Source organism: Ammospiza caudacuta, chromosome 20 (genome assembly GCF_027887145.1).
Source record: "Ammospiza caudacuta isolate bAmmCau1 chromosome 20, bAmmCau1.pri, whole genome shotgun sequence".
Classification (NCBI taxonomy): Eukaryota; Metazoa; Chordata; class Aves; order Passeriformes; family Passerellidae; genus Ammospiza; species Ammospiza caudacuta.
The window spans coordinates 7,242,694-7,303,641 of NC_080612.1; the positions used below are offsets into that span (position 1 = coordinate 7,242,694).

Below are 60,948 nucleotides of genomic sequence, written 5' to 3' on the forward strand. Positions count from 1 at the left end.
CATTAATTAGAAACAACCACACGAGACCAATCACAGATGCACCTGTTGCATTCCACAGCAGCAGATAACCATTGTTTACATTTTGTTCCTGAGGCCTCCAGCTTCTCAGGAGGAAAAATCCACAGGAAAGGATTTTTCATTAAAAGATGTCCGCGACACCCAAACCCCACCTAAACCCAGGAATGCGCCACAATTTAAAGCAAAATACAAACCCTTTTGTTTAAATCATTGAATCCATGAGAAAAATCCATCCTTTAAGTGCAGGGCTGGGCCAAGCCCCTCCTGTGTCCTCCTTGGGGATGGGCTGGGATGAGATCGGAGCTCTTTGGGATTTTGGGGGAATTTTGGCTGCTGGGTGGTGGCGGCGGCTCCATTTGGAAGAGCAGCAGCAGGGACCTATTTCTGTCGTCCTTCTGGCGCTGGGAGGGCTCAGGCTTTTTTTAGGGGCTGCGGGTGCTGCTTGGCTCCCGCTTCCCAGGGAGGGGGAGCTGCCAATTGCATGACTCAGGGTGCTCTGAGGAAAAGCGGGATGAAAACACCAGGGGCTGCTGCTGGCTCCCACCTCCTGCCTCTCCCGCTGCCAGAGTTCATACAGCTGTTTCCTCCAGCTCAAAACCGGCTGCTAAAAATACTTCGCAGAACTCGAGGATGCTGGCGTTCCAAACCGCCTCATTCCGAGGTTTTTCCATGGTTTTTTTTTTTTCCCCCTTTTAGTTGTTTTTCCCTGTGCAAAGGAGCTGTCTGGGTGCTTCCTGTGCTGTACCAGGGTTTGGGATGGGTCATGAGGAGGAGGAGGAGGAGGATGGGGGTGGCAGGGACAGTGATGAGCTGAGCCCAGCTGAGTCAGAGCTGCAAATGTGACCCCTGGGAATGGCCAGATTTACAGCAGCCCCAGGCTGATCTTGGTCCAGCAGGGAAATGTTCCTGCTCTCCCACTCCCTGCAGGCTGTGGCACAGGAGCTCTCCAGCCTGGTGCTGCCCACGAGGCAAGATTTGGGCAGCTGGGACATCCCATGTCCCTAAAATCCAGATCCTGGGAGCTGGGCAGAGCAGCAGGATGCTCCCAAGCTCCATTTATGATTTTTGCTGCTGGGCACAGTCAGATTTTGGGGAAAGGCTGGATTTGGGGCTGTCCTGGGAGGGCAGTTTTGCTTTGCCAGCCTCTCCAGAGCAGCAGGAAAGAGAAGCAGGAATGTGGTGGCTTTTTCTCCACATCATCCTGGGGGACTGGATTCTGTGACAGTGTTCACAGGGGTCTCAGGTGGAGGGAAGAGATGAGGATCTGACTCCATGTTTCAGAAGGCTTGATTTATTATTTTATGATATATATTACATTTAAACTGTACTAAAAGAATAGAAGAAAGGATTTCATCAGAAGGCGAGCTGAGAATAGAATGCAAAGAATGATAACAAAGGTTCTGTCTCAGACTCTCTGTCTGAGCCAGCTGACTGTGATTGGCATTAATTAGAAACAACCACATGAGACCAATCCCAGATGCACCTGTTGCATTCCACAGCAGCAGATAATCGATGTTTACATTTTGTTCCTGTGGCCTCTCAGCTTCTCAGGAGGAAAAAATCCTAAGGAAAGGATTTTTCATAAAAGATGTCTACGACAGGATTCTGCCCCGTGTGATCCTGTCCATCAATTCTCCCAGCATCCTGAATTATCTCCTGCTCCCAGCCTGGAAGGACAAAGCCTAGGTGCTGTAATTTCAGAAAAAAACAGGAAAACCCATTCTACTTGGATTTTTCTCTCTTTTTTCCCCCCTCTCTGGTGTCCCCCATCCCAGAGCCATCCTTGGGCAGGGTTCAGCCCAAATTCCTGCTCCTCAGAGCTGCCCCACAACAGGACTGGAATTTCCAGGTGCTCTTGGACTTTCTCTGCAACTCCCTCATTGCCACAGCTCCCCAACAGAGCAGGGAATCACCACAAGGAGCAGTTTCCTCTCAGATATTCAATTTTAACTCCCTCTTCCTTAATTCAATTCCACCATTCCTCCCTTCCACCCCGGGGGAAGCGATAGCACATCCTGATATCCGGCAAGGATTCGCTTTGCTTGTCTTTCATTTGCCTCCGCTACAAAAAGAGAAAAAGAAGATGCCACAATTAATCTGATGGGATTTTTTTTGTTTTCCTCTCACTCCTGTGCTTCCCAAATCCCTGAGCTGATGGTGGCAGGACCTTTAGGAGCTGCTGGTGCTGTGGCAGCTCCGTCCCAGTCCCTCCCAGTTGCTCCACCAGTTAATCCCTTAATGCTCTCCCGACACGCTCCCATTTCCTGAGTGTTTCTCTTCTCCGCCGAGCTATTTTTACGAGGCCTTTTGTTACTTCCTAATTGTCCAAACCACTTTTCCACATTTCTCCTGATAAAGGCAGATTTCTAAAAGCAGTTCGGCATCTCAGCCATTTCAGCCTCATCATCTGTCTCATCCCTTTTATTGTTTAGCAAATGCCCTACTTTTGCTGGAGCATTTTTATTCCCCCCCAAGAGAGGGTTTATTCCCCCCCCCCCTTTTTTTAACAGCTTTTTCTTTTGTTAAATAATTCCACTTACACTGGTTCCTCTTGCCTTTATTTCACTGTTTTATTCCCAGCCATTCCTCTGCTGGGCCAGCCTCCACGGGCTCTCCCAGTGCTTAGACTTGGGTTAATTTATTTTATTCCCTTTTCCTCACAAACATTTTGGGTTTTGGAGGGGTTCAGTGCATTTATCAAAGTGCTGGTGCTGAGTCCCACCCACCCACAGTGATGTGCTCAGCCAAACAGAACAGGTTATTGACGTTTTTGCATTTTCCAGCCTTTTCTTGGTCAAAAAAAATCACATTTCAACACTTCTCTAGTGCTTCCAGTTGTTGGAGGGAAATCCCAACAGGCCTTGGTCCCTCACCACAGTAAAGAGGAATTTGGTCCCTAAATGGAGCTTTTAGAGCTGCCTGGGGACCACTCGAGCAAATTATTTCCTCTCAGGGGGAAGGAAATGGAGAGGAGACAAAACTTTGCTGCACAAGGGTGTTGTTTGTTTCCAAACGCTGGAATAAGGGACGTGAAGGGAAAGGGAATTTTGGAGACAAAAAAAGCCTTTCCCTCCAGCTGAGGCAGGGGAGAGAAAAATCCCTGTGGGAGAGGATCCTGAATCCCACCCTGGATGGTTTGTACAGAACTCACTTCACTCTGAGCTCGACAGAACCGGGAGCTTTTTGCTGTTTAAGTCATTTTTCTTACCAGGGAAACAAAAGATGTCAGGAAGATTCAAGCCCAGGTTTGAAACAAGCCTTTCCACGAGCCCTCCCGAGGATCCAAACTGGTGTTTCCTCAGCTCACAACAGCCACATTCCGTGGGATTCCGGGGGAACAAGTGACATTTTAAGATGAAAGGGATGTAGGGCACATCCCTGTGGCTGAGTGGGAATGGCAGGACAAGCACACAGGGATGGTGTCCGTGCCTGGAAAATTAGGGCAGCACAGCCTGAGGTGCCTTGGTGGAGGGTGAGGATGGGGGGAAGGATCCACATTGTGAGAATTTGGGCATCCATGGGTTCCTGGGTCTGGCTGATGGTCCTTCTTCCTCCCATCAGTGTGGGACAGGAGGGGACAGGGAAGGTGAGGATGGAGAGAGGGATCCAGGCAGGAAGGATTCATTAATTCCTTGGGTATGGCTGCAACTCCTTGTTCCACTTGTTCCACAGGAGGGGACAGGGAGGGTGAGGATCAAAGGAAGGATCCAGACTGTGAGGATTTGGGTGTCCATGGGTTCCTGAGTTATTTGGGTGTCCGTGGGTTCCTGGCTCTGGCTGAAGCTCCTTCTTCCTCCCATGAGTGTGGGACAGGGGAGGTGAGGATGGAAGGAGGGACCCAGCCAGGAAGGATCCATTAATTCCTCTAATCTGGCTGCAGCTCCTGCTTCCTCCCATGAGTTTGGGGCAGGGAAGATGAGGATGGAAGGAAGGATCCATCCAGGGAGATCCATTAATTCCTCAGGTCTGGCTGCAGCTCCTTGTTCCACTTGTGGCACAGGAGGGGACAGGGAGGATGAGGATGGAGGGAGCGATCCAGACAAAGAGGATCCATGAATTCCTCAAATCTGCCTGTAGCTCCTGCTTCCTCCTATGAGTTTGGGACAGGGAAGATGAGGATGGAAGGAAGGATCCATCCAGGGAGGATCCATGAACTCCTTGGTTCTGGCTGTAGCTCCTGCTTCCTGCTGTGAGTGTGGGTCAGGGAGGACGAGTATGGACAGAAGGATCCAGCCAGGGAGGATCCATGAATTCCTCAAATCTGGCTGCAGCTCCTGTTTCCTCCCATGAGTTTGGGGCGGGGAAGGTGAGGATGGAAGGAAGGATCCAGCCAGGGAGATCCATGAATTCTGTGGCTCTGGCTGCAGCTCCTTCTTCCTCTTATGCCACAGGAAGGAACAAGGAAAGTGAGGATGGAAGGAAGGATCCAGCCAGGGAGGATCCCATGAATTCCTCAAGTCTGGCTGGACCTCCTGCTTCTTGCTGTGAGTGTGGGATAGGGAAGGTGAGGATGGAAGGAAATATCCAGACTCTGAGGATCGGGGTGTCCATGAGTTCCTGGGTCAGGCTGATGGTCCTTTTTCCTCCCATCAGTGTGGGACAGGAGGAGACAGGGAAGGTGAGGATGGAGGGAGGGATCCAGGCAGGAAGGATTCATGAATTCCTCAAATCTGGCTGCAGCTCCTCCTTCCTCTCGTGCCACAGGAGGGGACAAGGAAGGTGAGGATGGAAGGAAGGATCCAGCCAGGGAAGACTCATGAATTCCTCAAATCCTGGAGGCAAACAAAGCCTTTGCAAACGCATGGAGCAGACACCAGAGGATCCACGCAGGGCTGGGGTCTCAAATAGGAAACACCTCCCCGAGCCAGGACTGTCCCACAAACCACCCCAAAGGAGCACAGCCAGCTGTGGATTCCTTGCTGCTGCTGCTGGATGATGCTCCAGGAGTTCCCCCAGGGACTGCTCCTAATTGCCTGGAGAGTCCCTGGTGGCTGGTGAGAAAAAGGAGAGACATTCCCAGCACAGCCCTTTCCTCAGCAGGGCCATTAATTATGTCCTTCACTCCTCTGGCAGGCTGGGGATCCTCACCAAGCCTGTCAGAACATAATTCTCCTCAGATTCCCATTATTGCTGTCAAATCCTGTTCCACTTGCCTCCTAAAGTGGAACATGAGGAGAGCAGACACTCCAGCTGCCTCAGGCACAGGGAGGGAGACCCCATAAACCTCTTTTCCTCAGGAAATCAGGCTTGCAGAAACCGAAATACTCCTTTTTTTTTTTTTTTTTTTTAGTTTCTCTGGAGCTCAGCACATCCATTCTGGCACTGGTCTCCAGCAGAATGCAGGGGTCCCTTTCTCCAGGAATCTTGGGGCACCCCTGGAAAGCTGTCCCAGCAGGAATGACCTGTCCTGGAGCCACAGGAAAAGCTCCTGCAGCAAACCCAGCCCTGGAAGCAGCTGATGAGCACCATGGTGGGAGAAATCCCTCTGCCTTGGCATTTCACCCTGGGAATTTACATGGGTTTAGCTATGGGATAATTCCTTTTTTCCCCTTCCCTCTGTGGGGTGCAGAGCTTGGTGCTTTCAGGGATTGGGAGCAGCTCTATTTTGAGGGCTCAAAAACCAGTTAATCCCTTCCCTGGCGTGCACCAATGTCCCTGCTCATGGACAGCTTGGCACTTGCCATCTGCAGGGGAAAAAAAATCATATAAAAATATCTTTACAAGGTGGAATTGTGTCCATCTTTTGTCACCATTCTACAGGGAAAGCAGGAGCCAGCTGGGGCTGGAGGAGGGATCCTGAGATCCAGATCCATCTCAGCTCTGGAACAAACTAGAACAGGAATTCAATGTTTTCTCTCCCTTTTTAGTGTGCCTGATGCCTTTTTTTAGGACTCTCATGGGAGGCAGGGAGAGCGCAGGGATGTGGCAGAATAAAGCACTGGCTAAAGGTGGGGGAAAGGAATTCCAGGTGGGAATAACTCCTGGCAGGGGGAGTGACACAGGGACAGGGACCTGTGCTGGGTGGGGACATCTGGGCTTGGAGCAAAACACAGCTCAGGAGCTGGAATATAAAAGGTGGGAAGAGAAAATCCAGCAGTGGATGAGGGTTGGGAACAGGACAGGGCAGGACCTTGGGGACAGCTGAGCCATTGTCACCTTGATGGGGACAAGGATTTGGGCCGGGGTGTTGTGACGGTGTTCACAGGGGTCTGAGGATGAGGGAAGAGATGATGATCTGACTCCATGTTTCGGAAGGATTATTTATTATTTTATGATATATATTACATTAAAATTATACTAAAAGAATAGAAGAAAGGATTTCATCAGAAAGCTAGCTAAGAATAGAATAGAAAGGAATGATAACAAAGGTTTGTGTGATTGGCTCACTGTGATTGGCCATTAATTAGAAACAACCACATGAGCCAATCACAGATGCACCTGTTGCACTCCACAGCAGCAGATAATCAATGTTTACATTTTGTTCCTTAGGCCTCTCAGCTTCTCAGGAGAGAAAATCCTAAGGAAAGTACTTTCCATGAAAGATGTCTGTGACAGGGTGTCACATTGGGAAGGTGAAGAATCAGGATTCATCTTTCCTGTCTGTGAAGAAAATTTTTAGGGGCTGCTTTGCCCCTTTTGACAAAGACACTGCAAGGAAAACTCTGCCTGAGTGCTCGGGGACTTTGTTCCCTCGGCCCATCCTCGCTGGTTGGGATTTGGGAGAAGGGATCTGATTGGGATGAAGGTGCTGAGCTCCCCTTTGCTGCCTGAGCACCCAGCCCTGAGCACAGCATGCAGCTCCCAGAACTGCAGAAGGAGAAACCAGGAGATTCTCCCCCTTTTCCCAGCACTTCACAGCTCACAGGAGTTGTTGGTGCTGCAAAAAGGAGCCCTCGCTTCCTCTGCTGGGAAAGAACCAGGCAAAGGGAAGGAAGGAAATGAAATCATCCTCCTCCTCAAGGCACCAGAATGCCAAAACCAGCCGGGATCCAGCTCACAAACACCTGCAGAGTGTTTGGGGTTTGGGTGTGACAGCACTGGGGGCTCCGTGTGCTGGGTGTGCTACCACTGGGCAGCGCTGGCTTTGCACCTCCCTCCCTTTAACATCCCAAAGAATGGAAATGCTGGGGATGCTGGAAGTGCTGGGAATGCTGGAAATGCTGGAAATGAATGCTGGAAGTGCTGGAAACGCTGGAGATGTGGCTGCCAAGGTGCAGAGCTCCGTGCCTCCGAGCAGATGTTGCTCCTCCTGCTGCACCAACACTCATCTGTTTCCCAGATGTCCCTGACTAATGAGCAGCTCCTTCCCCTCGTTCCAGGGTCATCCCAGGTCTCTGAGGGGTTTAAAAATATCCATGGACGCTGCAGCTCAGCACAGCCAGGGTGTTTTGCTGTGTTTTGCAGGGATGTTCTGGTCCAGTGAGTGACCAGGATGTGGATTTGGGGAGGATTTTAAACTCATTTTTAAACTGGAATGGAGCAGAAGTGTAGATGCACGGTACATCCCTCATTTTTCCTCCAGCAAACTCCATGGATGCTGCAGGCACAGGATTCACCCATCCTGGTGGTGGAGGTGGGCTGAGTTTCTAAACTCAGTTTCTAAACCTCATCCCATGCAGGAGGTGGATGGAGAATCCCAAATCATCCCATGCAGGAGCTGGATGGGGAGATCTCAAATCATCCCATGGAGGAGGTGGATGGAGAAGCCCCAAATCATCCCATGGAGGACGTGAATGGAAAATCCCAAATGATCCCATGAAGGAAGTGAATGGAGAATCCCAAATCTTCCCATGGAGGAGGTGAATGGAGAGATCCCAAATTATCCCATACAGGAGATGGATGGAGAATCCCCAAATTATCCCATGCAGGAGGTGAATGGAGAGATCCCAAATCATCCCACACAGGAAGTGGATGGAGAATCCCAAATCATCCCATGGTGGAGGTGAACAGAGAATCCCAAATCGTCCCATGCAGGACATGGATGGAGAATCCCAAATCATCCCGTGCAGGGGATGGATAGAAAATCCCAAATCATCCCATGCAGGAGGTAAATAGAAAATCCCAAATCATCCCATGGAGGAGGTGAATAGAGAATCCCCAAATTATCCCAAGGAGGAGTTGGATGGAGAATCCCAAGCCATCCCATGCAGAATGCTCCATCTGGTCATTTTCTGAGGGATTTTGGAAGAAGGGGATGAGCATCCTGCCCCTGACATCTCCACTGAGCCACATTATTGTGCTGGGATTAAGCAGAAACCCCTTTGCAGGTGTTAATTCTGTAAAAATAAATCGGTACCAGGGCGGGAGTGGTGAGGAGGAGGCAGGAGCCTGCAGCTCTGGCTGCACTCGTAATCCAGGGGGAAATGTGTGTGTGAATAATGAATGGGCACTGGAAAAATAAAACACAATATTGTGGGGAAGATAAGTCTATTAAAGTCTTGCTGCAGAGCCTGCCTGATGGATTATGGAGTTCTCTGCCTCTGGCTGCAGCTCTTCCCTGTGCTGGGCTGGGTGAGATCCACCCAGAGCTTTCCATGGGCTGTGCCTGCATCCCAGCTCACCTGCATGGACCCTCCTGGCCTCTTTTCCTGCTCCCCATAAATGCCCTGCAGTGGCTTTTAGTGAGCTCAAGGGAATCCCCCATGGGATGGTAGGGTTACCTAAAAACAGAGGCCAGACTGAATTAATGGAATAAAAAGCAGTTTATTTCTATTTATTGAAGGGTCTTCAGGTACATTTCAGGCAGATGAAGTCCCTCAGGGTCAACACCCAAAATAGATGTGGGGTCACAAAGGTTTTTATAATTTCATAGTTTTGGTCCGTTTGCATATTGGGGGTTAATCTTCCAATTACAGCTTTAGGTTATGAAGTCATTTATCCCAAATTTGCTCCCCCTAACTCACTTTTTTTTCCATTTTCCAGGGCCTGAGCCAGTGAGGTGTCCTTGATACCCAGGCCTGGAGAGGAATTTTTGTGTCTGACCAAAATGGGAGAACAGCAGCTGACACTGAATATGGAGTTTAGAGTTATGCACTAAAGAACTGCAGGATTGCAAATAAATGAAAAATACAACAGCTATAATCCAAAGGGATCAGTGGGAGCTGAATTTGGGTGAATTTGGGAGCACAGCATCCTCAGTCCCTGAGTCCTGGTGGGGTTTCCAGACTCCTTCTCCTTCTCCTTCTCCTTCTGCTTCTCCTTCTTCCCTCCTGGCTGTGAGTTTTGGTGTCGCCGCTGCTCCAGGGGATGAAGGCACCTCCTCACTCACCATCTGGGCCATTCTGGAGCTCCAGAACAGCCCCACCTGAGCAGGTGGGCAGCAAAAGCTGCTTCTCCTCTCCCTCAACCCCAAAGCAGCAGCAGTCAAAGCCCCCAGTGTGGCAGGACCTCGTGGGACACACCTGTGGGCAGGGATGGGGTGACACTGCTGTCCCCAGGCTCAGCCCCACAGCACTGAGCCTGGCTGCGCTGCCCTAATTAGAAACACCCAAATTAATCAGTGGATTGGAGTTCTGACAAGAGCCTGTGTTGTTCTGCACTGACCTGAAAGGATTTGTCAGTGCTCGCTGCAGCCGTGGTGGGGAGCGGTGTCTGCTCCCATTCCAGCTTTCCCTCTGCTCTGGGCTTGTTTCTTTTTTTCTTCCTCAAAGAAAAAGCAGTTTTGTTTGTGTTTCTCCTTCAGCAGCAGGAACAGCCACTTTCAGTCAGTCTATCCTTTCTGAACAGGCTGCTGAGGTTTGGGGAGGTTTTCCCCATTTCTTTTTGAACTTCTCTGGGATGGGACTTTTCATTTCTCCTTCTCCTTCTCCTTCTTCTCCCTCTCCTTCTCCTCCTCCTTCTCCTTCTCCTTCTCCTTCTCCTTCTCCTTCTCCTTCTCCTTCTCCTTCTCCTTCTCCTTCTCCTTCTCCTTCTCCTTCTCCTTCTCCTTCTCCTTCTCCTTCTCCTTCTCCTTCTCCTTCTCCTTCTCCTTCTCCTTCTCCTTCTCCTTCTCCTTCTCCTTCTCCTTCTCCTTCCCCTCCCTGGGTTCCACCCTCAGGGAAGGTTCCTGCAGCACAGAAGCAGCCCCAAGCCCAGGATTGATGTTTGAAGAAGGAGCTCGGTGCCTGCTGTGCGATTTGGGGAATTGCAGGGGGGAGCAGCAGCAGCAGCTGGGAAAGTTGGGGGTAAAATCACATCAATAATGGAGAGAGCACGAAGGGAAGCAGCCAGGGCTGCCTGATTTAGGATTCACTTTGAAAACAGATTCCCCTTCAGGGGAAACACGTGTGTGCCTTGGTGGGAAGGGAAAGGGAAAGAAAGGGAAAGGGAAAGGGAAAGGGAAAGGAAAAGGAAAAGGAAAAGGAAAAGGAAAAGGAAAAGGAAAAGGAAAAGGAAAAGGAAAAGGAAAAGGAAAAGGAAAAGGAAAAGGAAAAGGGAAAGGATTGCAAGAACAAAGTGAAGTCAAATCCCATCAGGAGAGGATTTGGGCCGGCAATTCCCTCTCCATCAATGGAGTGTGAGTGGCCAGGCTGTGGCTTTGGCCCCGGGAAGGGGAGGGGAGAGGCTCATCCTCAGCGCAGGAATCCAGGCACATCCCTCTGGGAAGAGCTTCAAAGGCTCTGGAACACCTTTCCTGCTTGTAGCCTCTGCTTTGCCTTTTCATTTCTCAAACACCGCCCAATCATGCTAATGAATTCATTCTGGGATAATCCTTCCTGGCTTCCATAGAATTGAAATCAGGTTTTATCAGCAATTTGCCGTGGCTGTGGTGGTTGCTCAGGTCCTGGTGTTCCTTCTCCAGCCGCTTTCTCCTCTCCAAAGGTGACACCACAGGATGATGCTGTTTGGAGCTGCCCTTTCCAGCCAAAATTGATCATTTTGCCCTTTGATCCTGCTCTCCTCTTGCCTCCCCTTCCCTTGTGCCAGCAGGAGCAATGAGGGTTGCTGGGGATGGGTCAGCACAGGCACACAGGTGGGTTTTTCTCCCCAAAGCCAATTCCTGGAGCACACAGGAGCTCACACACCCTCCTGCTTCATCCTTACGGAGGAGGGGGGAGAATGAGGGTCTCAGGTCCATCAGACACGGGATGGGATGCTGCATCCCTCTCCCTCATCTCTCACAGGGGGGAAGTGGGTGTTTAATCCCAAATTTCTATGGCCGAGGACCTGAGAAGTTTTGAGGGTTTCTCCAGGAATCATTCCCGATTTTGTCCCTCATGTCTGGGGTCAAAATCCCCCCTCTGACACCACAGAGAAAGCTGAGGCTGTAATGGAAGAGGCTTCATGACGTTTTTGGCACATTTACTGATATTTCCCGGGGGGAAATTCCTGCTGCAGAGCCGAGCCACCCCTCCCTCTCTCCCTGCTGTCCCCGTTGTCCCTTCGCTGCTGTCACTGATGGATGCCGGTGTCACCCCGGGCCAGGTCAGGGCTCCTCGGGCTGCCTGGAAGAGTCACCCACATCATCCTCACGGCCATTAATCTTAATTAAACGCGCCAGGGCTCGGAGCCCATCAAGCCCAGCTGGTCTGGGCTGTCAAAGCCAGGTCTGGCCAGGCTGAGCCCCTGTGTGCCCAGGGAAGGGATGGGAAGAAGGGGAAAAGGATGGAAATTCAGGGAGAGGAGGAGTGCAGACACCCGTGTCACAGACATCTATTATGAAAAATCCGTTCCTTAGGATTTTTCCTCCTGAGAAGATGAGAGGCCTCAGGAACAAAATGCAAACATTGATTATCTGCTGCTGTGGAATGCAACAGGTGCATCTGTGATTGGTCTCATGTGGTTGTTTCTAATTAATGGCCAATCACAGTTTACTCTCTGTCCAAGCCACAAGCCTTTGTTATTCATTCTTTCTTTTTCTATTCTCAGCTGGCCTTCTGATGAAATCTTTTCTTCTATTCTTTTAGTATAGTTTTAATATAATATATATAATAAAATAATAAATCGGCCTTCTGAAACACGGAGTCAGATCCTCATCTCTTCCCTCATCCTCAGACCCCTGTGAACGCCATCACACACCTGGTTTTTAAAGCACACAGATATTGAAGCCTGCCCTTGCTGTCACCATCTCCCATCCCAACCTGCCCTTCCACATCCTGATCCAAAGCCCCCAAAAGGACCAGAAGGCAGCAGCACCACACCAGGATTAACACCATCCCGATTTTTTTCCTCTTTTCCCAGCAATTATTTGCATTGAAAATCTCAGAGATTTTTGCCTCTGGCTAACACAGCCCCTCATCTCTGCATTGCTTCTGAAAGCATTCCCAAAATATTTGAGTGGAGGGGAGAGGAGGGGGTTTCCCAGCTGTCTGGCCATTTAGGAGGGCAAAAAAATGATCAAATTCCAGCAGCTGCTCAGTGCAGGGGACTTTGCTGCTGCATTAGCTGGATCAGCTTGGAAAACGCATCCTTCAATCAGTTTAAGCCCCTAGGCTTGATGCAATTTTGCTGCTGCCTTCTCTCTGAGGTGCTTTTTACGGCTGCTATCTCTGAGTATTTACAGCAAAGTGAGGAGAGACTCGGCTGGGTCTGTCCCCACCACGGGTGGCAGCTCCAGGGTGGTTTTCCAGGGATTCATCCTGCTCTGACACCTGCAAGGAGCATCTTTCAGCACCAGTGATAGCTCCAGCCTGGGCAGGAACCAGTCCTTAAATCCTCCCATCCCAGGTTTTCCCTCGTGGGAGCTGGATTTGGTGCAGGTGCAGCTCCTCATGGACCGGTGAGGGTGCTCTCTGATTTTTGCCACGCCTTCTGTTATAAGTAAAAAATATGCCAATTTTTGGGGGAGGAAAAAAAAAAAAAAAAAAAAAAAAGGTTGCAGAACCAGTTAAACCAGTTGCTGCCAAAGTGAAGTTCTACCCGTTTGGCAGGGCCAGGTTGATGGTGCTTCTCCCCAGACGGTGAGAGGAGGCGACATGAGAGGGGGGCATCAAAAGATGCAAAATAACCTCGGGACCAGCATGCCATGGGAAGATACCCCACCAAACTTACCGAAAAGACCCCAAAAACAACGAGACAATAGAGAATTAAGAGATCAGAGTGATGTCTAGACGCGAAGAACAAAGTTCCGAGCCTGCATAGATGCTGAAAACCTTTGTTGCCCTGAGCAAAGACTTCATCTGGAACCAAGACCCTCGAGCCTGGAAAAGCCAAAAGTCAAAATCTGGGGCTGCACCCACTGCTCTTATGAGGATGGGACCCCAGCTTTGCCCTTAGTGGACAAAGCTGCACACTCCTCCTCCTCTGAGTCACCCTGGGAGCATCAATGCAGAAGCCACAGATCCATCGAGCTTCCCAGCCTTAAGCTGATCCCTTTTAATAAAGGTATTAAAAGGAGGAAAAGTCTCCTGCCCTGTTTATTTCACTTCCATCCAGGTTTTCAGGAGGAAAAGCCTCCCTAGGTGTAAGGAATGCCGCAAATCCAGCGGTGATGCTTGCATGTGCTGAGAAATCCACACTTGGACCAAGGCTGGGTTTTAAATCCTTTGTTGCTGAACAAGTGCCAGGTTTAGGCATGAGTTTAATCCACTCTGCAGGACTAAAGGACGCTGCTTAAAGTTCAGCACGAGTTTAAAATCGCTCTGTGTTTGCCGAATCCAGCCCTGCAGTGAGAGTTTTAAATGGAGCTAATTGCACATTGTGTGCGATGGGCAAGCCCTCGCCTCCAAAATCACCGCCCGTGAGTTCTTGGGAAGGCTCGGCAGCAGCTGCAGAACAATTTTTTTTCCATCCCTTTTTCTATCCAAAATTCCAGCATGCAGTGCAAATCCAGCTGGAAGCACGGCTGGTGTGGGCAGGGATTTATTAAATCAGCCTAGGGCTGTGTTTTAGGTACCTGGGGTAAATCCGAGTGGGATTTACCAAAAACCCACAGGGGACAAGAGCAGGGAGAGGAGAAATGATGGGAACCCTCACTGTGGCCTGCACACTGAAAATGGGAGATTTCTGCATCATTTCTGCTACCCTGGACCTTTCTCTCCATCCCTGCTGTCCCTGCTCCTGGCAGGGGCACTGTCCTCGCTCTTCTCCATCATTTCTGGTGCTCCTGGCATGCTCAGGGTGGTGGCACCTCCAGTGGTGCCTCGTGTCCCAGTGCTGCAGGGTCACCCGGGGGTGCTGGGCAGGAGAAATGTGACAAAATCCAAGTGTCCCCAACAGGGGCTGCAGCATCAGCCCAAGCTGTGGCTCCTGGGGACATTCATCCCCACTGAACCCCTTGAAACAGCTGAGCCCACATCCCAGGGCCTTCAACTCCTTCCCTCGTGTGAAACCCATCCTAAACCCACCCTGTGCCCATGCAAGACCCTGTGAATGTTTTTTATCCCCTATTTTTTATCACACCTTGCAGATAATCCAAATTCACTCACATGGCCCCAGAACTTCCACGACCTTCCCCACCAGCTCCCTTGGTCTTTGACACGTCCCTGCTTCAGTCATTTTGAAATAAAACAGCCTGGATGGATGGATGGATGGATGGATGGATGGATGGATGGATGGATGGATGGATGGATGGATTGATATGCTCCAGATTTGGGTGGCAGGGACAAAATCTTGTCCTGGGATTTTGAAGCTGCTCTTTCACCTCATCCATGCACCACAAGGGATGCACCCCAAACTGATTTTGTTGTCTGGGACAAAGCCCATTTTTCCATCCCTCTGTCCATCCCTCTGTCCCTCACATCTCAATTTAGCCAAGGCTGAGCTTTTTGCTGCCTGGACCATGCAGATGAAGGTAGACTTGTTAATGTGCTAAATGAAATTCATTAATCAAGGGGAAGAGAAGCTGCTGACGGGAAGGGCTCTCATCCATCCACTCCCTGCCACCTCTAATGGGGCTTTGGTTCGCCTGCATCTTCATCTCACAGATGCAGAAATTCCAGCACTGAGTTGGAAATTCCAGCAGGAGGAAACTCAAAAATCCTTCTCCCCACCTCCCTTTGCATCCTCCAGGCTGGGGAGGTTGCTAAGTGACAGCGTTTCTCTTTCACTAACTCACGGTGAGAACCTGAGTGCTTAAAAGCAAAAAAAATTTTTAAAAAACTAAAAAAGGTGATTTAAGGACCTGAAAATGCCTGGGTTTAGGGGGCTCTTTGTTCTAGGAGGAATGGGGGGAATTCCACGCAGGAATTTGGAGGGGATGGATGGGGATTCCACCTTGCCTGCAGAGCTGGACGGGCATCCCTGGAGGGGTTTCAGCCCAGTTTGAGCCTGAGGGATGCCCTGACTCAGTTTCCCCATCTGTGTGAGGAAGCTCAGGTCTGTAGGGACAGCCAGGTGCCACATCTGGATGCTGTGGATCCTGTCTCAGGCGTGATGCTGAAGGGCTGTGACAAAGGAGTCAGTAAATTCCACCTTTCTTTGCAACCTCACCTCTCTTTACCCAAATTCCCGAATGGATTGGGTGGATCCCGAGCCCTTGGAGCCCACCCAGCAGCAGAGGTGGGTGCAATCAGCCCAGCCCTTCCCCTTTCCCTCCTGCCAGGCTCCTCCATTTGTATTTTTCTGTATTATTTTTAATCCTGCTGTTGTTGGGATTGCTGCTCCGCCATCCCATTTAAAACCATTGATTTACCAGCGAGGCCTCAATAAGCAATTTGGAGCAATTGGAGCTGTTATCTCGCTGTAAATCACGTGCTGCTGGCAGTGAGAGGGGGAAAGGAGAGGGAAAAGAAGGAAGGGAAACAGCTGGAGCTCCCCACAGCTGGTCTGGGTCCATCCACATCTCTGGAAGGCTGGAGGGTGTTTGAGTGCTGTGGTCCAGGAGCAGGGAGATGCTCCTGGCTCCTTTTATCGGGATTTATCCTGAATTTGCCAGCACAAAAGGCCTGCAGGACAGGGAAGTTCCAAGGAGGGCCCTGAGGGTCAGAATTTGGGAATAAACTGGATTTTCCCACCACAGTTTGAACATGAGGACAATGGCAGCCACAGGCACTTGTGGGAAGTGTGACACAAACCCAGCAACAGTTCTGGCTTCAAAAGTTTCCTTTCTCCCTCTCAGGTTTGCCACCTTTCTTCCAGGCTGTGTCTTCTGCTGAATCCTTGGAAAAACCTTTCTGGAGGAGTGGGGGAAAGGAAAATGAAATCCCAACCTGATTAGAGGGAAATCTCTGCACTGGTGGGCTCAGAAACAAAACCTCCCCCAGCTCTATCAGGCAAAAAAAAACAATTTCCAGGATTGAGGGGAAGGATAAAACATCCTAGCACTGTAGTTTTTAGCAATAAATTTCTGGTACCTTCAGAGGCCACCTGGAAAAGAGTTCAGGTCTTCAGAGTGCCTCAAAAAGCACAATTAAGGGGGGTTTTGGGAGCATATATGTCTTTTAAATTATAATAATATCACAGAGCCCTGGGAGGCTGTTCCAGAGAGGTTTTGCCTCCTTGCTGGTGGGTGGAGAATTCTCTCCTGGCCATCACCTCCAAGACAAACCCAAAATCCAAAATCTGCTCGCGGAGAGAGTGAGAGGATCTGGTAAATGTGAGCACTGCAGGGACTGAAAACCAAGTGTGAGTGTTCTTAGAGTGGAGAGGGAATAAATCAGCAATAAAGCAGCTACCTGAGAGCTTTAAAAGCACCCTAATGAAGTGATCCAGCTGCTTTCCAGAGGGTTTGGGATGTGCAGGGGGTGCCTGTGCCCTGCTCATACTCACAGTGTGCAAAGCGATGCTCTTTGGTGGCAGGGAAACACCTCAGAAATTATGTTTTTGGGTGAAATGACACCAAATTTGTTGCTGCTGCTCCCAGCAGTCCGTGGTTTGTGTTTCTCCCATCTCCAGTGCTTTCTGCTGGGATGGAGATCACCCCCAGTGTTTGTTTCACGTGTTCTGGTGCTCACCAGCGTGCCCAGGGTGGTGGTTTGGCATGGGAGGCATTCATGGAAGTGATGCAAAGCTTCTGAGTAATTGACAATTTGTTGAACCACTAAAAAGCTGTACAAGCCTCTGTGAAAAACACATGTTAAATACAAAACATACCAGGAAATCTCAAAACTACTACGCCTGGTTTGTGTGGGTAGCACACGCAGCACCTGGGGTGGACCCCAGCCAGTGGGACCAGCAAAAGGCACCCAAGAAAACACCTAGAGGAAAAAAAAAACAAACAAAAAAAAACAACAAAAAAAAAAAAAAAAAAAAAACCAAAAACCCAAAAAACCTACAAAAACAAACAAAAAAAACCAACGAAAAAAAAAAAAAAAAACACCAAAAAAATCCCCACAAAAAATAAAACAAAACAAAACAAAACAAAAAAAACCCAAACAAAAAACCCAAAAAAAAAACCAGAAAAAACAAACCAAAAAAACCCCAAAACCAAAAAAAAACCTTCCCAGTTGCAAAGGTCCCCAAATTACCAATTCTTCTGTGGGGCAGAGAAGGTTTTTATGTGATGAGTTGCAGCAGGAGCAGAACCCTGAGCTGCCTCCCTGTGAGACCAAACCCTTAAAAATGCCCCCAAAAGGGATAATTTCCATTCTGGAGGGCTCATCCTGGTTCTGGGTGTGCTGGATTCCATCCCTGTGCACCCACAGCTTCTTTCCAGAGGCATTTTGGCATCTCCATCTCCTGGCAGAGCATAGCCAAGGCCACAAACTCAATATCTCCTTCCCAGCCATGCCAACGACAGATTTATTTGGGCTTTTTTCTTTTTCCTGGTTCTGGAGTAGTTGAGAAAAATAAAAAACAGAAATCACTTTCCAGAGACATCATCTGTGCTCTGTCTCCGTTCCAGTCAAAATCAAAAGGGCTTGGGTTGATTTCCAGCTTTTTTAAGGTAAAAAATAAATAAATGCAATCAAAGGATGCGTCAGGGGGGAAGAAACTCCAGATCAAAAGATTGAGGCGGCTCCTTGTGAGCCAGGGAAACATGTCAAGAGGAAATATTTTTATTTCTGAATGTGGGGGGGTTTTTCTGTCTTTTTCCTCTGGGAGTTTTCAGGGGATAAATCCAAGGAGTTTGGAGCAACCTGGGACAGTGGGAGGGTTGAAGGTGTACAGGAAGGATAGAATGAGATGAATTTTAAGGTTTCTTCCAATCTAAACATTTCCATGATCCAGCAGGTCCTTGTGGGGATCTGGGGTGGGGAGAGGGAGCTTGGGGGGGATGCAGGGATTCCCCATGGATCTCCTGATTCCAGAGGGGTTGGGACGGATCCAGAGGGGCTGGGGTGGATCCAGAGGGGCTGGGGTGGATCCAGAGGGGTTGGGATGGATCCAGAGGGGCTGGAATGGATCTGGAGGGGTTGAGATGGTTCCAGAGTGGATGGGATGGATCCAGAGGGGTAGAGATGGATCTAGAGGGGCTGAAGTGGATCCAGAGGGATCAGAATGGATCCAGAGGGGTTTGGATGGATCCAGAGGGACTGGGATGGATCCAGAGGGGTTGAGATGGATCCAGAGGGGTTGGGATGGATCCAGAGGGGCTGGGATGGATCCAGAGGGGCTGAGGTGGATCCAGAGGGGCTGGAATGGATCTGGAGGGGTTGAGATGGTTCCAGAGTGGATGGGATGGATCCAGAGGGGTTGAGATGGATCTAGAGGGGCTGAAGTGGATCCAGAGGGATCAGAATGGATCCAGAGGGGTTGAGATGGATCCAGAGGGGTTGGGATGGATCCAGAGGGATTGGGGTGGATCCAGAGGGGTCAGGATAGATCTGGAGGGATTGGGATGGATCCAGAGGGGTTGGGATGGATGGCAGGGGTTGGATGGATCCAGAGCGGTTGGATGGATCCAGAGGGGTCAGGATGGATCCAGAGGGGTTGGGATGGATCCAGAGGGATTGGGATGGATCCAGAGGGGTCAGGATGGATCCAGAGGGTTGGGTTCACCAGCATGAGGGGTGAATGAGTGTGCACAGCTCTGGAGATCAAAGGTGGGACTCAGAGGTGCTCATGGACCTCTCCCAGTGCTTCTCCCAGCTCATGTCCCCTCTCTGCATCTCCATAAATCCCTGCTGGGTTACACCAACCCCAAAACTGCATTTTCCCCACCTCCACTGTGGATCCCACTTAGAGAATCCTCCCTTTCCTCTGGGTCACCCCAGAGCCATCTGAGCACCAATTTTCCCTCATTATTTTTTTTTTCCAGCAGTAAAACCAGAGCTGTGGTGCCTCTGTGTCCTCCCCAAACCCAAACCAGAATGGGGTCTATTCATCTGCTCGGATGAAATGTGAGGACAGAAAGGGATGAGCTCCCAGAAAGCAGCAGGATCATTTCCATGGCATTGATCAGGGGCAGAGCAGCCGCTGGCTCAGCACTTTGAACCCCTGGATTTCATCAGTGGAGTGCTCAGCCCTCAGCTAATTGGATTTGCATCGTTAGGGTGATCTATGCCTCCTCCAAGTATTCTGGGCACGAGCCTGGCTGGGATTTTTGCAGGGACAGGGAGCCAAAAAGGGCTGAACCTGCAAGGTCAGGCAGGAAAAGGGATCTGGAGAGCGGGGACATCAAATAATGGGATATCAAACCTTGGGACATCAAATATTGGGACATTACTTGGTAAAGGCAGGGACAGAGCTGGAGCTGAAGTTTGGGCTGAGGGAGGTTTTATATTTTTAACTGGAACCTTGCAAAGGACACAATCAGACCCTGCAAATCCAGGGTCAGAGAGAGTGTGAAAACCAGCTGGGATTAATTACTGTGCAGTGAATTAATGTCGCATTAATTAGGCTGCATCCCAACCTGCAGCCCTGAGCCTGCCACGGACCATGGCAAGGTAAACTGAGGCACAGGTGGGTGAAGTTTTGTCACTGGGACACCCACGGTGCTTTGAGGGGCTCTGCACCTTGTCCCTGTCATGCTGGACCATGACAAAATATTTTTCCATCCTCAGTTTGGTTTTTCCAGATGTATCTCAGTTTAAGCCACTTTTCCCTCAATCTGTTTTCTCCCCATCCTGTGGAGCAGATCTTTAGATTTCCAGTGAAGACACAGAGCCACAAACAAAACCAGCTGTAAACCAATTTGCAGGGAATTAAAATCCATGATATTTTTTTTTCCTGGACAATAGGCTTTGCTTTACCCAGGCTGGGAAAAAAAAATATTCAATTTTGGCAAAAAAAAAAAAAAATCTATTTTGGTGAAAAAAAAAAAAACTCAATTTTGGAAAAAAAATTACTCAATTTTGGCGGAAAAAAATACTGAATTTTGGCTCCAAGAAGGAGCTCAGCTGTGCCTCTAAAATCAGATATTTGGGAGATGTTTGCTCCCACGGGAAGAAGGAAAGGCTCCAGTCCTGCCCAGCCCTCCCAGCCTGGTTTTCAATCATGTCCAAGGGGAGCCAGGATAATTGGGAGCTGTGTCACAGCAGGTCAGACAAGCTGCTCTTCCCTGACCTTTAAATCCAGGAATTCACAAAAAATTGGGGCTTTTCTGTAGCTAGGCAGCCGGGACAGCATCTGCTGCCTGTCCTGCCTGGCTGTGCATCCAGGAAATGGGATTTATCCATGGATTTATCCCAACCATCCCTCCGGGTCTGCAGGAACCCAGGAAATTCCTCTGGCTGCCCTGGAGGATTCGAGACCCTGTCAGGGGGCTCAGAGACCTTGGTACAGAGCCCAAGACCCCTGTGCCTTTGATTTAGCCCTTGGAAAAAACAGTTACCAACCTTTACATGAAGGATTACAAGCCACAACAGTTTAAGTAGAATGATAGTGAATTTATCACGGGGTGGAAAAGTAGATTTTGGGGTTTTTAGAATGGGGGTTCAGAAGGCAAGATGGAGGGATCTGAGCATGTCCAGCCTTTCTCCTTCTCCTTCTTCTTCTTCTTCTTGGCCTCCATCCTCTGCTGTGATGTTGGCACTTTTAGATTGGTTTAGAGTAGAAGCTCACTGTCTAACATAGGTGATAGGTATTGGGAAGGAATTGTAAATATTGTAAAAATTGTAGATTTTAGTATAAAAACATAACACCACACTGGGGGCAGGCAGAGTGCCTGGACTGTCCTGCTGAAGGGACCTCAGCAGGGCAGGAGAAAATTTTTTATAGATAAGATAAAATAAACAACCTTGAGAGTGAGAAATTAAGAGCTCTGACTCCTTCTTCAAGTGCTTGGGGATGGGAAAAGAGACTTTTAACTTTTCTTGGGGTCACTCTGACCAGCTAAAGATCCTGACACCAGAGCAGAGCTGGGAGTGGGGACAGGGAATCCTGGCATGGGACCCCCAGGAATAGCCGGGTTTATCCATGGATTTATCCCAAACATCCCTCGGGAGGGGGACAGGGAATCCTGGCCTGGGACACCCCCGGCAGTGCCGGATGATCCCAACAGGGGCAGGAGAGAACTGCAGGAAAAATTGCCGGCCGTGCTGAGTAGGGGGAATGGGAATGAGTCCGCTCCTTGACGGGAATCCTCATTGAAAATGCAGCCGTGGTTAAAGGATCTGCCTCTCCCAGAGCCGTCCTGGGGATGCCTGAGGTTTTGGCTTTTCTATTTTTCAGATTCTATTCTGCTTTATTGTGTGGGTCTGGCATCACATTAGGGGATGGTGAGCTCTGTGCACAGAGCAGGGAGGCAAAATAATTCCTGCTCCAGCTGGGGACCAAGGACAAATGATCCAGATCTCAGGCCCAAGAGCATAAATAATGCTCTGAAATAGTGGTGATCATATTAAAATATAATAAAAAATGGTGAAATGAAGAGAGAAAAACAAGCAGTATGGGACTTCATGGGGTAAATCTGGAATTGGACAATGAGCTCCAAGATGCGAAAGGAGCAGAGCTGATCAAAGTGAGAAGGTCCCGTGAGTGGTTGTCCATTTTGTGACCATTTTGGTTCATCTTGGGTTCATTTTGGGACCATTTTGGTCCATCTTGGGTGCAGCCCTGGCTGGGTTCTTGTGCTGCCCAAGGTGGATCCATGGAGGAGATCCTTTTAATAAATCCCTGCTTTATTCTGTAACTCTGTCCAGTCTCTGTTCTAGGCCAACCTTCTCAAGGCACCACTGGTGATGATCCTTTAATGAAATGCTGGAATGAAAGCCCAGAGGTTTGGAGGAGCAGCCTCTGTCCCAAATCAGAGAATTCCTGACTGATTTGGGTCGGAAAGGACCTTAAAGCTCATTTAATTCCAATGACATGAGCAGAGACACCTTACCCCCCGCCAAAGAAACCCAGAAAGGCCCCAAAATTCCTGGCAAGTCTGAAGGGAGTCCTGGAGAGCAGCAAAAGTTCCCACCAAGCCCTGAATAATAAAATTCATTTCAGAGGGGTTCCAGTCCTGCTGTCCTTGGAAAGGGCTGGGGGCAAGAAAAAGAAGAGAAACTGAGGAGGTTCCATGGGAACCTGCAGCCAGGATATTTAGGATATTTAGAAGTATCCTCAGCTGGGAGGAAGGGATCAAGTTCCTGGTGCAGAGGAGGTGCCCCAAAATTCAGTGTCTGATTTTTTAGGTTTTCCTGCTCCTGTTCCCTGGAGAAGCCGGTGCTGAGCTGCAGCTGGTGCAGAGACAGGAGCATCCCTCCTCTGTCCCTAGGGAGGGATTTTCGCTGAGCCAGGCACAAAAAAAAAGAAAAAAACAAAAAAACACAGCCTCGAGCCCCCAGAAATAACAGCGCAATTAGCAAAGTAATTAAATCGCAAATCCTGCCCCGCTAATGTCAACAGCGGGGAGCGGGGGACAGAGACCTTGATTAAACTCGCCCTGGACAGTCAGGGATGGCTTTTCTGATCCCGGGAAATGAATCTGCCTCTCTGTGGGGAATATCCCTCCATCCCCTGGGATATGGGGCAGCTCGGGATGCAGCATCTCCTGCCCCAAAAATGTTGGGGTCCCCATTCCTGGACAAATCCCACACGGCTGGGAGAGGCTGGAGGCATCCCAAGAGGGGGAATTGTTGCAGACATCTTTTTGTGAAAATCTTATTCTTTAGGATTTTTTTCCCCTTCTGAGAAGCTGAAGCCTCAGAAACAAAATGTAAACAATGGTTATCTGCTGCTGTGGAATGCATCAGGTGGATTTTTGATTGGGCCATCTTGAACGTTTACAATTAATGGCCAACCACAGACCAGATAGCTTGGACTCTCTGTCCGAGCCACAGATCTTTGTTATTCATTCTTTTCTATTCTTAGCTGGCCTCCTGAGGAAACCTTTCCTTCTATTCTTTTTAGTATAGTTATAATGCAATATATATATCATAAAATAATAAATCAAGCCTTCTGAACATGGAGTCAACATTCTCGTCTCTTCCCTCATCCAAGAACCCTTGTGACCACGGTCACAGGGAACTGGGGAAAAAAGGCTCTGAGTTTGGAGGGTGAGGAAATGATGGAGGCAAAGGGAAGGGGCTGAGCTCAGCACAGGATAATCCCCATTTTTCACTCTGCTTTGATCCCTCCTCTCTCTGAGCCCGGAGACATCGGTGCTCCGTGAGGTTTGAGGGGTTTTGTGAGGGTTTAAAGGATTTGTAAGGCACGGCTGGGGGCACAAGAACCCCATGGGGAGCAGGGGGACATCAGGGTGCAGGTCCCCAGCTCTGCCTGCTGCTCCTCACAGGTGGCTCCTGCAGCATCACAAGGCCAAATTAAAATGCAAATATGTCCCTGCCTGCTGGGAACAGATAGTGAACCACCGAGCAGGGAAAAGGCAGCAGGAATAAACACATGGAGCACTGAGAGAGCTTCTTTCTCATTATTTTACATGTTCTTTTTCTTTCTGTGGCACTTGGCTGTTTGGTTGGGGATTATTTAATGGGGTCTGGGGCAGTCAAGGGGGAAGGGGCTGGGTTTGGGGTAGCACAGGTGGGTTTGGGGTTTGTCCCCATGGGTGCCACCAACCCCAAGATGCAAACTCCATCTCCCCATCTCCAACAGCACTCTGGGGTCTTTTTTATAAATTATTATGTCCCAACTGGATCATTCTTACGGGGAAAACAATGGCAGTGGTAGGAGTGAAGAGGACCAGAGACCATCTGAGCCTTCAGAGAATTCCCATTTTCCTGGGATTTGTCCCCGGATGTTTTGCATTTGCTGATGGACTCCCAGGGCATCAGGACCTTGGAAAAATTGGTGGGGAGCTGCTTTGCTGGTATTCTGAATTCCCAGGATGGGTGAGACTCAGGGGAATGTGTATTTAGGGGTGTCTGTAAGTGCACCCCTGCCCCTGAGCAAAGCCTTTCTATATTATACAGCATTTATATATATATATATATATATATAAATATATATATAGACATTAGAGATTCATATATATGTATGAAGCCTAAATACATCCATATGTATGAATTATAAATATCTGCATCTAAAGGTACCAATAAATAGATGGAGCCACATAGAAGGGTTTGCTCTCTTCACCCTGAGCAGGAACAAACACAAAACCCTGAGCAGGGATTTTTCCCTGGTTCCTCACCCAGGAATAATTCCCAGGGGTGCTGGGAATGGCCTGGAGGAGGTGGCAGGGGGTGCAGGGATGCTGCAGGACACAAACTGGGGGTGCAAACACCGTGGGGCTGTGGGTGCTGGATTCCCAGTGCTGAGCTGGATCCATCAGCTGGGATGGGAAGCGATGGGCTGGAAAACCTCTGCTGATATTTGGTGTCAGACCTTGGGCTTGGCTACAGCTGGGAGAGCAGCCAGGAGAGGTGGGAGAGCCTGGCAGTGGGGACAGCCCCTGCCAAGCCTGGCCAAGCTCCCTGATTGCCACAGCTCTGTCCCTGCTGTCTCCATCATCTCGCACCTCCAGAGTCAGGCACTGCCAGCTCTTATTACAGCTACAAAATTTTATTCCACCTTTTTCTGACCTTCCCCCCCCCCTTTTGTTTTTCTTCCCTTTGTAAATCTTTTTCCCCCCCACAAATATTCATTTATGTTAATTCAGCGAGGGGGTTTGGTGGTTCCAGGCAGGGCAGGCAGCTGTGTTAATTTTCCTGCTCAGAGCCACAATCAGCTCTGTGGCTGGTTCAGACAAAAACCAACTCCCTGCATGCCCTGCCTGCACTCTGAGCACGTCTCAACTCCCTTGTATTTATATTTACATGTACATATTTGTGTATAGAAAACCAGCATAGAGCTCTCAGGTAAATTTTAAGGCCACCCAGGGGAGAAACCTTCACAGACTCCAAACTGATAAACTCCTTAAAGAGGCTTTTGAGACACCACACACCACCCCAGACCACGGCTTACCTGCCAGGGAAACTGAGGCACAGGATGGGCTCTGTGCCCATCCAAGAAGAGGAGAGGATTTTGGAGGGGAAACCCTCAAAACCACAAAATGCTCAGTCAAAGCTGATCTATCCCCCAGCAGACCCCAAAAGCCACCCCCAAACCCACCCCAGGCACCACAGCAGAGACAGGGCCCATGACAGTGCTGCCACTCTTGCTTTTTGTTTCATTTTTTTCCTTTTCTGGTCTTTTATTTAAGAAAAAAAAAAAAAAAAAAAAAAAAAGAAAAAAAAAGAAAAAAAGAAAAAAAGAAAAAAATAAAGAGACACAGTGGTGGGTAACTTTCGATCCAGAAATAATCCGCTGCCAACTTCCACCAGGTGATGCTGGGGGGGGGGGGGTCCCTGTCCCCACATGCTCCGTGCCCATAGGGACAATTGCACAGCCCAGGGTACCCTGGATGCTCCACACTGGGCTGGGAGATGGGGTGGCCCTGGGTGGGTGAGCCAGAGGGGCTGGGAGGTGCCACCAGCACGGGGGGACCAGGAGGCATCGGGTTATGGCAGTCAGAAGGCACCACACAGGCTGAGCCCGGCCCCTGGGCTGGCACTGGGCGAGCTGGGCTGGCCCTGGGACACACAGGCCAGGTCCCATTGAGGGTGTCCCCACACCACATTCCCATCCCAGAGCCACATTCCAGCCCTGGGAGGGGGCACAAAGCAGTGGCTGCCCCTGGAGACCCCAGCAGGGCTGTGGGGTGGAGGGGTCCCAGCACTGGGACAGAGGGACAGGCAGGGTGGGCAGCAAATGGCCCCACTGGCCACCCTCACACTGCCCAAGCAGCCAGGGAGCAGGGCACAGCAGGAATTTGGGGCTGTGGTGGGGACAGCAGTGTCCTGGGCCTGTGGTCATTGTGCCCCCCACTCCTGCCTCCCGCAGCATCACCCAGCGTGGGCCAACACCCCAAAAACCACGGGGTGACCCAGCCCTCACCTCCAAAATTGTGCAACTGAGCGCAGCAAAGGCTGGAGGAGGCCCTTGGGGAGCCCTCACCCACCACCTCCTTGCTGGGATCCGGAGGGAATTCGGGATCTCTCCCTTCTCCCAGGCCCTTCCCAGCAGGACCCCCAGCCTCCCCCTGCACACCCTGAGCTGTGACCCCATCCCCTGGGAGGCCACGCTGTGCTGCTGCTCCCCTGGGACACCCGCTGAGGAAAACTGAAACAAGGCCCCGCCAGAGGCGCCTTTGGAGGGGGTGAGGACGTGAGATGTGCGGAAGAAGGAGCCAAACGTGGGTGCCCGGCCCCGGGGAAGCGTGGTGGCGGCGTGGCACGGCGTGGCGTGGCATGGCACAGCGTGGCAGCCCCTCCCTCCCGCCCCGTCCCCGCTGCTGCTGCTGCCCCTGCGTTAAGCGATCTCCTTGATCCTGCGGATGTAGTTGTGGAGCTCCTCGGGGTCCTGCAGCCCCATGTCCTGGCACACCCACTCCAAGTCCTCCTCGTCGGCGATGGGGATGGAGTTGTAGGCCAGCTCGTCCGAGGGCATGGTGGCGAAGGTGGTGAACTTGACCCGCTTCCGCTTGGAGGTGGGCGAGTTGAGCGGGTCCTCGCTCTGGTCCCGCGTGGAGCCCCCCGAGGAGCCGTCCCCACGCCCGTGCACCTGGCTCTGCACGCTGGTCTGCGAGCTCCCACTGCTGTGGTGGTCCCCGTGGCAGCAGGTCTGCACGTTCTCCAGCGGGTTCCCCGGGCTCTCGGGCTGCGGGGAGAGGTCATTGTGAGCCCTCAAGGGCTGCCCGTTGCCCAGGAAGACCCAGTGGTGAGAATGGTCCATGTTGGTCTGGCCTTCCGGCGGGATGCGCTTGTGCCGGTACTTTAGCACAAAGACGATGCAGTTGATGAGGAAGACCAAGATGGCCAGGCAGAAGACGCCCAGCAGGGCGTACATGCCGATCTCCAGGTCCGTCAGCCCCCGCGTCACCTGCACGAAGCCGGTGGGGATGGTGGGGAAGTCCTCGGTGGGGTGGGACGCGCTGGACATCCGGCTGTCCTGGCTCGGCTCCGCCTTCCTGTCCACCTCTGCCCGCAGGGTGGTGCTGGCCCCGGGCTCCCCCAGCCCCGGCCTGCTGGACACGTGGTCATAGTCATAGGTGGGGTCCTCCTCAGAGCCAAAGTGGACACGGACAGTGGCCAAGGCTGTGGAGAGGACGCTCTTGCGCTTGGTCTTCTGGCAGCTCTCGCAGATGACCAGCTCGGCCCGCAGCAGCTCCCCCGCGCCCTCGCTCTCGGCCACCACCAAGGGGAACGCCCGGTCCTGGGTCACCGACACCACCTTCTCGTCCAGGCTGCTCACCACCAGGTTGTAGTCCTTGGGGTCGTACAGGGACAGGGGCGCCGTGGTGCCGTCGCTGTAGGAAATCCACAGGCTCAGCAGCGCTTCCTGCGGGACCAACACACGCACCGGTTGCCCAGCAGGAGGCCAGTCCCACCTGCATCCCTTTGTCCACCTCCCATCCACCCTTTATCCCTCCATAACCCATCTTGTTCCCACCATTCCCTGTTTTTTCTCCTCAGCCTGTTCTTCTCTCCACGTTCCCCGTGCTTGCCCAGGCTCAACCCAAATCCCAGGTGTGACTACCAGAGCTGGGCCAGGAGCTGTACGGGATTCCATCCCTACCTGTTGCCCAGTCCCACCTGCACCCCTTTGTCTGTCCCCCATCCACCTCTCCATCCAATCCACCCTTTATCCCTCCATAATCCATCTTGTTCCCACCATTCCCTGGTTTTTCTCCTCAGCCTATTCTTCTCTCCACATTTCTTATGCTTGCCCAGGCTCAACCCAAATCCCAGATGTGGCTCCCAGAGCTGTACAGGATTCCCTCCCTCCCCCTTTGTCCCCACAGTTGTGTCCTGTCTCCAGACTTGGATCACAGGTCTCTGTGAAGGTTTCTGGGGTGTTTTGGGGTCACCAGGGTGTTGTGAGGACAGTGGGTGCTGTGAGGGCTGGAGCGTGGGCAGGATTTGGGAGGAGGAGGCTGCACCCCAAGTTCCTCCCCAGGCCTGGATGCACCCCTGGCCTCACCTGCTTGAAGAAGCTCAGAGTTTGCTGCACGGACGTGCGGGCGATGATGGTGTGGCTGTTGCCAGGGCTGGGGTGGAGGGACAGCGAGAGGCTGGAGACCACCTGGGCCTTCAGGTCTGTGATGCTGACCTTCTCCTCCGCCACCGTCACCAGCGTCTCACCCAGCACTGCCTCCACCAGCGGGGACACCACCTGCAGGGGACAAGGTTCTGTCACCCCCTACCAGCCCAGCCAGGTTGGAAGAAGGGGAAAAGGTGGGCAGGGGTACCTTGAAGAGGGTGGTCCCTGGCTCCCGCCCGGCCAGCGTGGAGCTGTCCACCATGTGGGCCACTCGTGGGTCGTCCACACGCATGAAGTCGCTAACCAGGTCGGTGACCTCCACCAGCCAGTCCGGCCCCAGCATGGTGACCACCTGGCCTGTGCCCTCGGCCGCCGTGGTGTGGAATTGGGTGAAGACCTGCAGTGTGGAGTGCTGGTACTGCAGGGCACAGCCCCGGCTCTGCTTCCGCTCATCCTCATCCTCCTCGTGCTCGCTGTCCCGCACCGACCTGCGGGATGGATGGATGGACGGACGGACAGATGGATGAACAGGGCAGTGAGTAGGAAGTGCTGCCAAGCTCCCTGTATCATGGCTCCTCAGGCCCCCTCAGGAAAGGTGGCCAATCAGGGAAAAATGAAACGTCACCAAAAAATGGTGGCTCCAGGGCAAAAGATGCCCATTGTCCATGAAGGATTCAGGGGATTTAGCAGGACGTGGTAACAGCAGGGTCACCAGCATCTCTGCCCACTCAACAAATGAGAGGACAAGGTATCTCTGCTTGGGATGGACACCTGGACATCTCTAGACCTCAAAAAAGGGACTTGGGATCTTGGCTGTTCCCAGTTTCATCCAGGGAACTTTTGACCACTGCCAAGGAGGGATGTTCTCCACCAACCTCACTGTGAAATTTATTCCTTCCCCATAACTGTGTCCATGACCTCTCCCCTTTCCACCAAAGACCCCTGAGACACCTCTTTCCCCACCACCTTTAAAACCCCCTCATGAAGTAGCTGAAAAAGACAATTAACCCATGACCACCATCTACACCTTGCCTTCTCCAGGCCGGCTCCTCAGCACCCACCTCCTGTCCGGCAGGATGGGCACCCTCCAGCCCTTGACCTGGCTCAGCCGGGCGTCCGAGAGCTCGATGTGCAGGGGCAGTTTGGGCACCCACACCGTCATCTCCAGCGGGGCCGACAGGTGCTCGTAGGTGAAGGTGACCCGGGCGCTCATGGAGCCCCGCGACTCCTTCCCGCTGACAAAGACGTAGTCACAGCTGCTGGAAACCTGTGGGACAAGAGAGAGGGTGGGAATGGTCCTGTAGACATGGCAGAGATCATGGCAGGAAGAGCAGAATGTCACCTGGCATGAATCCAGTTCATGCCCCTGAAGCAGGGATGCTCCCTCCTCCTGGAGATCCTACTCAGAGGGAGATGCACACCTCATGTCCACCCTTCAAAATGTCCCTTGACCCAGGTCCTCCTGAGGCACAGATCCACAGATTCCTGTCCACCATGCAAAGTGTGCCCCAACCCACGTCCTCCTGAGGCACAGATCCACTTCCCCTGTCCACCATGCAGAGGTGGATCCACAGATCTATGTCCACCTTGACATAGGTCCTCCAGTCAGCCCTGACTCTCTCTCACCTCACCAAGAACCTCCACTTGGTGCCTCAGTTTCTCTTTGGCCCCCATGCTGATTTGTCCCTGAGCTAGAGGGACCTACGGATGCTTTACAGAGGTTGCAAATTGTTCAACCTGGAAATTTGCCCCAAAATCTCCTCCAGAAGAGGCAGCAAGCAGAGACCCATCTCATTCCTGTCCCCACCAATGCCTTGTTCCTGTCCCTCCTGCTCACTACAGAGCAGGATTCCTGTGATCTGAATGAATCCCCCTGAACCTCTTCTCACTCCTCCTCCTGTAATTCCCACTTATTCAAACGCCATTAGTGAAATCTGCTATAAAACAAACTCATCCTACAAGGGGGTCACTCATTACCACCTGCCTGAGCTAATTAAGGAGCTCAGGGGACACCAGGCCAGCATCTCCCAGGGTTTGAGCTCAGCTCACCAGCCAACAGCTCCTTCCCAGCCAGAGTGGCAGAAGACAACCCAAAGGGGATTCCAGCCTCTCATCCCTGTCAGGAATTGCATCTGATTTGTTGGATCCTGGGAAGAACAGAACCCGTTTGCTCAGCCAGCAGCACTGAGCACCTCAAGAGCTGATTTCCAGCAGTTGTGAATCCCTGGATTCTCTGATAGCTGATAAAGGGCTGAGGCCAGGCTGCAGGTGGCTGACAGTGGTGGTGACAGCATCCCTGTCTCTCTCCCAGCCTGTTCCAGGAGCATCTCTGGGCAACCAGCGCAGGAACCTTGCTTTTCTGAGCCCACAGCAGGATTTGACTTCTACAACAGCTCCAGGAGCTCAATGCACAGTGTCCACAGTCCCCTGGGGCTGGTGGAGGAGGCAGAGCCCTGGATCTGAGCTCCTGGGCCCAGGAGGGAAGGGCGATGCAGGATGGTTTGTTCCTTGTCTTCCTATCAGAGGTACCAGCTCAGCAAGTCTGACAAGACAATCTCATCCGTGGCGAGGCAGCGCCTGAATAAAGATGAGCTCCCAGGTGAATCCTGCAGCAGAGGATCTCTGGATATTGTGCCATTTATCACAGTAAACACGATGGGCTCTGCCTGCGTTGCCTCGGCTAATAAACCCCCCGGCACCTCCTTCTGGGCACCACTTGCTCTGCAGCCACGAGGGGGTTGAAACTATGACAACAAAAGGTCCCTGCACGCCAGGCCTGTCCCGAAGATGGAGTGAGTGCAGATTAGCTCGGAAATGAAGCTTGTTCGGGGAAACTTCCCGGATTTACGGCGAGCTGTCAGGAACACAGAGGCTGAGGGCTGCCTGGGCTCCCAGCCAAACACCACTGCCTCCACTGCTGTGGCCAGGAGTTCCCAGCTTGGCACGGGGACAGGCCTGGGATCAAGGGGACACACATGTTCTCCAAGGCCCCCAGGAGTGGGGAGAGCCACCATGGTGCTGGTGGTGGCTGTGGGTGAGCAGGGTCCCTGAGGATTGGTCCCGTTGAGCTCCTGGGGAGTTCTCAGGGGGATGTGGAGTGTGGGGTTCTCAGAAGGGTCACACACAGGTGAGGCTGAGCATCTCCCACTCCCTGTGTGACCCTCCACAGCCCACAAGATCACCACGCATTTTAAAAATAGGGGGTGATTTCCATACTACCCCGAGTGTCCTCCTGTACACCTTTGTCACCACAGAAGGGGATGAGCATGACAACTCCCACTCATCCTCTCCCACCACATCCTTCAGAGCCATGTCCACACCGATCCCAGGACAAATCTCACGTTACACAAGAGAGCAACCACCAGGGAGCCACCCCAGAGTGGGCAGAGGCAGCTCCCCAGCCCGCCCTCACGTTAAATTATTTACAGTAACAGATAGCACATCCCACTCCATGAGCTGTGATTTATGGAGCAGGTTTAGAGCCCTGACACCGCAATCATACTCCCCGATCTCAGCAGGTAACTGAGAGCTCCCTCGGAAATGAAGCTCCAACACAAACACCAAATAACTCAGCAAGAAATGGCACAGGGCTCCAAGCAGGACGAGAGCCGGGGCCGGAGGGCTGCTCCCTGCATCATTCATCCCAGCTCCTGGGCATGTGCCTGCTCCCCCCAGGGCTGGGGACAGAGTGCCAATAGATTTATGAGCAGAAAGGCAGCACATTAAACAGTTTAAGTGTCTTGGAGTCCATCCTGAAGTGTATTATTGCTTCAGTGTTTTATCACGCTGGGGAGAACCAGGCTCCATAAATTAGAGCCGGTCCTGTAAATCCCACGGGTGTGAGTTTTAGTCAAGAACTTGGGTAAGCACTTTGGGGCACTGGGTGTCCCCCTTGGAGACCAAATCCCAGCGGGGACAGAGCTCTGCCATCACCCCTGTGGCAAAGAGGACAAGGGGCTACAGCACCCTGGAGAATCCAGACCCTTTCCCTGCCTCTGCCCAGCCCAGCAGAGCATGGAAAGGGAGAGCTGGCCGGGTGCACGCAGGGAGAGGGGTGGGAGGTGTTCAGGAGAAGGGAATGATGTCTGGGGGCGGATGGATGGATGGAAATGGTGGCAGAGTGACACGGGCAAGTGGGCAGATGGATTTATTCAGGGATGGAAAAATGTATATGGATGAACAGGGCTGGTGATGGGAAATTGGAGGGTTTGAGGATCGGGGGCTGCCTCAGGGCAGGGACAGGGAGAATTTGGCATTTGGCCTATCAGCACCTCTCCCACCTGGATCTTCCCCCTCAGCTCCCCTTTTCCTGCCATCATTCCCATCTCACCAGTCCCCTGATCCAATCAGGACATCAATGTCACTCAAAGCCTGAGTGCCAGTGCTAATGGAAGCATGCAGCTCAGCCCACAGTGACAATATTTCCCCTTATCAGCTCTAAGTGTTGTGATAACCCATAGTTGCTGCTGCCAGCGTGGGAGTATCCTATGGCCTCTCTGGGGACAGTGACAAAATGTCTTGTCCTTCTCCCAACAGATCCCAGGGAGAAGCTTGCACAGACTTGTCACAGACATCCTTTATGAAAAATCCTTTCCTTAGGATTTTTTCTCCTGAGAATCTGTGAGGCCTCAGGAACAAAATGTAAACATTGATTATCTGCTGCTGTGGAATGCAACAGGTGGATCTTTGATTGGTCCATGTTGGTTGTTTCTAATTAATGGCCAATCACAGCCCAGCTGGCTCGGACAGAGAGTCCGAGACACAAGCCTTTGTTATCATTCTTTGCTATTCTATTCTTAGCTAGCCTTCTGATGAAATCCTTTCTTCTATTCTTATAGTATAGTTTAATGTAATATATATCATAAAATAATAAATCAAGCCTTCTGAAACATGGAGTCAGATCCTCATCTCTTCCTTCAACCTAAGACCCCTGTGAACATGGTCACACAGACTGGAGCCACCAAGGGGCTGACACTTGGTTTGGGTGGGGTTGTGAGCCACATCAGCTCAGCCACCAGCTCCAGCCCAGGGTGCTGTTGGGGCCAGCACTCCTGGAAGAACCCCAGCCACTCATGAGGGCCGCAAGACCCCCCCATTCCCCACACCCACCTTGATGATGTCCTCATTGTTGGACTTGCACTCCACCATGGCCGAGACATCCACGATGTCGCCGCTGAGCTCGATGGCAATGACCTTCACGGGAATGGCCACCGTGCGCCCCGTCAGGATGGCTGTGTTGATGATCTCCGTGTCCTGGGGGCGGCATGGGGAGGGCACCATCGTGTTAGAGGGCAGAGGAGGAGCTGGGTGTGGGTGGGATGGATGGGGGATGGATGGATGGATGGATGGATGGATGGATGGATGGATGGATGGTCGGTCATACAGATGGAGGGATGGAGGGATGCTATAGGGCATGTGGTCAATCCATCTACCCTCAAAGCAGGTAACAACAGAGGGCAGGAACCTGCTCACCATGGCCAGGGGCACGATGGCCCTGATATCCCTCTGGATGACCGTCAGCTCCGTGACCACCTTCTCCAGGTCGGGCGGGGGGTTGCGGCCCCGGTAGTCGATGTGCCACATGATGCGGCGCGTCACTGACTGGCTCGTGAAGTTCTCCATCTCGAAATCCAGCTGCATGATCTCAGATGAGGAGTCCCCATCCCTGGGCAGGGGGACAGGAGGAGGGGACATGGTCAGGTGGCTGTCCCAGGTCCTACAGATGCCCTGGGATAAGCTCCAGGACATCAGAGTCCCCAGTGGGTGTCCTTGGTGTCCCCAGGCTGCCAAGGGGGACTGGCAGTGGGTGCCACCCAAACCCAGCAGCCCTGACACCATCTCTGCAGAGGCTGCTCCAATGGGATTCTGCAGATTCCCATGGGGATCTCCCCAGTGGGAGAGAAAAATGTTTTTCACCACCTCCCCCAGCAGGACAAAACAGCCTCATCATCTCTGCCAGGTCTGCTGGGTGACATTGCAGGGTGGACAGCGGGTGGCTGCAGGTGCTGGCCTTGTCTCCCTGACTCCATCTTCCCAGCAGTGTGGATGGATTTACTGCTCCTGCCTGGACACTCAGGTCAGATGCCACACCCAGAACACTCAGGAGTGACAAACAAGTGTCAACACATGAGCTCAGCCCGAGCTGGTGACTCTACAGGCTTTTCCAAGGGGATCCCAGAGGGAAACTGAGTCACGGGAGAGTTTCAAGCCCACATAGCAGGTGGGACAGCACTGAGCTGGGACATGGGACAGGGCTGTGCCCAGCCTGTGAGGGAGGATGGGCAGGGGACAACAGCCCAGGACCATCAGCTCAGCAAACACACACAAATTAGTGCTAGGGCTGAGGACAGCAGGACATGGAGCTAAAGGACAGGGTGGACACCACCTCTGGGGTGTCCCCAGGGCAGGACATCATGGCTTGGACACAACCTCACAGCCACAGCATGAATTATTCCTACACCCCATCCCTACAATCAAACCCCCACAGACCTGATCCTGCCCTCTCAGCCCTGCAAATCCTTGGAGTGATGCAGGGTTCAACCCTACCCCATCAAACTTCACTGCTCCCCAAAAGCTGAACACCCCCAGAGGAAATCCCAGAGCCCCCACAAACCACAGCAGTGGTAAAAGCCCCCCGGAGCCAGCGAGGAGGGGAGGGAAAGTGAAATTCCAGTGGGAGGGAAGCCAGGACTGGCTCCAGTTTCATCTCAGTGCAGCAGCAATTGAGAAGGTCCCATCGATCTGGGGATGCAGGGCACAGCTGGGTTTCTCTCTGATCAATATCTAATGAGTGACAGGGAGCAGGGAGAGAGGAGAGCAAGAAGCTGGAGCTGCTCCAGGCCACGGCAAGCCCTGATCCCTTCTCTCTCATCCCACAGCAGCTGTGATGGGCTTTGCAGTGGAGCTGATCCACAGGGGCTGGTGGGGTCTCGCTCTGCCCCAAGGCAGCTCTGGGCTTCAAGAGGAATCACTAAAGGGCACAAGGTTTAAAAAGAAGATTTGGCTGCTCTTCTAAAGCTAAGGGGGAAGAGGCAGGTCCAAAGGCAAAGCAGAGCCAGAGGTGGTGTGGCAGTGGGACTCCTCGATGTGGGGTGCCCCAAGGTGTCCCAGAAATGCTGCCAGGCCTAGCCACCATCCCCTGCCCTCCCCCAGCATCACCTGCTCAGAACAGGCAGGAGCCAGGCTGCCAGCATTGAGGGAACAATTGAGGATGCAGCTCCTGGGATGTAAAACACCCCAAATTGGCCATTCTGACCCCAAAAATCAGGATTCACAGCCCCTCTCTGCACAGCCAGCACTGCCAAAAGCCCCCAGGGCTCCAGTGAAGCAGCTCCTCTGTTTGCACAGCCTGGAGGGCAACACGGCTTGGAGTCATTCATCCTCTCCATTCCGTTAATATTTGATGGAGTTGTTTGTCTAAAAGGTGATTGTAATCACTTTAAATTCCTCCCCCGTCTCTAACCTTTGCAGGCTGATTGGAAGCAGTGCTGGCAGCGGGAGAGGGGGAAGGGGGACAGGATCCTGCTGCTGGCAGCTCTGCTCTCTGTGCTGTGGGGTGGCCGTGCAAGGGACAGGAGGCTGGTGGCCCTGGGGACTCTCCAGGATCAGCCATGAGGCCAAGGCTGATTTACCCGCCTATGGTTAGGGTTACACCTAGAGTTAGGGCTTTTAAATCAGAAAGACCAGAGTTCCAGGCACACTGCAGCTGCCAAAGGAATCACAAAAGTATCACAAAACTGCCACAACTTGGCTGCCTCCATGGCTTTTTCCTTGGAACCCCTAGCCCAGGGCTTCTTTTACTGCCTAAGGTTAGGGTTACACCGAGGGTTAGGGTTATGCCTAGGATTAAGGTTTTGAAACCACAAAGTCCAGACTTCCAGGCACACTGCAGCTGCAAAAGCCATCCCAAGGGGAACTCAAAACTGCCACAACATGCCTTCCTCCACAGCTTTTTCCTCGGAAACAGCCTTAGCTGGTGTTGGTTTTTTGGGTGCATTTTGCAAGCAGCAAGATGGGTTGAAGGAAAATTTGCTCTCCTGGTAAGAAATTGGTTCTGCAGGGCTTTGGAGGTCACACCAGGGCAGGCAGAGCTGAGGAGATCTTTTTCCAAGAGATTGGCCCCAGATTTGCTCAGAGGACAGAGATGTGGGCAGATTTCCATAGCAGAGGACAGGAATGACTTGAGCACATCCCATTGCTATAACCCAGCTCCTGGAGACCCTTGTGTCCCTTTCTCCAGGGCACAGTGACAGAGACATCACTGTTGTTTTCCAGCACTTTAGAATCTTTCCTGCTGCTGTTTTTGACCCCATGCCATGCCCTGCCAGTCTCACATCTCCCCTTCAGGCTGAGAACCCTCTGAGGTCTCAGCTTGGCTTTGTGGTTCCTTTCTCCTTCAGATCATTCTCAACTCCATCTCCAGGGCTCTCCTCAGCTGCTCTTTCCCAGCATCTCAGGAATGTGTGAGCAGGGCAGAACTGCCTGTCTCAGGTGCTGACTGGGATCCTGCTCTCCATCCAACACTCCTCCATCACTTTAGGGCTCAGATGGGACCTTTCCTTTCTCCCTTTCCTTCCCAGAGGATACACCAGGATAGCCAGCAAAATACTGCTGCCTCTCACAGCATTAAAACCTCATAAAAAAATTAAAATTCTTCCACCCCAGACTAAGGAATCTCCATAGCTTCACTACTCAGCCGTGAAACCTTCAGTTTAAATCCTCAGTTACCCTTGTGAGCACCCAGGTGGCACTGCAGCCACCCAGGGAGAGCTGCTCCAGGCCCAATCCCAGCACTGCCCTGGCATTCCCAGAGGAGCACCCCTTACCTGGGCCCGGCCCCATCCACCCTGGACACGTCCACGGTGGCAGTGGAGTGTTTGCCACCCGTCAGCAGCTCCGAGCTCACCAGCCACTGCCCGCTCCTGGACTTGGTGCTGAGCAGGTTCACACCTTTCTTGGCCTTCACCCTGCAGAGAGCAAGTCAGGGATGGATCCTCACCCTCAGGCACTCTTGGATCCCATGGCATGGGTGGAGTTTTTTCCCTGATCCCTTCAGGCTGTGGGAAGCTTCACCCAGGCTGGCAGCAGCAGCCCATTCCAGCTCCTGTTTCATGGCATTTTGTCCCTCCAGAAGGATTTTGGAGCCCCAGCCCCAGTGCTGACCCCAGGCATTGGGCACCCCTGGGGTGAAGGACAGGGGCACCTGGAGCATCACATCCTCCATTCCAGGGGCTCCCTGCTGGTCCAGAGGCCACAGGGACACTCGCAAGTGCCCTTTGAAGAGGTGTGGCCAGGGCTTGTGTCCCCATCTTTAGGCACACACAGTGATGGGGCCCCCCCTGCACACCTGCCCACACTGGGGTTCTCAGCACCTCCTGCCCACCACCCCATTCTGCTCCCACCTGGTTCTGGGGCAGGAGGAGGGGATATGGGGGACCACCCTCATTTCACAGTAGCCCCAAGGCTGTACCACATCTTCTCCCCAAAATGGCTGGGAATAAACCCAGAGCTGCTGGCAGGATCCCAGTGCAACTGGGAGCACTGGGAGAGCAAAGGCAGCAGTGCACAGTGGCAGTGCAGAGATGTCCTACATGGACAGCCTTCTCCTGCAGGAAGCTCCCCCTGCAAACCCACATTCCATGTGCTGCATTCAGAGGCCTGTGCTGCATTCAGAGGCCTGCAGGCCAGGAATAAAGCTCTGGATCAAAACCCTCCAGCAGAACTCGACTCCTTTCCTTCACCTCGTCTAAAGCCTCTCCACCAGAGGTAAACCTGAGCTCCTGCATGCCTGGACTTGTCCCAAGTGCCCAGCTGCAGCATCCAGCTAGGCAAAGGTGTCTCTGGGGTGAAACCACCACAGATCCACCTTTGGTCAAGCAGCAAGGGCCAGACGAGCCCAGGCACGTTCCATCTGGCAATATTGGTATTTAATTCCAATATATTGGCGCCCAACGTGGGGTAGCTTGACCCTGGGGATGGATCAGTCAGGGAAGAGACCCCTGAGGTAGCACACTCACTTTTTGCTGAAATATCCAGCCAGCCAAAGGTGTCTCTGAGGTGAAACCACCACAGCTGCCGCCATTGGTCAAGCAGCAAGGGCCAGACGAGCCCAGGCATGTCCCATCTGGCTATATTGGTATTTAATTCAAATAATTCCAGATATTCCAGACCCAGCCTCCAGCAGATCCTACAAACACCACACCCTCCAACAGCTGCTTTTCCTTATCAAAAGCAGTGGGCACAGCCCCAGGGCCTCACCTGAGGGTGAAGTGCTCCACCGTGGAGTTGGACATCAGGTAGAGGAGGATGCTCAGCACCTCCCCGGGCTTCAGGGGCTTGTCGGGCAGACGGATGAAGACGTTTCCATCCAGGTGATGCTCCTGCAGGGCGGGCCCTGGCGGGGGCTGCAGGAGGCTGACGCTGCCGATGCGCAGCAGCGGGTGCTGCGTGGGACCCTCGGTGCGGGCACCACCAACCCCACGGCGAGCATCCCCCAGGCACTGCCCGGCGCTGTCGGGGGCGTGCAGGGTGTAGTACAGCTCTGCCTGCTGGCTCTCCCCCTCCAGGCTCTCGGCGCTCTTCCTCCTGCCCAGCGGCACGGCCGAGGGGCCGAACCAGGCGTGGGGCAGCTCGGCCTGCACCAGGCACATGGCCAGGCTGCCCCGCAGCCGGCACGAGCTCTTGAGCTCGCGGGCGTCACGGAAGGCGTGGAGCCGCACGCACGGCAGCCGGTCCGTCACGTCGAAATCGTCCCAGTCACGACCGGCCACATAAAAGAGCACTTGGACCACGGGCTGGCTGGCCACCAGCCGGGGCTGCACGATGAAGGCGCGCACCTTCCAGTTGACGGTGAGGCGGTCGGGCACCTCCAAGGTGCTGGAGGGCTGCAGGTGCTCCTTGGGCAGCACCAGCCCCGTGCTGAAGGGCCCCAGGGTGACGTTGAGGACGGGCAGCTCCTTGGTCTGGAAGACGACGAAAGGCTCGGAGCGCTGCAGAGGGGCGCTGCCGTTGCCCGCAGGGCTGGCTCCCAGCTCCTTGAGGAAGAAGGCCAGGCGGGTGTTGGACAGGCGGTAGCTGACGGGCAGCAGGATGGCACCAGGGAGCTCGGCAGGCTCGGGGCTGGGGGCTGGGCCCTTGGCGTGGGCTGCAGAAGGGAGGGAGAGTTCAGGTTAGCATGGGCATCCCCTCTGGAACAGCTCCTGGGCAGGGAATGCTGAGCCAAGCAAGAGCAGAACAAGGAGGAGTTGGAGTTTCAGCCCCCCAAACCAGCAAGAGCCTGGCTGGGTTTCTGTGCTACAAACCAAAAGCCACAAACCCAGCCACAAACCCTGGCCGGGTTTCTGTGCCACAAACCCAGGAGCCTGAGCAGAGCCAAAGCCACCATCATGGGATTGGGTGTCCAGGGTGTGCTGAAGCCACATCCAGCCTCAGGTGGGGAGCCCAAAGCATTGTCATCTCATCTCCCATACCTTCTCAGTGATTTCTCACAGGCATCTCCTCACAGCACTGACTCCTTCTTCTTCACAGCCCAGCCAACAAACTCCAGCTCTCTCCTCACCCAGCTAACCCACTCTTTTGTAGCACTCATCCTCATGGGACACTGCTGTGGCCTGTTAAGGGCAGGCCTGTTCTTAATCTTTGGTGATTAGTACAGCTGCAACTCTTCAGGAGTGAGATAACCTTCTGCACTATCTTTATTTTCTTACATTCTATCCCCCCACACTGAAGCAGTGGTCACCCACCCCAGCACTGCCTGAACCAGCACAAACCCTTCCACAGAAACAGGACTGGCTTCATCCCAGCTCCATCCCTGCTTCCCAAGGCATGGATGCTGAGTTTCTCCAGAGGCTCATGACCAAAAGTTACACCCAGTTTAATTTTTGGCTGGCAGACCCCACCACATATTTATCATTATCATCAAGACTTTCTTTCTGCTTCCAGCTCCCAGATCACCCAGGGAAGGTGGTTAAATCAGCCCCCAGATCTGCTCTGTCTCCACACCCACCTTAAGGGTGGTGTCACAGCCAGTCTGTCACCTGCCATCCACCTAGGAGTGTCACCCACACTGTGATAAACCTGTCCCTGACCAAATTATTCCAGACCTGGTGGAAAGGTGACACAGATGATGTCCGTGCCACTTTGTGCAAACCCCAGCAGCACCCAGGACCCTTCAAAACTCCCCTTTTGTCTTTCATTTTGATCAATTTTGCCTTAAGAAAATAACTCCAGGGCTGCCCGAGCCCCTTGGAAGGATCTGGTTACCGCCCTGCAAGCAGAGGGGAAAACCCACGGAAATATTCCTGGGAAAGGCATTGTGCTGGCAGCTGTGGGAGCCTGGAAGGCATCTCAAGGTCTTTGCCTTCTCCAGCGGCTGCCAGGAACTCCCAGGAGGGCTGGATCTCCCCCGCTCCCCTCGGCTCCCCGCATGCCCCGTTCCCAGCACTGATTGCAGCCGCTCCCAAGCGGCTCCCGAGCGGCAGAGCCCAAATTACCGGTGTCAAACCACGGCGAGGAAAGGTGGGGATGTGACGGCTCCTCTCCCGGCAATCACTCAGTCCCGTTCCCCACTGGGGCTTTGCAGCGTGCCAGGACCCAGAGGAATTTTCCAGCCCTAAAAGTGCCTCTTTCCTCGGGCTCAAGGGATGCAGGAACCCCCAGCCCAGCCGCTTTCCTGGGGGCTCAAGGGATGCAGGAACCCCCGGCCCAGCTGCATTCCTTGTGCTCAAGGGATGCAGGAATCCCTGGCACAGCCAATTTCCTCAGGTTCCAGGGATGCAGGAACCCCCAGCCCAGGCAGGGAGGTCTCTGCTGCAGGGCACAGGGGAGTTAAGCAGCTTAGAGGGCTCATAAAAGGATTAGCACTGGATAGGGGACAGGCAGGATCCACATCCCGGGATGGAAGGTGTCCCAGAGCCAGGCAGAGAATTCCCCAGGGCTGTGGGAATGGTGGGGATGCGCTGCCACAGCTCCAGCCCCTGCCACCCCAATCCTGCTTGCTTTGCCTGTTTTCCCATCTCCTAGAGAGCCAGGAGGTGCAGGAGAGGTGCTAAATCCTGGAATGCACCCATGGGTGCCCCTCAGCTCAGTGACACCAGCACTGCTCCAGAACCAGCAGCTTTCTGCCCTCGTGGTTCATAGAAGTAGTTTTCTGCTGAAAGGTGAAGGTTTGCATCCTCCTGCCACCCCCAACGAGTAGAAAAGGGGATTTTTTTTTCCAAGTCATGAGATTATTTGAGGAAAAGGATCCGGCAGCTGGAGCGACGTGAACTGGACCCACTTGGGTACAGGGAAAGGGCTTTGCTCAACCCACACTGAAACAGCATCAGATTTCAGCCCTCCAAAACCTCCGGGGTTTGCAGCAGCATCAGGACATTTCACAGGGAAAACCCACCCAAAACCCACCCAAATCCCACCCAAATCCCACCCAGCTCACTGCCCAGCACAGCCCCAAGCAAATCCAGCCTTGAGGTGCTGCAGAATTTCTGGTGTCACAGGAGAAGCTCTGTGCCAGCCTGGTGAGCACCCAGTGCCTGCTGCGAGGGGCACCCTGTGTCACCCACCCTCTGTCACAGGGTTTGGGTGCCATTTATCCCCTCCAGCACCCAGCTCCTTCCTCCCTCCCTCCCTCCGTGGGGATTCTCTGCTGGATAATCAGGGTTGGTGTAGCAGGACGAGGAAAGCGTCTCCCAAACTCGTTTTGGTGCCACAATGGGGACAGGCAGGGTGGCCCTGCCAGCTGGGGCGGGGACAGGGACGGGGACAGGGCCAGGCTGCAGATTAATGGCATGGCCATGATTAGTCGAGCGCCGGCGGATTGGCGGCACCCAGGGAAGCGATTTCCTCCCCGGACAAAATGCATTTAAACGATGCTCTAATCTGCAGCCGGGAGGGGACGGGAGCGGCGCCTCCCTTGCCTGGCCCTAAACTAATCCCGACAGGAGCGGGTCTAACCCAGGCTGGAATTACAGCCAGAGGGAAAGAGAAGGGAGGCAGGAGGTGCGTGGAGCTGTGGGAAAGGGGGAATAGGGATAAATAAAACCGGAGGGAGAATAAAGGATGGAGGTCAAAGTGGCTGGACAGCAAGAGAACGGCTCCAGGATAAGGAAAAGGAAAAAGGAAAGGAAAAGGGGGAAAAAAGGAAAAGGGGGAAAAAAGGAAAAGGGGGAAAAAAGGAAAAGGGGGAAAAAAGGAAAAGGGGGAAAAAAGGAAAAGGGGGAAAAAAGGAAAAGGGGGAAAAAAGGAAAAGAAAAAAAAAAGGAAAAGAAAAAAAAGGAAAAAAAAAGGAAAAGGAAAAAAAGGAAAAGAAAAAAAAAGGAAAAGAAAAAAAAAGGAAAAGAAAAAAAAAGGAAAAGAAAAAAAAGGAAAAGAATAAAAGGAAAAAAAGGGGGAAAAGGGAAAGGGAAAAGGAAAAAAGGGGAAAGGAAAAAGAAGGAAAAGAAAAAAAGGAAAAGGGAAAAAAAGGAAAAGGGAAAAAAGGAAAAGGGAAAAAAAGGAAAAGGGAAAAAAAGGAAAAGGGAAAAAGGAAAAGAAAAAAAAAGGGGGGGAAGGGGGGGAAGGAAAAAAAAAAGGAAAAGGAAAAAAAAGGAAAAGGGAAAAAAGAAGGAAAAAGGAAAAGGAAAAGACCCAACAAAGAATGGTGCCTGGAAGGAGACAGGAAGGATGGACAGACAGCACAGCCCAGGAGTCTGCAGTCCCCACACCGCTGTCCCCAGCCCCTGCTTCCCTGTCGCCCCCGGGAGGGGAGGTGGCCTCAGGTCCCGCTCTGGCCGGCTCTGGGGGACAGAAGGGTTAAACCCTGCCGGCTGGCCGTGCCCTGCAGCCCCGCTGCCGCTGTGGTGAGCGGGATTTGCAGCACCTGACCTGCATTCCGGGTTGATTGGGCCGGCACTGAGGGGCCCATCTGGCCCTTGCACCCCGGCAGCTCGGCACGGGCAGCCAGAGCAGAGCTCTCCATCCATGCCTGGCACATCCCCGCTGCCCCGGGGGCTCCCCGGGCTGAGCAGCCACCCCCAGCCCCGCGGTGGGACGGGGCAGGACACCCCTGTGTCCCTCGGGAAGCTGGGGGGACCTGCCCAGATGTAAACACACACTGGTGACCCCTTTGTGGAGCCCCACATCTGCCCCGCCAGATGTGCCCCAGCCACGGAGCCAGATGTGCTGAGCTGCTCTGCCTGCCCGGGAGGGCACGTGGGGACAGGGGCAGCGCCCTCCTGCCCTGCCTGAATTCCCAGAATGGGAGAAAACAGCCCCAAAACCCCTGCACATCCTCCCAGCATCAGGGTGCTCTGTGAAAATCAATTCATCCTCGTGTTCTGCCAGGCCTGGGGAAGAGCTCAGAGCAAACCCAAACTCCTGCAGGGGATGGGAGGTGACAGTGCCATGTGAGGTGGCAAAGCCACCCCAGCAGAAACCTGCTTTGGTCAGCGCCCTCCTGCCCTGCCTGAAATCCCAGAACGGGAAAAAACAGCCCCAAAACCCCTGCACATCCTCCCAGCATCAGGGTGCCCTGTGAAAATCAATTCATTCTCGTGTTCTGCCAGGCCTGGGGAAGAGCTCAGAGCAAACCCAAACTCCTGCAGGGGATGGGAGGTGGCAAAGCCACCCCAGCAGAACTTGGCTGGGCTTTTAGGAAAAATCCAGGATGACATCATCACCATCATCTTGATCACCATCATCATCCCCACTCCTGATGCTGGGCTTGGCCAGCCTGGTGTAGAGGAGGACAGACAGACAGGATGGAGCCACAATCAATTACCTTCCCCTCCTGCCCTGAATCCCCAGAAAACAGGGCACAGGCAGAGTATCTCCATCCTGCTGCCTCCATCCCTGCTCCCACCTGCTCTCCTGAGGCTGAAGACCCTCCTTATCATCCTCCTCCTCCTGTTCCCCAGCAGCTTAGCCCAGCCCAGCTGTCGGCCTTGGATCACTGCAGCCACGCTCCAGGGGGGAATCTTGATCCTGGCTTATCCCCTGGGCCACAGCAGGGGCTCCCGGGGCTATATCCCCACTTATGGGGGGAAAGCACACAGGGAAAGCCCTGGAGAGGAGGGAGGGGAGGTTTGAGGTCAGCCCAGAGGGGTTCAAAGCTCTCTGGATGTTAATGGGTGGCACTGAGGGCTCAGAGAATCGATGGATGAACGCAGCTCCAGGGAATGTGGGACTCTCACAGCTCCTGCCAGGCTCCCGTGGTGTCCCAGCTGGGAACAAGGCGGGAGAGCTGTCCCTAAAGCAGCGGCTTGAGCTGCCATAGTGACAAAGCCACCCCAAATGCCCAGGGAGGGATGGAGGGGGTGTCACTGTCCCTGCCAGAGAGTTCCACCCCAGCTCCTGTGGAGGCATTTTGGTGCCCACCAGTGCTCCTCATCGCCAGCTCCAGTGACATTCCAGGGTGACAAGGTCACAATTTAGCCCTGAGCAGGGTGATAATGGCAGAACATACCCAGAGGAGTCAGTGGAGTGATGGATCCGCCCAAAACCCTGAGAACCAGGAGCCCCCAAAGAGGACATCCAGCACGGACCTCTCACTTCCCTTTGCTTGCACCCCATTCCCCTGAGCCTCCTGTGGATCCCAGGCCCAGCCCCAAAATCTGCTGGTTCAGACTTTGCCACCCCATCCATCAGGACCAAGCAGAAAGGGAAAACAGGGGTGGCAATGGCCCCAAATACCTGGGATGTGCCACATCTGGAGCTCCCACAGCTGGATGTTCCCACAGCTGGAGGTGGTCCCAGGGAAGGGTCAGGCTCAGACATCTCCCTGCCTCTCCGGGGAATCTCTTCCCTCCTCATCCCACAGCACTGACCCTGCCACCCTACATTCCCACCCCAGTGGGGTCAGTGCCTCCAAACACCCTAAAAACCAACAAAAAGGGAGAAAAGAATCATCCAAACCTCCACTAAAACTCAGCCAGCCCCAGCATGTGCCCCTCTCCACTCCACAATCCCAGGGTATAAAAAGAAAAGAGCCTGGAATTAAATACAAACCAAAAGCAGAAAATACAGAGAGACCCCTCATGGAAACCTCCAAAACATTCCCTGCAGCCAGAGCCTTGGAAATTGGTTTTGGTGACATAAATGACAACAAGCTCCCCCTTCCCTCTTGATGCATCCAGAGCCTCCATCTCCAGTCCCAGCTATTTGGAACTCAATTAAGTGAATAATTGTTACAAATGTGGAATCACCTTCCCCTGGCACACAGCGTGCGAAGAGCAGGATGCAGGGATGCTCCTGGAGCTGTCCAGGAGCTGTGGCAGGGATGAACTGGGAATTCCCATGGCTCTGAGAGGTTAAACTGCTGCCCAAAATCAGCCTGGGGTGGGAATTGAGTGGGAACTGGATGGGATGTGGAGTCCTGGGGTTGGAGTTCTGAGATTGGAGTCCTGGGAGCAGCAGGAATGGATTCTCTAACACAGAGCTGTACCTGGTGGGCTTTTCTTGTAGATCCCTGAGAATTCTCCCTCTCCCAAAAGTCCAACCTGGCTTTTCCATCAGCAGGACCAATAAAATCCAGTAACACTGATGGGACATATCCTGGGATATTTCTGGGGTGAGAAGCAGCATGGAGCAAAAGGGAACCATTCCAGCAGTGCTTCCCCCAGGAAATTAATAAAAGGGAATAAACAAAACAGGGGAAGAGAAAAAAACCAACAAACCAGAGACTTAAAGGAATAAATAAATATGGCCTAAATGGGATGTGCCGTGCAGAGGCGCAGCCTGCCATAAATTCCTGGAGCCAGCAAGGCTTTTACACAGCAGCTACTTTAGAGCAATTTCCACAAATCACACAAGGGACAGGCTGGGGGACAGGGAGGAGAAGGCCTTCCCAGAGAAGGGAGGAAAAAAAAAAAAAACCAAGAAATTAATTAAAAAGGAGGGATAAAAAAAGAACAGGTAAGTATATGGCTGATTATGAATGTCCAGAAAGGAAAGGGAGGGGAGATACCCTGGGATAAATGAGGCAGCCTTGAAGGTTTTGTGGGGCTGCTGGGCTGGGGGAGCCCCACAATGGGAGCAGCCCAGGTGGCTCCTCCAAAAATAACCCCTGGGGATGCAGAAATGGGGATCAGGGACAGGGACAGCAGCTCTCAAGGGACAAAAACCCAGTGTGGGGACAGAGGCAATGCAGGGACACCCCTGAGGCCACACGTCCTGCTTGGATCACCCCATCCCCTGTCTATCCCCTGCCAAAACCACCTGGGGAGCCAGAAATGGGAGTCAGGGACAGAGACAGCAGCTCTCAAGGGACAAACCCCCAAAACCCCAGTGCGGGGACAGAGGCAATGCAGGGACACCCCCAAGGCCACCTGTCCTGCTTGGATAACCTCATCCCCTCTCCATCCCTTGCCAGCAGGGCCAGGAGCAGGAACAGCCCTCCAGGACCTTCTGAACACTGAGTTTGTCCCCAAGCTGCCTCCCCAGCACTCCAGGCTGTGCCCACAACACCTTCCAGAAGGATTCCAGCTCATTCCTTTCCCTCTGGTGGTGCGCGGTGGAGCCGGATTCCATTCCAGAGGATTTCCCAGGGGAAATCCAGCCCCAGATCTCAGGTTTGGGGCCCAACATCAGCCCCAGACCCCCAAAAGCAGGGCTGGGAAGTGGTAGGAGCTCAAACACAGCTGGAATTCCTCCCCTTTCCCTGGCTCCAGGAGAGGAGCTGATCCCGCAGCCGCGCCGAGCCGGCAGCAGCAGGGATTGCATTTCCAACCTGATTTATCCTCCAGAGCAAAACCACAGCTTCTCCTTAAAGGAAAAAAAAAAGAAATGAAAAATTAATTCATTCTCGTGTTTTGCCAGTCCTGGGGAAGAGCTCGGAGCAAACCCAAACTCCTGCAGGGGATGGGAGGTGACAGCAACACGTGAGGTAGCAAAGCCACCCCAGCAGCACCTGCTTGGGCATTTAGGGAAAATCCAGCATGACAAATATTATCCACGTGGTGGGAAAATGCCCAGCAGAAGGTGACAGTGGCTTCATCAGAAGATGGAATTATCCCTGGTGGTGTTGTCCTCCAAAGGTGAGAGGGGACGAGGGACATGGGACAGGCCAGGAGCAGCAACAGGTCAGGGAGCAGCTCAAGGGAAAGGGAGAGGCACATCCCGAGGACCAACCTCTGCTGGCGGCACAGGTGACAGCCCAGAAATGTCCCAGCCCAGCTGGGCCACCCCCAAACGCGGCTGGAGGAGCCCAGAGCTCCCAAATTCCAATTAGGGGAGCTCCATCCTCCTTTTCCCTGGGGAATAGCAGCAGGACTGCCTCGCTCCACCCCACTGAACCATTCCTCCTTCTGCCACCACAACTCCCAGGGGACATCTCATCCCCTGGTGTCCCCAGCCCCATCCCAGCGTGTCCCACATCCCTGCCTGCCTGCCTGGGGGGCTGCTCGTTAGCAGAGCCACATATTTAATAATAAAAGCTTCTGATTAGATTAGCAAGAGTGACCTTTTCCAGATGGATGGGACGCTCCTGCGGTGGCAGTGACAGGCGCCACGCGGGAGGGGACACCCAGCAACTCGCACACACCCAACATTATTTTGGCCAGGCAGTGCAGGAGCCAAAAAAAAATCAAAATTGTGCTGTCTAAGCAGCTCTCCCCTCACCCACCATCCCCCAGGGTAATGCCACATCCCCCTAACTTCCTCCACAACAGGCTCTGGAGCTGGGATGTGCTGATGGAACACTGGGGATGCTCTGCAGGATCCTCAGTTTCCCCCTTTTTTTGTGTTTTTTAGGGTGCAGAGGAGCTGGGAGAGGGATCTCACCAGCTGGAGCGGTTTAAATAGTAGCACTTTAAAAAGAAATTCTCAAGGAAATAGCCTTGAGATGAAACAAATTCTCAAGGAATAGGTTTCCAAAAATTCCTGGGCAATCCCCAGCCAGGGGGTGCTGCCACCCCATCTCCTGCCTCAGTTTCCCCCAAAAGGACAGGTCTGGATGAGGACTAAACCCTGTGGCTGGTGCTCCCCAAAATCATTGTTCAATTATATCCTTCAACCTTTTCCCTTCTCTCAAAAACACCAATAGGGCAAAAGGGGGAGAAGAAAAGAATTTCCCAAGGGGGAAATTCAACTTCATACCCTTAAATCTCAGCATCTGGCTGGCATTTCAGGTATTGGGGGTTTGGGGGAGCTGGAGCGGGTTTTGGGGTCACACACGGGCACTCCAGAGCTAAAATCCAAAAGGAATATCCCTGCACATCCCCTTTTCTGTGGCATCAAGGTAAAACTTGTGCCACGTTAACCCAGAGGCCGGGTCCTCCCCTTTACCCACCCACCAAAAATCCCATTGCCCTTCGTGCTTCTGGGAATGCTCATCCCAAAATCTATCCTGGGGGGCTGAAAACCCCGGGAGGGGTTCCCGGGGCACGTTCCCGGTGTTCCCCGAGCAGAGGCGGGTGTAGGTTCCCGGTTCCAAGTTATGGCACATCTCCACCTGCTGGTGTGAAAACCCCGGAGCTGGAGCTGCTCACAGGGACGGGCACGGGGCTTGTTTGGGGTGTGTTCCCCGCTGGGTTTGGGGTGTCCTGGCTGGAGACCCCGGCAGGGATGGAGCCCTGGAGCAGCATCCTGCTCCTCCAGGATCCCACTGGTCTGGGGTGCAGGGGGAGCCAGGGATGGGATGGGATGTGGGATCCAGCACACAGGATCCCAAACCTGCCTGGAATTCTGGCACAGGATCACCCCAGCAGAGCCTCCAGGCTGTTTGGGAGCAGGGAAACTGAGGCACCATCCTCCAGGGAGCCCTGGAGCAGCATCCTGCTCCTCCAGGATCCCACTGGTCCGGGGTGTGCAGGGAGCCAGGAATGGGATGGGATGTGGGATCCAGCACAGGACCCCAAACCTGCCTGGAATTCTGGCACAGGATCACCCCAGCAGAGCCTCCAGCTCGTTTGGGAGCAGGGAAACTGAGGCACGCTGCAGGGAGCTGAGGGAAGAGGAAGAGTCCATCTTCAACCCTACAGACAGATGAAATCATCCCACAAACCCACAAATCCCCCCGTGCTGCATCCCAACAGGTCCCAGCACAACTGCACCGAGCACACACCACCAGCATTCATGCTCCACATGTCTGTCTGTCCATCCTGTGGCCATCCCACCCCAGAAATTCCCCCAAAAAACCCCCAAAAATCCCAGTTTCTGTGAGCAGCTGATCTGGGGCCTCGGCCAAGCAGCTCCGGGGAGCGAGGCTGGCACGGAGGGCTGCTCCTAAATAAAAAACAAGGGAAAAAGGGGAAAAGGGAATGAAATCCTGCAAGCAGGAGAGGCAGGTACTGCTTCACCACGGGCTGACCCCACCACCAGCCCGAGCCCTTTGGAAGGAGCTCTGGAGAATCAGGAGCTCTCCGTGGCTTTTTCCTCCTCCCTCCGAGACCTTTATTTGGCCACGAAAGGCCAGAGAGGGCAGCTGAGCGTCCTGGAAGGGGAATAAAAACTCCTGGCAGAGGTTTCCCTTCCCGTGGGCACAGCCCTGGCACAGGGCACCCTCACCCAGCTCACGGTGACATTGGGGACCCCCCAGTGATGGGGGACACATCCCCAGTGATGGGGACACATCCCCCAGTGATGGGGACACATCCCCCAGCCCAGGGGACACATCCAGGCCTGACCCTGAGGGTTTGTGGGGTCCCAGCAGCAATGGGGGATCAGAAATGCCCGGGAGGGGATGGGGAGCAGGGGGCACATCCAGCCCCTGCAGCAGAGGCCGTTCCCCACGGATCACATTCCCACAGCCCAGCCAGACAGCTGGATCTGCTCCAGGGTAATGGGGCAGGGGGAGATCCTGCTTCCCTCCCCAAGCTGGGGCTCCCAACGAGCTGTGCCAGCAAAGCCTGCCCGGGGAGCACCCCAGGAACAGTGTGGGGTGGGAACAGGGAGCTCTGCCACCCCCGAGGATGGATGCTACGGAAAGTTGTGGCTCCACAGCCTGGAGCATCCCTGCTGCTCCACTGGGATCTGGATTTCCAGGCTGGAAAACCCCTTCCATCCCCCATCAATGCTCCCAGTATCCCCCTCCTCATTATTTCACCCTCCTCAAGCTCCTACAGGACCCTCAGGTGCTGCAGATGCTGGGAGAGCCCCCAAAGTGCCTCAGCCATGGGCTGTTGGTGTCACACAGAGCCAGGCACGGTCCAGGGATCCCCGCAGCTCCTGGAGGGGTCAGTCGAGCTGGGCAGAGTCCCCAGGACACCCCCAGCTCCAGTGCCCCCCCCAGACTGCAAACAGCCCCCACTTTCTGCTTGGCCGGGCTGGGAAAAGCATCTGCGGCTGGGGCTCGATTTTAAATGGAAAGCATCCACAAAAATCATTCCTGGAAGCCAGCCCCGTGTCCCTGGGGCTGTGTGACCCCTCGCTGGCCCATCACAGTCCCCAGCAGCAGGTGCTGTCACCAGGACAGGCCGGGATGTCACCGCGGCGCTCGGGATGCGATCAGAGCCAGGGGCTGCAGGGCCCCCAAACCCACGGGAGGGAAGGGGGGGGATGCCAGGGGCTGCACCCCCACCCCAAAACGCTGCCAACCCGGGCAGAGCCTGCCCAGCAACTCATCACAGAGCAGGGAAGTGTCTGGGTGGGGGTCTGGGGGATCAGCGAGTGGATAATAGCGGATAAACCCCTGATCCTGCCGCTAAAGCAGCTCTGCATTAAGGAGACAAGACTCGGGGAGGGAACGGGGGGGGGGGGGGGTCAGGGGACACCCCCTCGGCTGGCGTGTCCCCCTGCCACCCTGCTGGCAGCCCAGCCCGCTCACAAGCACAAGCTGTCATTTTATTAAGCCAGCAATAAACTCTATAATCTTCACCCATTCGGCTTTGGGGGGCCACGGGGAGGGGGTGGCCGTGGGAGGGGGGACACGGAGGGACACGGAGGTGCCCCGGGGGTGGGGGGGCAGATGGTGCAAAGCCCCGTATTGCAGGCACGGATAAAATAGAGATGTATTTGTAAATATTGCCCCCCCCTGCCAGCACTTACCGGGGAGCAGCAGGGAGCACAGGCAGCAGAGCAGCGCGGCCGGTCCGGGCAGCATCTTCTCCAGAGAGGCCATTGCAAGGTGGGGGACAGCCAGAAAAAGCAGTGGGGGGGAGAAAAAAAAAAAAAAAAAAACGAGGCACCCCAGCGGCGAAAAAAAAAATATATTAAAAAATATAATAATAATAATAAAAGGAATCCAAACCAAGCACCGAAAAAAAAAACCCACAGAAATCCCCCTTAAATCCAACCACGTGCGAGCCGGGAGCAGCAGCCAATTCCACGGCGGAATTTTGGGGAGGGCGACGGGGGGGGGAAGGAACCGGGTCAGGTATGGGGGGGCTCGGCTCTGCCCCCCCCCCAGCTCAGCGAGCAGAGCGCCCCATCTCCGGTCCCCCACCCCTCCCCAGCCCGCACCCCAAAGCTGCCGCAAACCCCCCCCCCAGCGCCTGCAGGGCGGCCGGGGGAGCGCCCCCCTCCTCTTCCTCCTCGGGAGCCGCGGAGCACGTGGAACCCCCCCCTTTTCCCGGAGGGTAAAAGCAGAGCCCCGATGTGCCGATGGAGGAGGAGGATGATGATGATGCTGCTGCTGCTGCAGGGTGCGGGTCGCCAGCACACAGCACCCCCCCCCCCTAAACCCTGCACGAGAAGGAAAATCAGAATTCCAAGCGCTGTTCTTCCAAAAGGGAAAAAAAAATAATTGAGGGGAGGGGGGGAAGCAAAAATAAATTTAAAAAAATAAAATAAAAGACGGAATTAACGCGCTCCCCCTGAGGAAAAAGATAAACGGGCGAAAAAAAAAATAATCAGCCGAAAAACCAAGAAAACAAGAAGAACGTAACGCGAAAACCACAACCCAGAGCCGGGTGAATAATTAATCCCAGGCAGATGCGATTAATCGGCGGCAGGAGCAGCTCGGCGGCGGAGTCCCCGCATCCCAAGGCAAAGTTCGGGGGGCTCGGGGGTGGGGGGACACCCCGGGCTCAGCGCTGGCAGCGGGGGGACCCCGCCAGGAGCGCTGCAAAGAGGGGGTCCCCCGCGGTAAAGGCGGGGTGTCCCCCCCGCTGCAGGCAGGGGGAGGCAGGCAGGGGGTGCCCGGGGCTCGGGAGGTTCAGGGGGGCTCTGCCGGGGCCCCCCCAGCCTGTGCCGGGCCGGGCTGGGCGCTCCGGTGCCCGCTCGCCCGGCCCGAGCCGCATCGGGCTCCGCTGGGTGCCAGCGAGCGGCAGGGGGAGGCGCCTTCCTCCTCCTCCTCCTCCTCTTCCACTCCCTCCTCCTCCTCCTCCCTCTCCCCGGCCCTGCCCCGGCGTGGTGAAATCTGGGGGGGTTCCGAGCCCTCCTGGGCAAGGGGAGTGCGGGGAGGAGCAGCCGCGTTTGGCCAACCTGGCTGCCCCTGTGCCACACCTGCAGCGTGTACCCTGAAGATTGTCCCCTCTGTCACACCTGCACATTGTTGTCCCCCCTGTGCCACACCTGCAGGTTGTCCCCTCCCTGCCACACCTGCAGCATGTACAGGGGGACAATCAAGGTGTGTTCTCCATGCCACACCTGCAGATTGTCCCCTCAGGGCCACGCCTGCACATTGTCCCCCCTGTGCCACACCTGTGTGTCCTCCCCTATGCCATACCTGCACATTGTCTCCTCCGTGCCACACCTGCACCGTGTCCCCGCTGTGTGCCACACCTGCTGCATGTGTCCCCCTGTGCCACACCTGCAGATTGTCCCCTCCATGCCACACCTGCAGCGTGTCCCCCCTGTGCCACGCCTGCACATTGTCCCTCCTCAGTGCCACACCTGCACATTGTCCCCTCCTTGTGTCACACCTGCAGACTGTCCCCTCTGTGCCACCCGGGGGATCAGCCCTGTCACCCCTCCTGGCTGTGCACACAGGCTGGGGGTGTTTGGGACCCCCTGTGCCCCCCTGCTGCCCTCCACACCTGGGCACATCCTGGGATGGCTCCTGCAGGGCCTGGAGATGCTCCTGGCACGGCTGGGGAGGGATTCCCTTATCCTTTATTCACTTATCCCTTATTCCTTCATCTCTTATTCCCTTATCCCTTATTCCCTTATCCCAGCTTGCTGGAGCCATGGCACAGTTGGGTTTTTGGCAATGCCACATTCCCCCCAACGTCCCAACAGGAATGTGAGAGCATTTTGGGGTCTGAACCCCATTCCCACCAGGGCTGGCTGCGTTTTCCTGCCCACACCAAGCCCGGGTGCCTCCCCTCTCCCTGCTCTGCTCCCATCCATTCCCTCCCATCTCCCTTTCCCAGGAAAGCTCAGCCAGCACGTTCCTCCTGGCAGCCTCGCTCAGCGGTGGAAGTGCACAAGACATCTCCATTAACGCCCAAATAATTCACGGCAATTAATGGGACTGACCTTGAGCGGTGACAGGAGCTGAGGATGCCCCCGGGAAGAGGCGGCCCCGCAGCACTGAGGAAGATGAGGAGGATGAGGATGGATCCCCCCCGAGGGTCCCCAGCACCTTTGGGTGCTGCTGGGAGAGCTTTGGGAACAACACCAGGGTGAGGAGGAGGAGGGAGATGGGATGTACCTCAATCCCCGCCACCTGGAATTCTGCAGGAATTGTTTTGGAGTGGCCTCACCACCTCCCAGGCTTGTTTCCATAAAAATCCCATAATTTATAAACCAATCTCCCAATTGCTTCAGGAAGGGGAGGGCTGACTCTTGAGCTGAGCACCACCCAGCCCTTGATCTCCTCCCCACCCTGCCCAGGTGGGACAAATCCTCAATTTCCCCACTCCAGAACGGGCCCTGGCAAACCGAGGATGGTGCCCTGTCCTTCCCCGCCTCGGGATGCTTTTCCCACTGATGGATGAGGCTTTTAAAGAGGAATGTTTGGGTGCAATCCCTCCCGCGTTCCCGCCGTGCCTCTGGCAGGTTCTTGGCAGCACCGCTGGGAGATTTTTTATTTTTTTTCCAGCCGTTCTAGAAAGGAGTATTTTTACCCCAGCTGGATTTTATTTATGACTCGAGCATTGGAGGGGGCTGGGATCTCTCCCGAGTGAGGAGCAAAGCCAGGGGGAGATGCCAGAGATAAATCCCCTCATTTCAGCAGGAGCTGAGGCAGGGAAGGGCAAAACGTAACCCCAGAACAATTTCGCACGTGTCCTTGTGGGGACCCACCTGAGAAACATCTGGATGGATTTTCCAAGGAATTATCCCAAAAAAAAGAAAACCCACTGAGGAATGTCCAGGTCTGGACAAACTCCTAAATGGTGATTCCCAAATGGTGATTCCCAAATGGTGTCCTTGTAGGCACCCACTTGAGCAACTCCTGGATGGATTTTCCAAGGAATTATCCCAAAAAAATCCAAACACGGAGGGATGTCCAGGCAGGATTGGGTCTGGACATATTCCCAAATGGTGATTCCCACGTGTCCTTATGGGCACCCACTTGAGCAACTTCTGGATGGATTTTCCAAGGAGTTATCCCAAAAAAAACCCACTGAGGGATGTCCAGGCAGGAAAAACTTCTGGATGGATTTTCCAAGGAGTTATCCCAAAAAAGACCAAAAACCACTGAGGGATGTCCAGGCAGGTTTGGGTCTGGACAAATTCCCAAATGGTGATTCCCAAATGGTGATTCCAACATGTCCTTGTGGGGATCCACCATAGCAACTCCTGGATGGATTTTCCAAGCAGTTATCCCAAAAAAAAAAACCCAACAAACACAGAGGGATGTCCAGTCAGGATTGGGTCTAGACAAATTCCCAAATGGTGATTCCCATGTGTCCTTGTGGGGACCCATCTGAACACCTGAGCAACTTCTGGATGGATTTTCCAAGGAGTTATCCCAAAAAAAAAAACCACTGAGGCATGTCCAGGCAGGAAAAACTTCTGGATGGATTTTCCAAGGTTATCCCAAAAACAACCACAACAACCCACTGAGGGATGTCCAAGCAGGATTGGGTCTGGACAAATTCCCAAATGGTGATTCCTACATGTCCTTGTGGGGACACACCTGAGCAACTCCTGGATGGATTTTCCAAGGAGTTATCCCCAAAAACCCACTGAGGGGTGTCCAGGCAGGATTGGGTTTGACCAAATTCCCAAACGGTGATTCCTAAATGGTGAAAAACTTCCGGATGGATTTTCCAAGGAGTTATCCCAAAAAAGCCATGGAGGGATGTCCAGGCATGATTGGGTTTGGACAAATACCCAAATGGCAATTCCCAAATGGTTATTCCCAAATGGCGATTCCCAAATGGTTATTCCCAAATGCTGATTCCCAAATGGCGATTCCCAAATGGTTATTCCCAAATGGCGATTCCCAAATGGCGATTCCCAAATCCCCCCGGGGCCAGCAGCTCCATCCCACTCACCCCACGGGCCCCACTCCCCAAAACCCTACAATCACCCCATTTATTGTCACCGAGCAGGGTGGGACGGGCTGCAGGCGCTTCCCACGTGGATAAATCCCAATCCCACGGAGGATTCGGTGCCAGCTTGGGCAGGGAGCACCGCCGGCCTCTCCATCCCGGCAATAATCCCCGGCCGGCGTTTCACCTGCCCTAATCCCACTAATCGCTGGGATAACAGGGCGCTAATCACCCTAATCCCTGTGGGAGCCGCGCTGGAGGTGTCGCTGCTGCCAGGGGACCTCCGGGGGTGGCACCGGGAGGGAGACAGACACGTCCCCTTTCCCTGGGGAAACTGAGGCACGGTCTCACTCTCTCCAGCTCTGCTGTTTGCAAGGCTTTGCTGGGATGAATCCATGGAGAGCAAGGAGAGATCCTGGTGTGCAAACCACTCCTCTGGATGCATGAAAATACATCCCAAAACCTATTTTTGGGAGGTTTTACCAAAAAAAAAAGCCAAGAGCCAGCGCTGAGCTTTGCACCTGGAGTTGTTCTTTTTTCACTCCCAGGACCCTCCAAAGGAGATAAATCCCTCATAAACCAGAAAGAATTAATCCAAACCAGCCCTGGGGATGTGTCAGGTGAGTGAAAACCTCACTCCAAGCCTCTGTTTTTCCCATTATTTTCCAATAATGCACGCAGAGAAATTCCTTGGTAGTGGCAGGAGCATCCCAGCCCTGCCCCAGAGCTGAATCCTGAGTGGCTGATCCTAAAACATGATTAAAAATACATCCCAATTCCCTCCCTTCCAGAAATCCATCTGATAATGGCAGAAATAGAGGAATCCCGTAATTGCCATAAATTCATTTTATGTGATTATTTCTAAGGAGATGGAGGGGGGAGAAAAAAAAGCCTTTTATTGGAATTAATTGTCCAGCTGGATTAATGATTTATTCCGTGGATCCATGGCTCTGTCACTGGTCCCAGAGGCCACCCCAAGGTTCTCCATCCTCCCAGAAAAAAATGGGTGGAAAAAGCAAAAAAAAAGGGCTGAAATACTTCAATACTTCACTCCTGAGCACATCCCAGCAAATTGGTCTGACTTTTGGGTGCCCCAAAGAGTGCAAAGACACATTAGGTATTGAATGCAATATTTATAATATTAAAATGAATATTTTAATAGCCCCATAAAAGGAGCGGAAGGAAGAGGCAAAGCAGTGGCGCCAAAGCCGCTCCTTCCTGCGAGATAAAAATGTTTCATTTCACTTTTACTGCTCGGCTCCATCCCTGCCTCGGCTTTTATATTCTATTAAAATATTAATTTCGGGGTAGAACGGAGGGATTTAATATTTCAGCTGATTTTAAAAGTCAATATTATCAATTATTATCAATATTGGGGGTTGGGGAGGGGGTCTCGGAGGAGAACATCTCAATAGACCAGCAGTGACATTATTTCCCTTTTCCTTCCAAAAATTTGTTTATCCCATGGGGAAATTTCTCCATTTCTGCTTTTACCTCTATTTTGAGAGGGAAAAAACACCAAGGATGGGTTCCCCAATGTTTCAATCACTGTTTTGTGTGCATCCAGAACTCCCTGATGGAAACAGAGCATCCCAACATCCTCCAAACCCAGGGAATTGATGAGCACTCCCTTCCTCCAGCACCAGGGAATCAAAGCACCTAATTACAGCAGCTCGTTAGGAGGGTTGGTTATCTTGGCAGCCACAGAGGCCAACAAGAGAGTTTCTTCCCTTGGCTTGCTGTTTGTTTTGGGTTTAAAATTAAAGAAATATTAAAACATAGAGGTTTGGAGTTGGTTTTAAGCACTGGGTGAGCTCAAAAGCAGCTCCTCTGAAATCAGGGCTGGGAATTTGGGGTTGGGAGCAGTGGGGTGAGGACCAGAACATAATTTTATCCTCATTTTGGAAGGGCTGAGGGGATTTATGGCATGGTGAGGACCAGCACCTCATTTTATCCTCATTTTGGAGGGACTGAGGGGGGATTTGTAGCACAGTGAGGACCAGCCACCATTTTGTTTGGATCAGTTTGCTCCATCCCACAGCCTGATTTGGTTTTTTAGGGTGCCTTGGGAACAATTTGCTCCAGCCCAAATCCTGATTCATTTTTTGGGGTGCCTTGGCAACAATTTACTCCATCCCACAGCCTGATTTGGTTTTTGATTTTGGTTTTTTTGGTTTTTTGATTTGGGGTGCCTTGGGATCAATTTGCTCCATCCCACAGCCTGATTGGTTTTTTGGGGTGCCTTGAGATCACTTTGCTCTGTCCCACAGCCTGATTTGGTTTTTGGGCTGCCTTGGGATCAGTTTGCTCCATGCCAGAGCCTGATTTGTTTTTTGATTTTGGTTTTTTGATTCGGGGTGCCTTGGGATCAATTTGCTCCATCCCACAGCCTGATTTGTTTTTGGGGTGCCTTGAGATGAGTTTGCTCCATCCCACAGCCTGATTTGGTTTTTTGGGGGTACCCTGGGACCAGTTTGATCCTGGCCATGGGTTGGTGGCAGCTCAGGCGTCCCACCACCCCCATAAGTGTCACCTGTGTCCCCAGCCAGGCACTCTGCTGCACCCCAACCCCCCCCAAACACCTCCAAAACTCCAAAAACCTCAAACCCACTCAAGCACCTCCAAACCCCCCAACCCTCCAAACCCCAAACCCCCCAAGTACCTCCAAAACCCCCCAAGCACCTCCAAAAACCCCAAACCCTCCCAAATACCTCCAAAACTCCAAACCCACCCAAGCACCTCCAAAACCCCCAAATGCCCCCAAGCACCTCCAAAACCCCCCAAATGCCCCCAAGCACCCCAAAAACCCCAAGCACCCCCAAGCACCTCCAAAACCCCAAATGCCCCCAAACACCTCCAAATCCCCAAACCCACCCAAGTACCTCCAAACCCCCAAACTCCTCCAAACACCTCCAAAACCCCCAAACCCCCCAAGCACCCCCAAAACTCCAAACCCCCACCCAAGCATCCCCAAGCCCACCCAAACACCTCCAAAACCCCAAACCACCCAAGCACCTCCAAAACCCCAAACCCCCTCAAGCACCCCCAAACACCTCCAAAACCCCAAACCTCCCCAAGCACCCCCAAACCCACCCAAACACATCCAAAACCCCAAACCCCAACACCACCAGCAGGGACGGTTTCCCCTTCTCCTTCTATGCCTCCCTCGGGGGATTTTAACCCTGACCCTTCCCAGGGGAATCTCCCCGAGCAAGGAGGGACCAAACCCATCCCAAATCCCCAAATCCTGCCCAGGCCGGAGCTCCCGGTGCCCTCCAGGCTCGGGGAAGCGGAGCCAGCCTGGCTCTGATCCCGGAGCTCCCTCCCGGCTGCCGCGTCCAGCGGGATAACGATGGAGCAGCTGCAGAACCAGCTGGGTCAGCCTAGTGGGCATCCCATAATGGCCAGGGGGATGCGGGATCCCAGCTGGAACAGGAACAGGATCCAGGAAAATCCGTCCCCGGCTGCCATTAGCAATCCCAGCTGGGATTGGGGCCGGTCCCATCCCGCCTGGACCCCCCTGGAAAGAGCATTTAGGAACATGAATTTTTCAGGAGCTCGTTTAGCATCTTCCCAGCTGGTTCTGGGCTAACAGGATTAACCCCTTGGGGTGGGGATGGAGGGGGCACATCCCCTGTGTGAGTGAGGCCGCTGGGATTTAGGGGGTGGAAAAAGCAGAATTAGGAGCAGGGATGGGTTTGGCTTCTTGATTTCCTCTCCAGGACCAGGGAATGGCAGCAGGAATTGGGTATTACCCAAAATATCCCTGAAACAAGCAGGGAAAACCCCTCAGGAGGGGCAAAATCTGCCGGGAAATCCGTGCAGAGGGATTTGCAAACGCGGACCCGACGGGAAGGAGCCACCGGCAGGACTGGGAGGCGTCGGGGAAAATTGCATTTGAAGCACAACCAGTGCTGGAGTCTGGAATAATTATAGCAGCAGGGTCAAAAGAGCCTCCTGCAACATCATTTTGGTGGGGTTTTTTTGTTTGTTTGTTTTTGGGGTTTTTTTGGTTTTTTTTCCCGCTCAATAGGCAGCAGCTGTTTAAAATAAAATTTAAAAAGCCCCCAAAAATCCACACAAGGGAAGGGTGGAGAACAGCCAGGAGAGAGGGAGGATTCTCCAGTGGGATAATGGCTGGGCTGTCTTTGGGGAAAGAATCAGCATTTTCTGGCCAGCTCTGCTGTTGAAGGTTTCTAGCAATGATTTCTCTCCGAGGTTTTTCAGCAAAACTCCCCTGCCCTCAGTGGTGTCTGGCCAAAAATGATTCAGGGTTTGGCTACAGGTGGGCACAGCTCAATTAAAGCCCCCAGGGCCTCTGGGGAGCGTCTGATCGATCCTTTCCATCGACCTGATAATGGGGCTGGCTGTGGGGAGGGGTTTGCTGATGTTTCCAACCCTTTCAGACCCTCTGGGAGCAGAGGGAGCAGCTGCTGGGTTATGCCATCCTTCCTCAGCCTCATCTTCCTCCCATGGAGCTGGGAGTGCAGAGTCCCCATATCTGCATTCTGGGGTTAGGATTTGTAAAATCCAACAGCCTTGGAGGGCTCTGCAAAAGGACTGAGGTGCTGTCCTGGGTGTCCTTTGTCACCTGCCTTCACTCAAAAAAAATTTTGAAGCCAAACACCCTGGGATTTTTGACCAAAATCCCTCAAATTCAAAGCCAAACCCCCTGGAATGGCCGAACCATCAAATTCCAGAGCATCTGCCCAGTGGGGGATGGCAGAGAAGAGCCTGGATCCACACAGGGAGCAATTCCTGGCAGGAATATTGAATTTCATAACTGGTGGATTGGAGTTTTACCAGCAGCTTTTGATAGCAAGAGATTTTGGTAATATCCCAGCTTTATTGCTGGGAAAAATGAGAGTATTCCAAGTGGCTTTTAGGGTCCTTAAAAACATTTTTTTAGTCACTTCTCCCTTCTCCCATCACTGCTGCTTCATCCAGGAATGCTGCAGGATCTGGGAAAGGGATGGGAAGGTGCAGAATCCCAGTAAAACCAGTGGGCAGGTGGATGGGATGCACTGGTGAGGATTTGTGGGCACAGGTTTGGGATGGGATGGATTAGGATGGGCTCATCCCACCAGGGCAGCTGCTGCAAGGGATTATCCTGAGAAAAATCCCTGAATTCCCTTTCCTCAGGACAGAATTCCTGGTTCTGTGCCTGAAGGGGGACATGTGTTCCTCTTTTTGGGAATAAAATATGGGAAATTCCTGAGGGATCCTCAGCCTCTCCTCATCCTGGTGATGGAGGGAGGAGCAGGAGGATGGAGAGTGGGGAAATGGCCAAAATGCTGGGGAAAAGGGTTGGAAAATCCAGGAGAGGGGTGTGGAAATTGAGGAGTGAGGGGTGGCAGCTCCTCCATGACTGCAGCTGAATTCTGGCCCTGGCTTTGGGCAAAGACACGAAAGAAAATCCCCCTCTGGGACT

General features: G+C 53.3%; 1 protein-coding gene across 1 annotated transcript; it reads right to left on the reverse strand.

Annotated features, from left to right (window-relative positions):
* Nucleotides 1-26,493: 26,493 nt before the first annotated feature.
* On the reverse strand, nucleotides 26,494-51,253 carry TMEM132E (transmembrane protein 132E). The gene is made up of 9 exons (XM_058818037.1): nucleotides 51,181-51,253; nucleotides 38,482-39,367; nucleotides 37,050-37,190; nucleotides 33,697-33,889; nucleotides 33,334-33,477; nucleotides 29,286-29,491; nucleotides 28,433-28,712; nucleotides 28,165-28,356; nucleotides 26,494-27,522 (listed from the first exon to the last, which is right to left on the reverse strand). The coding sequence occupies exons 1-9, from the start codon at nucleotides 51,251-51,253 to the stop codon at nucleotides 26,494-26,496; spliced, it is 3,144 nt and encodes a 1,047-aa protein (XP_058674020.1).
* Nucleotides 51,254-60,948: the final 9,695 nt, after the last annotated feature.

Coding starts and splice junctions, on each gene's coding strand:
- TMEM132E (XM_058818037.1), bottom strand. CDS start 51,253: ATGGCCTCTCTGGAGAAGATGCTGCCCGGACCGGCCGCGCTGCTCTGC. Junction 28,357..28,432: donor CAGGGACCACCCTCTTCAAG/GTACCCCTGCCC, acceptor TGTCCCCTGCAG/GTGGTGTCCCCGCTGGTGGA. Junction 27,523..28,164: donor CTCTGAGCTTCTTCAAGCAG/GTGAGGCCAGGG, acceptor TTGGTCCCGCAG/GAAGCGCTGCTGAGCCTGTG.